At 34.9% G+C, this 72,089-nt stretch overlaps 3 protein-coding genes and 1 pseudogene across 5 annotated transcripts; all 4 read left to right on the top strand.

The window, feature by feature from the left end:
* Positions 1-23,312: 23,312 nt before the first annotated feature.
* Positions 23,313-64,617, top strand: LOC120154356. Of its 3 annotated transcripts, XM_039166133.1 has the most exons (8): positions 23,313-23,324; positions 30,716-30,725; positions 36,456-36,709; positions 37,851-37,931; positions 39,708-40,083; positions 44,482-44,492; positions 55,461-55,466; positions 64,608-64,617. In XM_039166133.1, exons 3-5 carry the CDS (start codon positions 36,551-36,553, stop codon positions 40,077-40,079), a joined length of 612 nt encoding a protein of 203 aa, XP_039022064.1. In that variant the 5' UTR covers positions 23,313-23,324; positions 30,716-30,725; positions 36,456-36,550; the 3' UTR covers positions 40,080-40,083; positions 44,482-44,492; positions 55,461-55,466; positions 64,608-64,617. The 3 variants fall into 3 exon arrangements, with proteins under 3 accessions (XP_039022064.1, XP_039022063.1, XP_039022065.1); XM_039166132.1 differs by lacking the exons at positions 23,313-23,324; positions 30,716-30,725 and having other exon boundaries at positions 36,435-36,709; XM_039166134.1 differs by lacking the exons at positions 23,313-23,324; positions 30,716-30,725; positions 44,482-44,492; positions 55,461-55,466; positions 64,608-64,617 and having other exon boundaries at positions 36,435-36,709; positions 39,708-40,354.
* Positions 35,449-57,606, top strand: LOC120154357 (light-harvesting complex-like protein OHP2, chloroplastic). The gene is made up of 4 exons (XM_039166135.1): positions 35,449-35,462; positions 42,365-42,374; positions 56,253-56,710; positions 57,408-57,606. The coding sequence occupies exons 3-4, from the start codon at positions 56,268-56,270 to the stop codon at positions 57,520-57,522; spliced, it is 558 nt and encodes a 185-aa protein (XP_039022066.1). The 5' UTR covers positions 35,449-35,462; positions 42,365-42,374; positions 56,253-56,267; the 3' UTR covers positions 57,523-57,606.
* LOC120154355 lies at positions 47,617-53,935 on the top strand. Its single transcript, XM_039166131.1, has 3 exons — positions 47,617-47,740; positions 48,375-49,020; positions 53,588-53,935. The coding sequence occupies exons 2-3, from the start codon at positions 48,467-48,469 to the stop codon at positions 53,655-53,657; spliced, it is 624 nt and encodes a 207-aa protein (XP_039022062.1). The 5' UTR covers positions 47,617-47,740; positions 48,375-48,466; the 3' UTR covers positions 53,658-53,935.
* LOC120154340 lies at positions 62,372-69,016 on the top strand (annotated as a pseudogene).
* Positions 69,017-72,089: the final 3,073 nt, after the last annotated feature.

Here is a 72,089-nt window from a genome sequence, read left to right as displayed (position 1 = left end):
AAATTTCAGAGGGTCGAAAACAAATTTTTAATAAAAAATATATATATATTTTAAAAATATATGATATTTTTAAATTTTTAGAGGACCACTACCCTCACTTACCTCTATCTAGATCTAAATTTAATAAATAAAAAACTATATTAACAATTTACATTGAATTTAAATAGATAGTATTGGCATGGATGAGCTTCATACTCTAAAATTAGATAGTATTGTTCGTTTTTTGGGGTTGATCTATAAAAAAAAGTAAATTTTATAAAATAATAATCTAAATAATTTATTCAATTTGAGCTCTATTAAATTTAAATATATTAAAAAGTTAACTTGAAATAAGATTGAACCCCTATTAAAAAAAATAAGAATCAACCAAATTAAGTTAAAACTTTTTCACTTGATTTAATCGAATAATCACATATAACTATATATTATATTTTCTATATTTTTCATTTTCCTTCATACTTTTATTTTTCTCCTTTTGCCCTTCTCTTTCTCTACTTTTTTTCTATCAAAGTTAAACAAACTGAATATCTATATCTACATTGATATTGTTTTTACTACAATATTCTTCCATTTAAATAATTTAGGTATTATATAAAAAACCTATGTGTGTATGAAATAATCATGTACATATTGTCGATCCTTTTCTAGTTTTCTTATACTTCTTAACCGATGACGACGTTAGTAACCTTGGCTATTCGCCCACCGCTGACTTTTCTTTTTCTCCCCCACTTCATATAATTTGAGTTATATTATATTTTATTTAACTAATTTCTGTCTTTTCGTATGAAACTATGGATGGTTCTGTATACTTTTGTAGTGTGTCCTTTGTTCGTTCTTATAGCGCATTTTCTTCTTCTTTTTCTTAGAATTAAACTTAACTTCACATCTGTTTTGGATCCTCGAACTAAAATTTAATGGATGTTTAAAATCATCGAAAGTAAAATATGGTTGAGTTGTGATAAATTGGTAATGTCTATTTGTCAATGAATCGTTATTGTTATATGTATTTTTATGTTAGTGTTGATGAGAGGGACATAGTCAAAATCAAATATTGAGAGGGAAAATATACTTAATTTAAAAATAATAAGGACTTATTATGTATTTAATCTAAAAATGAGGGGGCAAAAATTCGATTTTACTTGTATTTAAATCTATAAGGATCTAAAATACAACCAAAAAATTTAAGCCCCACCCACTCCCTGGTTGATGATGTTATCTTTCACCGCTAATACAATTAAACCACTATGATGGTTTTAGGAAGAATGTTTGGTTTCTATAATTAGTTTATTCTTGTTTTTTACTCTTACTGTACTGTAAATCTAAATATATATATATGGGATGATCTTCTTCATTTAACTTGTTCCATTTACATCGCTAAATTTTAAACCTTAAAAACGCATGATCCCATGGAGCAGAATCATACAATATTATTTAAGAATGATCAGATAGATATAGAGAGTAATGAATATTGAAAAAGGTGCAGTAGTAGGAATAATAGTAGTCATATATAGCTTAGGGTTGATGAAACTGTATCTGTAAAGAGCAGAATCGAGATTGAAGGCATCAATTATAGAGAGGGGAAATGTGAGGGGTTTCATGGTTATGCCTCCCCTTGTATGTCGTTATCACAAAGCGCCCATCTTCCCTGTCCCTTTCCACCCTTTTCTTCACCTTGCATCCTGCCCCTGAGCACCGGTAATAATGCCTGCACTTCATCACATACATACATATGCATGAATATGATCTTTCTAGGAAGCATAAACATATGATGATGATGATGATGATTGAAGCTATATCATCAATTCATTCACTGAAACAACACATGAATGCTGTAACTTGAAGCTTTTGAAACATTTTACATGAAGGCAGCCCAGATTACCTTGGATTAGGGTTATCCTTGATCACTTTCTTCCCATATTTTCTCCATTTGTACCCATCATCCATCACCTCAACTCCAGATTTGGTTCTGAAAGCAATTTTAACCTCCCCCTCCGTTGTCGTCGCATAACCCTCGTTTCTACAAAATTAAAAACCACAATCACTAAACAAATAACCAAGAATTACATAAACAAACCTACAAAAAAAAAACATAAATATAGAAAGGAAAAGAAGTCGGTTTACGTTTGCAAAGTATAATCAACAGACGCGCTGCCGCCAGGATTGACCGGAGAAAGAGAAGTGGAGGCAGTTTCCGGCTGGGGTAGAAGAAAGAAATGTTCAAAGTCTAGTGGATCACTGTTAAGCTCCATGATGTGAGTGCAAATAGGGTTTGGGTTTGATGATGGTGTGAGGAAGGTGGCGGTGAGGTTGGAGTCTGACATGGTGGAGTATTAGAGGGTGTGAGTTGAAAATCAAATGACTTCGGAAATTTTGCCGGTAGAGTGTCGAGGCTCTATCGATACTATATATATTGTAAAACGAAATGTGCATAATTTTTGTTTCAAGGGGTTTCATGTGAATTTCCTCGTGGAATCTAAAACTCACACAGGGAAAACAAGTGGAAAATTATCCCTTTGATTGACTTGGACGATTCCCAAGCATATTGCAATTTATAATTCTAAATTTTATTTCATTTTTATGCTTTATTCTTACAAATCAGTATTTCCGCAATCCCGTTGTGTTTTCTTTTTCACAATAAAAATAAAAATCCGACATTGCCCCATTAACAAGGTAAAGAACTACCATTCGTCACTCCTTGATAACCTCACGTGACAAAACCAATTAAAATCTATCTATAAAAATAAATGAAAGATGGTGTACGAACTGAGCGACCTCACAGTAATAAATGAATTGTTATTATTCTTGAGATTCTAAGTTCGAATACAGGAATGACATAGGTACGGGCATTCAATGTCAAATAGTTAAGGGTGCGTTTGGTTCACGGAATGTAAGATTACCAGTGGGAATAAAAGATTACCAGGGAATAAGATTACTGGGAATGTTGTATTTTGTGTTTGGTTAGTTTAGCAGGAATGTAAGATTACGGTGTTTGGTTAAAGGAATAAAAGATTATTGGAATGTATATTTGACCAAATTGTCCTTATTATATATTTGTATAATATTACAAATTGTAAAATATTTATATATTTTCTTTAAAAAAATTAAATTCATAATATTTATATAATTTTTTTACAAAATTAAAAATATAAAAAAGGTTTAACGAAAGGTAAAGATTTTTTTAACCCCTGAACTTCATATAAAATTTTAATTATAGATTTTTTTTTGTAAATCTAAAATAATTTAAGGATAAATTTGTAATTTAACCTTCATAGAATTTTTACTATTGAATGACAGAAGAATGATATTTTTGAAAAAAAATAAAAATTTAAGGGCATTTTAGTCCAAAACGCCGATAATGTTACAATACCTAAGAGAATGGAGGTAATGACATTTCCGGTAATATACCCAAAAAAATCTAATATTGGTAATAAAATATTATCGGGAATGAGATTCCCGGCCAACTAAACATGGGAATGTGGGATTCCCATCCCATGAGAATCCTACAATCCTTGAACCAAACACCCCTAAGAATCATCTTTAAATAGATATTGTATTGTACTTATCCTAAATTGATCATATATATATATATATATATATATATATATATATATATATATAACTTAGGGAAAGTATACAGGAATAGGATCCTACCCCCCCCCACACACACACATATATATATATATATATATAAATTTATAAAATTTTAGAAAATGACATACTTATAAAATTTCATAGGGTTGAAAACAAATTTTCAATAAAAATATATAGAAAAAAAATAAAAATATATGATATTTTTAAATTTTTAGAAGACCACTGCCCTCACTTACCCCTCTCTAGATCTAAATTTAATAAAAAAAATAACTATATTAACAAATTACATTGAATTTAAATAGATAGTATTGGCATGATGAGCTTCACACTCTAAAATTAGATAGTATTGTTCGTTTTTGGGGTTGACCTTTAAAAAAGTAAATTTTATAAAATAATAACTAAATCATTTATTCAATTTTAGCTTTATAATATTTAAATATATTAAAAAGTTAACTTGAAATAAGATTGAACCCCTATCGATAAAAAAAGAGAAAAAGAAATAAGAATCAACCAAATTAAGTTAAAACTTTTTCACTTGATTTAATCGAATAATCACATATAACTATTTTAATCACCATTTTTTTACCCGACCCACATTATTTGATACATGCATCACAAGTCTCACATCAAATGAAGATGGACTAACGCTTCCAATTGATCCACACGACCAAGCCTTGGAAAAGAAGACCAAAATAGCAACAGACCTGCGATGAATTTTTGAATGGGATCCTGGTGTTATTTGTCAACATGTCTACTGGATTTACGACCGGTTGTCTCCTAGGTTTCCAATGGTAATTGAATCGCATCAACCGACATCAGGAACTCAAGATACACTCATTTAAGTGAAGACAATGCATGCAGAAATTCCTATACGGGATTAATATGTGATTTTATAAATATTAAGAATTTTATAAACATTATTCCTAGTTTATTATTATTTTATTAAGAATGGCAACGGAGTTATGAACGTTGCTCGTCGTTGAATAATCAAACCTAAAAAGATCTAGACCCGATCAAAGAATTAAGGGGTAAGAGATGAATGAGGCAATGATAATTAAGATTTTTAGGGTTTGCAGGAAATTAAATAAGAAGAATAAAATAAAAAAAAAAAAAAAATTTCAGAAAAAGCAAATGAAGGAATTTCAAGGCAATGTCTGGTTATTGGGAAAAATAATTGATCTCCCACGTTCATGCTAGGGGTGAATATTATTAGCTTTAATAAACGAGCACCCTCTTCAACTTTGCATCCATAGTGATTTCTAAATTAAATAAAACTTCGAAGTTAAAATTTCCAATTTTAAATATAGGGTAATCAACTATGTACTGTTTTTGGGCATTGTGGGGGTGCTAATCTTTCCGCATGCGTAACTGACTCCTGAACCCGTTTTCTTGTTTTTATAGACCCCAAATTTGGTATTTTTGATGAAATAAAATGTTTTATTAAAATTACCCAATTTTTGGATTTCTAATCGCACCTTAAAATGATTGGTGACGACTCCCAACATTTCATAAAACCTTTTCAAAGAAAACCCCCAATTCGTACTAATTTTTCCCCACCTAGGCCAAAAACGGTGTCGATAGCTTGGCGACTCCGCTAGGGAAATTTTGTTTTCCAAAACAATATGAGAATCGAGCCACGAGTTGGTTACCCTATATTTAGGATTCTGGAAATTACGAGTTCGATTTTATTTAATTTGCAGTTCATTATGTTATTTCAAAAAAAAAAAAATATTCTCTCTGGTTAATGGTTACATTTTTGTGAATTTATTTAGGATTGTTGCATATCATAGCTCTAAACCTGAGTTTAATCCCTGTTTACCTAAGTAGGGGAAACACCACACTCATGGGGAGCATTGAGGTTTATCGTGTAGGTTTAACAAATTAATTTTTGAAAGCATCCTAAGTTACCTGTCCAGATGTCAGTTCCGAGACGCGCTTTTAATGGTGTGATCCCTTAAGCCGAATCTGATTTGTAGGTTTGTAATGGGCTAAAATTGTAATTAAACTTAGCAAGTTGTAATGATGGCTTGAGAACCTTCTTAGAACCAAACCTGATCTAGAGAATTTAGTAGACCTATCTCGCTAGAGCCATGTGGATAACCTAAGAGAATTAGAATGCATGCGTTTAGAATTTTAATTTTCTTTGTGTTTTGTGTCCGTAATTAGCATTCATTATTCTTTGAATTCTTTGAATTAATTTAACTTTATTAACTTATCTCTTTTGTCTCTTATTTGCATGTATCATTTAATTTCATAAAATCGCATATAAGACATTGATTCCCAAATCATCTGGTTATCGTAAAAAGGGCTTGAGGCATCAATGTCTTCGATAGGATCGAGAATGTGATAAATGTTCAGAATTGGTCAAAATATGGACAAACGTGGTTTGGAAATAGTATTGTACCTGGTGAAGAATCTGTGATGCCAAAGAAGATTATTATTGATGTCAACCAAACATATTGGGTAAAGTTGTAAAGAATTTGGGCCAGTTGGGATGAGACCAAGAAAATGTTGTTCTAAGAAGTCTATGGGGACGTAGTAGAGTTACTAAGAGTACCGATCGACACAGTTGTCATTCGAGCTTTGTTTGAATGTTGGAATCCTACATGTCATTGCTTCCCCTTTGGCAAAGTAGATATGATCCCTACCCTCGATGAGTATACAACATTGTTGAACATACCAAACGTCAAAAGGCATTCGCTTTACACTAAGTCAATCCAACATAAAGGATTCGTAACCAATATAGTCACTTTGACGGGGAAGACAAATAAATGGGTCACAGAGTATATTCAGAACAATGGGATCTCCTGGGCTCAATTAAAAAGTTTGATCTATGAGCAAACATCATCAAGAAAAGAAGAGATCAGTTTGCACTCACATTATATGGTTTGGTAGTTTTCCTGAGAAGTGAAGATCACTTCGATATTACCATAATATATTTTCTCTAAGTCATTGCTCGGAAAACAAATCCCACACCAACCATCTTAGCAGAAACATTCATGTCTTTAAACAAGTGTAGGTGATCAGGTGGTGGTCAATTTACTGGTTGTGTATCTCTATTGAAAGTATAGTGGTGGAGCCATTCTTGGATAGTCGAAAGGGGTTGGGCTTGAAAGCATCAGTCAGATCTCTCTCCCTTAGCAGATTTCTTTGACAAGTGCATGATTCCAAAACCTTACAGAAGAAAAGACTGGATTAAGGCTCTACAAAATATAAAGATACCGAAGTAGTCTGGAAAGCGTATTGGTTGCCCATGGAAGACATATTGTACAGATACGACAATGACAATTGTGTTATATTACATGGATTATGGGGAGCAATTGGCTATACTCCTTTAATGGTACTTCGACAGATTAGTGCCCGACAGTTCATACCATCTAATCGTGGGCTGAAAGAGACAGAGTTCTCATTTTCTACCCCGAATTATATAGATTGAATCTCGAAGATATACAATGTTTGGCAAAAGCCTTGTTTCCTGAATTTCAAGATGATATAACCAACGTTCACGTCGACCTATGAGGTTTGGAGGACAGGGAGAATCAATGATAATACCCTGAAACCAAATTTAGAAGATGACTTGACCATGGAGGAACGATTAAGAAGGCTCATGACTGAAGCTGAGCTATTAAGAGAAGAAGTCAGGCTGATGAATCTGGATAGAGAAAAAGAGCAAAGAAGTTTCTAAAATGAGAAAACGATGTGGAAAATCAAGCTAACAAAGCAAGATTGGGTGGTAAAATAGTTAACCAAAGAAAAGGAGAGAATCCAAGAGACTTTCGATGCCGTGGCCTGAGATTTCAAAGACTTGGAAAATAATATGAAAGCTAAGGGTCTACATCATACAACTAAGGACTTGAAAGTGGAGTTAGATGGAATAGAAATAAGTGCGAGAAGAAGCAAGGAAGAAAAGAAGCAAGCTATGCAACATGCTCATAGATTAAGGGAACAAAGAGATGAGGCCAATCAAGAGTTAGAACAAAGGCGAGCAAAAAACAACTCGAATCAAAACTTATTAGTTTAGATGAGGTTTTTTAGAATCCTTACAGCAACAATGACATTTTCTTTCAAATAGAGAATGAGGCCTTGAAGAAAAGAATAGCTGATTTGGAAGGAGGTGAGATGATTTACTCATCAGCCCGAGAAATGACTAGGCAAGAAAATGAAGCTTTGAAGATTAAGATTGTTAAGTTGGAGGCTATAGTGAAAATATGAAATGAACGAATTAAACAACTCGAAGGAAGCCAACCTTTAACTAATCAAGAGCTTAGGACTACACTGTTACAAGTTAATGATACCATTCAGATGCAACATAAAGCGATGGAGAAAGCAATGGAGCATGCTTGCAAGGTTGCTCAACAAGTCTTTGAGTTGTCTGAAGAAGTTGCTGCCTTGAGAGTCTTTGTGGTTCCAGAATCTGAAGAAGAGCGACGTATTATTGAGATGAAGGTGGAGCTCGAGAAGTTAAGAGATATGGATAGATATTATACGTAGTTCTCTGTTGGTGTCTTTTCTTTCCCTAAGTGCTTAGGCATTGTGTGTTGTTGAGAACTTTTAAATGAACTGGTTATTCTGGAATCGATATCTTTTGTACTAGAATTTTCATGTTTTTCCAATTTTTAAGTCTTAATGCATTGCATTTAACATTAATTCATCCATTCAATAAAACACCAAAGTAACATGGTAATATTTCCAATCGCAGTTACCCTGACCCTCAATAGTGGTAAAGAAACCACACACCCCTACGGTACTCGTAAGTCGACCAAGAAAATAGAAGATAGACTAGCCCGAATCGAGCAAGATCAATGAGACACGCAAGAAGAAATGAGAGAGAGGCTGAGTGAAATTGAAACAGATATGGTAAGTTCACAACTCGACTTACTGAAGAAGATAGATGACATATTTGAGAAACACTCGATCGCTGGTAAAGCTCCTGCTAATCAACATGCGTCATCCGCCCAAGACCCCTTACGACCTCTAGGATTCGGTCCAGAGCCATCTCATCCACTAGGATTCACGCCAGACCCTCAACACCCTCCAGGCTTTACACCCATTCATATCACTGCTCACTTGCTGGCTCCACAAGAGACTCGACAAGGAGTTTATTTTACCAACCCACAAGCTCATGGAGAACACTCAAATTACCCACGTGTCAAAGGCAATAATATTATAACAAATATTATTGGGGATATTATTTATTTTAATTTACTTTTTTAAAAATCGATGATATTATCTTTATTTTAAATTGTAACAAAATTATTATTATTATTTTTGTACATCAAGAAGTTTACTGCTACACAGCGGTTCACAATAATATTATAACAAATATTATTGGGGATATTTTTACAAAAATTTAAATAAAATAAAATAAAATAAAGCAAAGCATCACTTTCTACTTGGAATTCACAATTTGGTATTATTAATTATATTCATTTTTATTTTAAAACTACGTTTAAATTAATATTTAAACTATTCTAGTTCTATCTGTACAAATTAAAAGTTCTATCATCAACGATATATTATTAAAAACTCATTTTTATATATTATATTTTAGAGAAAATAACCTCAGTGACAAAAATGCCTTATAATATACGAATTTAACCAACTTTTTTTTTGGATTTGCCAAAATGACCAACAAATTCGCAACGCGAAATTTCGCAACCCAATTTCCAATTTCGCAACGCGAATATGTAAATCGCATTGCAATTTTCCAAAATCGCATTGCAATTTTCCAAATTCGCAACGCGATAGTCAAATTATCAACGCGAAAGTCAAATTCGCAACGCGAAAGTCAAATTCGTAACGTGAAAGTCAAATTCACAACTGAATTTCAAATTCGTAACTAAATTTCAAATTCGCAACTGAATTTCAAATTCGCAACGCGAATTTAATTTCGCAACAGGTTTTAGTTTCGCAACACAAATGCTTTGGGTATATAACAACGCAGCAGCAACAACTCATAACCTAAATCCTTAAATCGCAACTTATTCCATCTCTATCTATCACTCTCTCTGGCGACATCCATTCCTATATCCAACGACATCCTTCCCCATCTCTATTTTTTTACATAATTTTATTTCTATATAATTTTTCAATGATTTCTCTCCCAAATTATCAACTATCAACTTAATAAAGGTATGTTTTTCTCTAAGTTAATGATGATATCTAGTTTATAGTCCGTTTGTTTAGTAAATTAATTTACAATTTTTAGAATGAAATCATCTAATGTTGATCATGTTTGGATAGATTTGTGTTTTGGAGGGTCATGGGAGAATATTCATGGTGTTTTACAATATGTGCCTTTACCCATGAATCTTCAACTAAAATTGTCATTAAAAAAGTTAACTTATGAAACTCTAATGTTACGTGTTGCAAAGAAATTGAATTTAGAGCCTCTAAGTGGATTTAGGTTATCTTATCTGAGAAAAGGTAAAGTTTATTTGTTAACCGACAATGAAGATGTTGAACGATTCATTGCTTACATTAGTGTTTCGCAAGAAGATGATGTTACATTATATGTTGTTGAACCTAGAAGTAGTGAAGTTGGGTCAGTAGCGGGTAGTAATCAACTAAGTTCTTCAACCCAAAATTTAATGGTTCCACCACAATTTCATCACCAAGCAAATTTTGTTTCACCACATTTCCAATACCAAACACAATATCAAAAACAATCTCAAAACCCACAACCTTTTCCTAATCCAAATCCCAATCAACTTTCAGCACTAAATTCCGGTTTTCGTATTGACCAGTTAGACGATTATGAGCCAACAGAAAAAATTGTGAGTACTAGTCAGTATTCAAAATTTGATCTTGGTTAATACCCGGACTTTGATCTTGGTCAATACTTAGATTTTGATGATGTGATGGAAGAAGAAACAGACCCTGCATGTAATGATTTTGATATTGGTCAATACCCGAATTTTGATGATGAAACAGCCGCTGCCGAGGAAGATGTTGTTGATGATAATGAGGAGGAAGTTACGACTGTGAATGATCAAGTTGAACATCCATTCTGTAATTCATATAACCCTGAAGAAGAAAGAGAAGAAGAAGAAGTCCCCAAGAAAGGAAAAAGAAGAAAATGCCACGGGAGTATAACTAGAATATGCCAGAATTACTTCAGATACCGGAAGATGAGTTGGTAAAGATATCAGTTGATTGTTACACAAAAGTTATTCGTATCAAGAAAGATGATTATTTTGATACAAAGGAAGACTTGAAGATAGTTTTGTATACGAAATGTGTGGAAGATGGCTATCAACTAAGAGTTAACAAATCAAGCAAAGATCGTTTCGAAACAAGGTGTATGATTGACAAAAACTGTACGTGACATATGATTACAAGGAGGATAAAAGATTGCGAAATGTTTCAAGTTAGGACTTTTATTGATAAACATACATGTTCAAGAACCCAAGTTTTTCCTCACCATAGACAGGCAAACAAAAAGGTGTTGGGTGGTTTTCTGGCTGAGTTAATGTTTTTGAATGGAATGGTATATCAGGGACATGAAATTATGACTGACATGAATGCTCAGTTCAAGATTAGTATCTCATATCTCAAGCTTGGAGAGCCAAATGTTATGCCTTGGAATTGTTGAGGGGGTCGCCAGAAGCATCGTTTGCCCAACTGCCGACTTATTGTCACAATTTAAAGCTGAAAAATCCTGGGTCGGTAACTCATATCAAAACAGATAGAGATGGACGCTTTGAGTTGCTGTTTATCGCCATTGGTGCTGCGGTTAGTAAATAATTATAATTTTGTTGACTCATTTTTGTTAGTTGCATGTATTTCACATTTAAATGATTATATTTCTTGTGTATATGATTGTAGATTCGTTCGTTTATTACTTGCATGCACCCAGTTATTATAGTTGATGGAGCACATTTGAAAGATCGATACCTTGGAGTAAACTTATTAGCAGTAGCCATGGATGCTAATAATGGGATACTGCCAATAGCTTACGGGGTTGGCAAATCTAAAACCTCTGATTCATGGACATGGTTTATGAGGCATCTTAGGGATTGCATAGGTCCTATTAGCAATCTGAAAATCATATCCGATAGGGAAAACTCAATTGACAACACTGTTAGAAGGTGTTTCCCATATGCTTTTCATGGACTTTGTGGTGTTCATTTGTATAGAAATCTAAAATCAAGGTCTGCTGGTATAAAAAATCACAAATGGACATATTGGAATGATGTAAAAGCTTATCGGGAAGTGAATTTTAATAAGCATATAAATTGTTTAAGACATGTTTTACCTTAATATGCTCAAACACTAGAAGATGTCGGGTTTGAAAGATGGTCAAAAGTACATCAACTTGGAGCAAGATATGGTTTCATGACATCTAATAGTACAGAATCAATCAACGCTCTAAGTCGTCATTCCCGAAAATTACCTATTACTATGTTAATGGAGTTTTTTCGAGTCTCTATTCAATAGTGGTACTACAAGAAAACAAGCCATGCATGTATTATTTCTTTAAATTCGTAACTTATCATATATTTTACTAAGTATTATTTATTTAAATTTACAGGAACATTGGAACGTCGTGTTACACCATGGACTGAAAAAAGATAACGAAACGTGTTGTAAAGTCAACGTCCTGGAGAGTTGAACCATGTTCAAACACTTTGTTTGAAGTATTTGATAATAACTTAAATGGGCTTGTCGATCTAAATGCAAAGACGTGTAGTTGTAAGAAATGACAAACATCTGGTTATCCGTGTGGCCATGTTATAAAAGTTGCTCTTCATCTAAACCAAGATGATTCAAGCGCATACACTATGGATTGCTACACTACAGAAGTATATCGGCAGACTTATGACGAGATTGTCTACCCATGTTCACATCCTTCTGAGTGGGACATACCAGATGACTTACAAACAGTTTTACCACCAGTCATGGACAGCAGGCTACCTGGCCGACCAAAAAATCATGATCGTATACCGTCTAAGGGTGAAGAGAAGAGGATATCAACATGTAGTCGGTGCAAGGAGAATGGTCATACAAGGTTGATCTGTGGATCACCAGTACCATCACAATCATCTTTTCCTCTACCAAAAAATAGATCCTCATCAAAATCCAAAGCTCATATGGTGTCAAGCAAAAGGAAATCAAAATCGCAATCAAAATCAAAATCCCAATCACAACCGGCTTCACCTTTTGAGACTTATTAACTTAGGTGATTTTTAAATGCAAACGTTGTATTATGTGTATTTTATGTGTGAATGCATACATTTTCAGTTAGACATTCATTAGTAACTTGAGTTTGAACATTGATATGATCTGTTCAGTTGTTATCATATTGGGATTTTCTCTTGTGTTTGATTGCTTGGATAGTTGTTCTCTTGCTTATTCAAGTTTCCTTAGCTTGTATTTATAGCTTGGAATGTGTTTGATGTTGTATATACCTTGATGGTGTATGTTGCGATCAACGCGAAAGTCAAATTCGCAACGCAAAATAAGCGTTGCGAATTTAACTTTCTCGTTGCGAATTTGACTATCGCAACGCTTATTTCGCGTTGCGAATTTACCTTCAACAGGTCTTTTTTACCTTCAACATTATTCAAATTGAAAATTAAACAACAAATCAATTAAACATTGTTGTGGGTACATTATTTGAACATTGTTATGGGTACATTATTTGGAAAAATAATGTTCCGGACTTCGTTAGAAATAACCCTTTTTCATCGGATTAATTTCGTTTTTGTGGGTACATTATTTGAACATTGTTATGTATAAATTTGTTGTGTATGTATGTTTTGGTTTGATTATATTGTATGTATATTTTCATTCAGATGAGATGGGCTGTGTATAACAAAACAATATATCTCTTCCATGTGAGTACTTTATTCCAACCATGTGACAAGTGTGACAACCCCATCAACTCATAACTCAACTTTGAACTCAATCAATATTGTCTTTTAGCTTGATGGTTCATAAAGCATGTTACTTGAACAATATGAATCAATTATGCAATTTCCATGTTCAATTTAATACTGAATTTCAAATTCATTTCATATGTAATTGGAGTTTGAATTTAAATTTCAATTTGAGTTTGAATTTCAATATAAATTTCGGCTCCACTATAAATATTAGCCGAAGCCAATATGCATGTTATCATTGATTATTCCTAATTTCCATTGTTTTTTTTCAACTTTAAACGCGAGGGAAATCCCGACCATCGTATTTTTGGGTCAACTTTTAAGCGTCAGAAACGTTTCGGGTGTATGATCTGGGTGGTATACGAGAAATGCAACAAATAACAACTAAAAATCCCGATAATTTAGGGCTACAACTTGTAATAATAACAAAAATAATAAGTCCGAAATGCTTCTGAGTACCACCCAAATCATAAGTCTGAAATGCTTCCGATGCTCATCAAAATCCAAAGCTCATATGGTGCCAAGCAAAAGGAAATCAAAATCTACAACTTGAGTTTGAACATTGATATGATCTGTTCAGTTATTATCATGTTTGGATTTTCTCTTATTTGATTTTTTGGATAGTTGTTCTCTTGCTTCTTCAAGTGTCCTTAGCTTGTATTTATAGCTTGGAATGTGTTTGATGTTGTATATACCTTGATGTTGTATGTTGCGAATTTGACTTTCGCGTTGCAAATTTGTACATTCAACAGGTCTTTTTTGCCTTCAAACATAATGCAGATTGAATTTTTTAGAAACAACAAATCAACTTTTACAAATCAATTAAACAAGTAAAAAATAATTCTTATTTATAAATCAAATTAAACAAATCAACTTTTACAAATTAATTAATCAAAAAATAAATCTTATTTCCTCATCAATTGTAACAAATCAACTTTCAATGTGAAATTCAATTAAACAAAGAAAAAAAGTATACCCCAGACTGTTGTTTATGCATAAATACATTTCACGCAGCTCACTTCAGGATTAACCTGCAGAAACCAAACATTTGCTCAAACAACACTTTCTATACATCTAAAACCAACAAACATCAAATTACTGAATTCTAGGTACTTAACCAAATATTTTCAAACCAATTAAAGTGTACTGAATTCAAACTTACCAATTGTTTATATACAACTTTCAGCAAGCGGATGCAGGTAGGCAACGTCTCGTATATATCAATATGGCCATATAATGCCGAAACCACAAGCCTACTGGAACTCTATCTCTATCTGTGGGAGGTAGATATTGTATACTTCCTGTCGTCAAACGTTCCAAGCACAAGCATACGAGAGGACCACAATCCCCTCTGGCTCCCTGCGTTTGTTATGGCACAGTCTCGTCTCTGATCATTGTAATTTTGAACTTCTTTGGCTTTTTGTTTCCAGATTTTTTCCAATAATCAATCACATTCAAGTATTTAGCCAAATGATCGCTCCATCTCTTTGTAATATTATCTCTCAAATCAGACAATGGTATGTAATTCAACATGATGTCATATACCACTGTCTTCAGGGATGGGAGCTGAAGCTCGACGAGAAGCCAATGACGATGTTCCAAAACAGGGATAAACACCTGCTGTCGTAACTGGTTTTCGTCCGGGCACGAAATATTTACTTGACGGGAAAAGTGATGTGAATAAATGGTTTTGAAAATAATTTGAGAGTCGCCATCGGCCTTTTGGGTCAGGTAGGTCGAATACCTAAAAATTATTTTTTAAAAGAGTTTTAAGAAAACATCAATTAAAAAATGATCTGATCTGCGTTTATAACCAAAAATTCGTTCTTTTTAATAATAAAAAGGGATTCGTGGTCGGTTACGTTTAGGGAAGGATTAGCACCCCTACAACGCCCAAAATTGGTACTTTTTTAATTATAAATTGTCTCTATCATTAAAAATTTAAAAATTCAAAATATATTTAATTTATAATCTTATTATTTCAAAATTATATAAAAATATTTATTTATTTAAAAATATCAGAAAAGGACTTCTAGGTGCCTTAAGACAGTTCTTTTCTTTGATATTAATAAATATTAATTTAAAATTAAATAATAATTTTTTATAGCATTTATTTTTAAAATACCAGAATAGGACATCCAGTTGTATTAAGACTGCCCTTTTCTTTGATATTGAAAAATAAATATTAAAATTATTTTATTGAAAAAATAAATTATTATTATATATATATTTATGACTACATAATAATAATAAAAATATTTAAATATATAAACAAGTAAAATTAAAACAATAAAAATACAATTAGAACTATATATTTAAAAACAGTAAAATAAATGAAAATATTTAAAATTAGTGATTAAATTATAGTAAAATTAAAATTAAATACCTAATTCATAATTAATCAAAATTATAGGGATTAAACATGTTATTTCCTTATTTATTAATTTAGTGACTAAAATAAAATTATATAAAATTCGAATATCAGATTAAAATAAATTAAAACATACTATTCAGATTAAAATATTAATTATTAAAATTAAAGGACTATATATGACATTTATCCTAAATATATTATTAATACGGTTAATGGCTAAAATATAATAAAATAAAATTTAAACACTAAATTAAAATGATTAAAAGTCAATTTCAGTGACTAAATTGCAAAGTTACAGACCTATAAGGGTTGCGGAAAGGGTTTACCCTTTCTTAAATTACATAGATACCCTCCCCAAAACGACGTCGTTTGGGGAGGGTTTTAAATATCCTAAACGCCTGGCCCGAAGGGCCAAGCTTCCTCATTTGCCTATTTCCTTTCTCTCTCAAAATGAGAGAACCAGAGTTCTCTCTGGTTTCTCTCTAGTTTCCCTCGCGGAGGGAAACCGGCAGCCATAGGCCACCGTACTCCGCCGCCGGCCACCGTGAACGGTGGCCGAAATTTACAAAATACCCCCAAAGCGTAGATCTAAACGTCCTAATGCCTGATCTAAGGTTATTTTAACCTAAAATCCCATAATATATCGTAAATCTACGTTTTTCACCTTCGGTGTTTCGGTTCTCCGATGACTCGTGGAGGCTCTCACAGCGGCGATTTCCTCGGTAAGTCTCTTTTTTTCTTCTTTCGGTTTGTATTTTCTGGGATCGTTGGTGTAGCTCTTTCTCTGTATTTTTTTTTTCTGTTTGTTGTTGTCCGTTTTTTTTCTTTTGCAGATTTGGTGAGGCTTTATAGCCACCACCGGTGTCCTCTTCGACCCGAGTAAAGAGAAGAGGTTCGGTGAGTCACCATAACTATGGTGGTGACTCACCATAGAGCTCGACATGTGGAGGGCTTCGTGGCGTTCTGGAGACTTCGGCGAGGCTGGTGTCGTGGTAACAGCAGTGTCGACGTGGGGCGGCTGGAAGCTGAAGCAGCGCCGCGTGGTCTTCTGGAAGGTTGGAGAGGCGTGGCAGTTGGAATGGCTTCAGAGGCGGCTGGAAAACCCTTGAGGCGGCTGCGCACGGGGCTAGGGTTAGAAAACCCTAGCTGAATGTTATAAACCCTAAAGGGTTTGAGTTCTGTTGGGCCGATTGTAATTGTAATTGGGCCCCAATTTTGGGCCTTGTAATAATATATTTAATAATAATATAATATAATATAATAATAATATAATAATAATATTTATAATAATAATAATAATAATTTTAATAATAATAATTTAAGTAAAATGAAAAATTAGTGTTTACAGCTGCCCCTCTTTGCTCATTCTTGTGTTAACAAGAATAGAGCAAAGACGAAAACAACAATAATTTTTCATTTGACTTCTTTTGAGTAAGACTGAAATGTTGAAAGCATTATTCCAGAGGTCTTAAAAACATCATGCATTGAAGGGTTTTGAAAACATCAAAAAGCTCCCGAAGGCTTTTTTTGGAAACATCATGCACTGCAGGACTTACAGATGACCCGAAGACTTGAAAACATCAAAAAGCTCCCGAAGGCTTTTTTTTTGGAAACATCATGCACTGCAGGACTTACAGATGACCCTAAGGCTTTAAAACATCAAAAAGATCCCGAAGGCTTTTTGGAAACATCATGCACTGAAGGGCTTACAGATGACCCGAAGGCTTTGAAACATCAAAAAGCTCCCGAAGGCTTTTTGGAAACATCATGCACTGCAGGACTTACAGATGACCTAAGGCTTTAAAACATCAAAAAGATCCTGAAGGCTTTTTGGAAACATCATGCACTGAAGGGCTTACAGATGACCCTAAGGCTTTAAAACATCAAAAAGCTCCCGAAGGCTTTTTGGAAACATCATGCACTGCAGGACTTACAGATGACCCTAAGGCTTTAAAACATCAAAAAGATCCCGAAGGCTTTTTGGAAACATCATGCACTGAAGGGCTTACAGATGACCCGAAGGCTTTGAAAACATCAAAAAGCTCCCGAAGGCTTTTTGGAAACATCATGCACTAAAGGACTTACAGATGACCCTAAGGCTTTAAAACATCAAAAAGATCTCGAAGGCTTTTTGGAAACATCATGCACTGAAGGGCTTACAGATGACCTGAAGGCTTTGAAACATCAAAAAGATCCCGAAGGCTTTTTGGAAACATCATGCACTGAAGGGCTTACAGATGACCCGAAGGCTTTGAAAACATCAAAAAGCTCCCGAAGGCTTTTTGGAAACATCATGCACTGAAGGACTTACAGATGACCCTAAGGCTTTAAAACATCAAAAGATCCCGAAGGCTTTTTGGAAACATCATGCACTGAAGGGCTTACAGATGACCCGAAGGCTTTGAAAACATCAAAAAGCTCCGAAGGCTTTTTGGAAACATCATGCACTGAAGGACTTACAGATGACCCTAAGGTTTTGAGAACATCAAAAAACTCCCGAAGGATTTTTGGAAACATCATGCACTGCAGGACTTACAGATGTGGGAAATAGTTTACTAAGTAAAAAAAACTAAGGAAATCGCTTTCTTACTTTTCAACAATTTCATTTTTTAGAAAAGATTGAATGAGAAACTATGGAAATCATTTTCTCATTATTTTTCAAAATAACATGTTGATTGGGTAACATGCCCCAATCTCACAATAATGCTCATTTTTGTGGATTGCATCCATCTCTTCTTCAGATGTTTACATGATTCATGTATTTGTGGTTTTGAATACCTTCTTCGTGTAAGGTATTTTTTACCCTGAATCTTCTTATTCTTCCGAAGATCTGTAAAACTTCATGTTTGAATGCACTCAGATGTATCAATGTAATGCATTGTCTATTGTGTAAATGATATTTTTATGAATGCATGAATGTTGATGCAATCTTCATTTGACTTCAAAGTGGTGAACTTGGTCTTCCTTCATTTCATCATTTATTGCTAGGGTTACCTCTGGGTATCAGTGTAGAAACTTATGCTATCCAGCTTGCATTTTTGTAGAATCATCTGATCAACTTGTACCTTGGTGTCTTCTTTGTTTCATGAAAGTCTCAGAAGAAATGTTTCATTTGTGGAACTCTTGCCGTAGTCAGAGCTATGACCCTAATGTCCCATTTTATCTTGGATAAAACCAACTTTATTTGCTTGGACTTGTGTATAAATCCCATAAAGCTTTCATCTTTGAAAAGAGAATCTATCATCTTTAAAAAGAGAATCTTTTATCTTTGAAAAGAGAATCTATCATCTTTGAAGAATGTAGATGTAGATATGCCTGACTCAGCAGGGATTAATTAGGGGAGTAGAGTCTGTTCTGATTTGACTCTTGAAACACATCATAAGGAGAATTTATCTCAATTCATTTCATATCCCCATATTTAAATCAAATCTCGAATACGGCAACTTGGACCATATCATGTCGAGATGTTTAACAACAACCTGTCGTTTAACCTTAGTTGGTGCCATTAGTTTCTTATTGTTTAAAATTTCAGCTCTCCTTTTGTGGAAAGAAATCTTCATCATATCTCAACTTATAATCTTGAAGTTAAAGAAGACAAACTTCATCTTGGATAAAAAATGGAAACCATATGATCACAACATTGGTTCAACATCATAATAACTGGTTCGTAAAACATTTGACAACACATTCATCCTTTTTCTGTGGCTTATGCCAAGATTTCTCAATCATTGAATCTCTTTGCATGTGTTCAAAGTTTTTGTATGATGTCACAAGACCATTTGAGAACAAAACTCAATGGGGATTCAAGTGTGATGTTGGTATGACCAAAAAGTTGATCAAATTCTCAAGATATGCTAGTGATGAATTGAATAAGAGATACCAATTGATCTTGATATTATCTCAGGCAAGGGTAAGTGTGATATTGATCACGTTTCTTCTGTAATGAGCGTTGTAGGAATTAGAAACACACCCAATATAAGAACCATGTATGGAAAAATATCCGTAGAATTCTTGATGATGGGGATGAAACGCACATGATAAACCAAATAGATGAAAACTCGGTTCAGTCTAGCTGGTAATGATAACCCCAGTAACATCGGGAAAGAGCAATATACATGAGCTTCTCTCTTCAATGTCATCAAGTAAACAAAACTGATGTGAAAAATAGCTTCATAATCCAATAGTATGGTTGAAACTAACTGCCAGGAATCTCAAAGAAATATTTTCAATTGTCACCGACACACAGAATACAAAATTCAAAGCTGAGATCTGGAGAAACTAGACCCTGGATCGAGTAGTCTACTTGGGGACCATCTTTATTCATGCAACCATGATGTAGCTTAACAAAGAACATTATGTCAAATGAAACACGGTTAAGAAGATTGGGTATTTGAAAACCATATTTGCTGAGTAGATATTTGTTCAACAATAAGATTCTAATGCAACTGCTTGATGAACAAAGCAATTATGTATAGTCAACTTCACTGTCATTGTTTCACCATTTCATTCTTCATACCTTTCTGTCTCATTGGAAATATTTGTTCAAGTCAATGATCTTGACACATGATGATGTGGGCCTTCAGCATGCCCTAACAATTGCTGATACGAACGTTCAAAATACATCAACATTCTTCATTCTGATTGAAAGGGGCTTTCAGCATGCCCTAGCATTTTGTTGATATAAACATTCAGGATACATCAACATTCCTGATTCTGATTGACAAGGGTTTTCAGCATGCCCCAACATTTGTTTCTTGTTAATCTGAGCCTTCAAAATGCCCCACATGGATCTGTCTGACTTGGACTTTCAAAATGCCACCAACATTTTAATTCTGGTTTATTTTCAATGTCTGTTTGACTTGAATCTCATGATCCCTATGAGGTTCAATTTTGACAATGCATTATGTGGATTTATTCGTGCCCCAAATCTGTTTATCTTGAATGCTCTTATTATGGTGTCACTAAACAGCACTGTTGTCAAGTAACTGGAGGAATTCTCTTCACGTTGTCACAAACTTAAGAAGTACTCAATCATTCTGAAAAAACGTCTGAGATATGTGTCTTTTGAATGAGGTGACCATTTTCTATATCTGGAGGGGTCTAGTCAGACAGAGCAGTAAAATAGCTTGGTAATCCGTTCCAGGCTGACACAGTGGCTTATCATCTTTCAGTGAAAGCCATTTCTGAAATATACTTTTCTGTGGGAGAGAAACCAATTTATGCAAACAGTAATCTGATGCAATAGCAAGAATACATATACAGTGGTACAGGTTTATCAAAAATCCACACCCATGTAATATGTTGATTCTGATAACAACTTATCTGATTATGAAGTGATCATTCAAGCTGATTTCACAGATATTGATAATTCTTCTGATACCGAGGAAATCCTGAATTCTGATTCTGATGAGGAGAATAAACTGTTATACTTGACAAAAACATGATATTCAGAGGTTAAGGCTTCAATAGCCATGGAGAGATGTGGTCCGGATTTATCAATTGCAGAATTGACAGATTTTATATGTGCTGATCAAATGGCTAAGGTTACTGATGCACTTCTTATGGTAGAAGATAGGAAGCCATTATGCAATGATCCCAATTACAAGCAAAGGCGAAACTTGGGCTATGATTTGTGGAAAAGGAAGAAGCAGAGGAAGCTTGAAAAGAAGCTTCTTAATGAAGATGATCATGCAGTTCATCTTTCAATTCCAATGATCGGTTATGGGGTTCCTACCGAATCAGATAGATAACTCAAAGAACGCTTCCAGAATATGCTATTGGGTCTCCTTATTTCTACTATAAGCAAATTCATCTTTCAAATCCAATGATTGGTTCTGTGGTTTCATAACAAACCAGATCAGATAACTCAAAGAACACTTCCAGAAGATGCTATTGGGTCTTCTTATTTCTACTATGATCACATTATCTTTCAAATCCAATGATTGGTTTTTGGGGTTCATACCAAACCAGATCTGATAACTCAAAGAACACTTCCAGAAGATGTTATGAGCACACGTCACTTGTTCCACTTGAATCTGATGAGGTGGAAATGCTTCTAGGTTTCCCTAAAAACCATACACAAGGATCTTATAGAGACATGTTCCATGGTGGTATCAATGTCCTGTCTCTTTTTTCTGGGATCAATGATGCAAAAGTTGCCTTTTACTGTCTTGGCATACTTTTGAAAACAGATGTGCAAGAACTGAATGATAATCGGTTGGAGCAATTGATGAGTAGTTTTAACGGACTCGACCTTGTTGTCGGTGGCATCCAGCGTAGCAACCTTACTGGAAGAAATAAATATCATTGTGATGGGCTTGAAGATTTTTGTTGGTGCATTTTCTTGCAATGACTGCTACGACAGCTGTCTCTTCTGCTGTTCCAATATATCCCACTCTTTTCGAATCATGGAACGATTTAGTTAACTGTAAAACTGGTCATCTTCAACTTTTGGAATCCTGTAACCAATGTTACCCTATATAAAAGGCCTATAAGGGTAGATTCTGTTCCAATGTCTTATTCTATGCCATAAGTCCTCAAATTCAAATTCAGCAATCTTCTGAAGGACATAATGAATATCATCTTGACAAAGAAAATGATCGGCATAGAAGAAGTAGCAATAATGTATCAAGACTTGAGCCAGCATCACGGTATAACCAGAGTGCAGGTAGTGACTTGTTCATGACTTTATAATGTAATCTTCTAGAGAACATGAATTGATGGTTGGGGAAAATAATCTGTCTGGTGATGCTTATCGCCCTCAGCATGAGATAAACGATATCTTTCTTGATAAACTACTAATAACGTCATAGAAGAATGTCACAAGTTCAATTATCCATACTTTCTGGCTTCTTGGACCACTTGCCTTCAAAAAAGTGAAGTATTTCATCATTCTGGCCTCGTTTATTCTTTTTCTACAACAGAGGTAGAATAAGCAACAATTTCTTCAAGGACCTTCCTCATTTGAGACTGTCCTGTTTGAAAATGTTTTTCCTCCTTTCTTTATTGAAGAATGAAATAATTTTGTAAAGTATTATCCCTTTCAGGTTCACAATATAATCGAATCATAAACCTTGAGTTTAATGAATATCAAATAAATCAACTACACTTTTAAATCATTCAAAAATCATAGTCCTATGGTAAGTGTCAAAATTATTGACTGATTTTAGGTGTAAGTTAGTTCTGGTAAAGTAGGTTTTTTCAAGTTGGTTCAGTATGTCTCTTCGGGCTTCTACTAACTTGAAGAAATGGTTGTTATGCTCATCTTTAGAGATACTTCTTGATTCTATGCTCATATGGTAGAGATACTCCTTGTATCTGACTCTCAGGAACATCTTTGGGATGTGTGGTACTTCATTAAGAGGTTAAGATCATCTCTTATGTCGTTGTTGCACCATTCAATATTCGAGCCGCCTTTTCAGGTTTTCAACTCGAATCCTCCTTTGGTTTCAAAGATGTTATTTAAAAATTTATATCTTGAACCCTCCTTTTATCATTTTTCATATCATGCATTAAAGATTTTAAAAACTAATTTTTGCAAATAAAAATCAATCTTGAGAGGCGGAATGAATTCTGAAGATATTCTCTTTTACTTAGAAATCCATGTACGATTAAAATGACTTTTCAGGTACGTAACGTAGGCCATGGCTTATGGTTATGAAAAAAATGGATAAAAAGGCCCAAATAAATGTTTAAGGGTAATCAAACCAAGGATCAATTCATTCTGATGCCATCAATCTTGTTTTGTTTGACTTGGATCTGCCTTGCTGAGGAATTTTCCATCATCTGGATCCCTCTAGACTGCCAAATTTTGGATTCATTTCTATTTTCTCATATCTCCATCATTTCTTGCTCTTCTTGTTTGTACTTGATCAACCTTGTAACTTGAGGCTCAATAAGTCACCCATCTTGATTCAATTTTCCTTTTTCTTTTTTTTCTTCTTTTTTTCTTCTTTCTTTGTTGGATGAGTATAATACTTCAATTGCTTTGAGCACCTCATTTTCCTTTTGCATTTTGGAGGTTTTCCATTATTCTTGATTGGATTGATCTTCAAGCACTCTGTATTTGACATACTTTGTAGTTCAAAACTTTCATGACTTCATGGAAACTTGTCTTCGTAATAAAACTGTATTAATAACTTTATTCTTGTGAGCCAATATCCTTTACCTTGCCCCCCCAATGTAGAGGGTGATCCTTGGTTAGGGTTGAATTAGAAGAAAAATTATTCAGGCTCAAATGGGGACAACATATATATATATATATATATATGATATGAAATAATGCCGTTCATCATCTCATACACAGAAACCTTTGTAAAAAGAGGTATCTCCAGGGGGATGAATTTTCAAGATTAATTTTACTTACATGAAAAATGTAATTAATGCATGACATATTTATTTCAATCAATCACTTTCCCCTTCTTCTTGAGTATGCCTTAATCACCCGAAATCATCTTCAATGAGTTGGTCCATGATACCTCATCTCGTCTCTTCTTGCAGTAAGATTCACGGATAATTGAAAGTTTGGTTCTTTTGAGGTCTTTTGGTTTATGATGGTTTTGGAAGGACAAATGTGTGACTTTTGAAGTCGTATATATGGTGGAATGTAATATCATCAATCAACTCTACCCGAAAAGGTAAACATCTGGAGTAGGTGTCTCAAAAATAGGTGGAGACATTTCTTCGGAATCTTTGTAGTGTCAAGATTTAGTTTGAGTAATTGGCATTGGATGGGATATTGAAGATATAATTTTACCACTTGCCAATAGATCTATAACTCTTGAAAAATTAAAAGAATATTTAATCTACTTGATACTCAATAATTTCAAGATTAAAATTTGATTCCTTGCTCATAACCATAAAAGCAATACATATTTATTTATTGCACAAAAGGTGGAGGAAGGAAAAAACAAGTTCAAACAGGATGCTGAAAGTAGAAAAGTACTACAGTGGTAGATAACACTTCCACTTATTTATTTTATTATGCCTCATTACTCCTATAATGGTATGTAATAGGATCAGGGTTCTTTTCTTCATTTGCCCCCCATTTCTTGATCATTTCTTGTGTCAAAACCCTTTGTCAACAAGCATCTCAATTTCTTTTAACAGTGGCCTACAATTGCCTATAGAATGCCCCTTTACCCCCAAGTGGAAATTACAACACTATCTTGATCATAGCTATGAGCAGAAGGGTTTGATGTCACTTTAGTTGGTCTTGGTGTGATGTATTGACCTTTAACCAAATGAGGATACAAGTCTGAAATGGAAGTTTGGAATACTTCCAAAGTTTTTCTTGATCGCATGACTTTCTTTGGTCGATCCGAATAGTTACTTGCTTTTTTCTTTTGTAATTACTAGGACTCTGGATGCAACATTCATTCACATGATCAGCTTTTGCTTTTTGATCCATCGGGCTCTTGGATGTGACTTTTGAGTTTTCTTCACTGATTACATTCTCAATTAAATCTCCACTTGTCACAAGATTCTCAAATTCGTTTGTCGGATTTGCCTGCATTAACTCGAAGAAAGGCGCTGGAAGGGAATCACGAAACATACGTGATATTTCTTCTTCTAACATGGGAGGTTGAACTTGTGCTACCACTCCTCTCCATCTTAGGGCATATTCTTGAAATATTTCATTGGTTTTCTTTTTTACCCTTCGAAGATCCATACGTGTTGGAACTAAGCCTTTAACATACCGATATTGTCCCAAAAATGCATCAGCTAGATCTACCCATCTCTTGATCTGTTCTTGGGTCAACTGATTGTACCAGACTACTGTTGGGCCAACAAGACTATCATGGAAAAAGTGAATTAATAGATCATCAGAACTAAAATATCCTTCCATTTTTCTGCAAAACATTCTCAAATGGATTAAGGGACAACTGGTGCCATCATATTTCTCAAAATCAGGCATTTTGAATTCATGGGAATAATCAAATCTGGAACCAAGCTGAGCTTTCTTGCTTCTAATTCTTTGTGGTGGCACTAACATCTTTCATGTTTCTGATTGCTTTCTCTGTCCTCTTGACTCTCTCCTCATATTGTGAATAATTAATGAGGCTATTCTTTGGGTTTGAGTGGGATGCTCCAGGGTATGTTATCTTTCTCGATTCTTCAATCTGATAGCACGATTTCTTTTTAGCTGTTATCTTTTCTTTATCAGATTCCATTCCCTGTCAATTGTTCTGGCCACTGGTCTTGTAGTCCCTTATAAGATTGCTCCATTGTTTTCATGATGATAGTAAAGTAATATGAATGAATGGTCTTGGTTTTTACTGTTACAGAACCTTTCAAGAATTATTTACATGTTTTTATAATTAAAGTACATAACAGTACTTAAATAAGAATGTGAAAAATGAATAAATGGAAAAATAAGAATGCAAAATGTGCAATTCAAAGGCATACATAAAAGTATGAATGCAAAATGAAAAATGCAAAGATACAAAATGAAAATGCATATATGAAAAGGTGTTACTTAAGAGTGATCATCTTAGAACAGATTTCATTGAACACAAAAGTTTCGGTATATCAAATAAAACTTTTACATGTAGGGGACAACTTTCAGTCCTAACTTCAACAAAACTTTACATATAGGGAATAACTTTCCCATTTTCTTCTCTAAAACCAAGTTAGTTTATCAGCTTATGGGCCATATTGCTTGTCTGGACTGTAGCTTCTTCCATGACATTCTGGTGTTCTTTCATCTCCTATGTCAATTCTCAAAGTTGCTCATTTTCCCTTGTGAGAGGACATTTGTGTTCAAAAAGTTTTTTGACAAGATCTTCATGTATGTTGCAACTCTTTTTCAGTTTGGTGACCCCTGCTATCCACTCTTCTAGGGTGTTTCCTATACCAGCATTTTGAAAGGCTTGACTGACCTTCTGGAAATCTTCATGTATGGTTTCCATTTTGGTGCTCAATTTATCATTTTCAATCTTCAAATGACGTATTTGAGCTTCAAACCTCAGCAAATCTTTTTCTCTCTGGGCGCCCCTACTGGTATTCTTACCTTTGAAGACTTTTGGTATTAAACTAGCAGGACCCTCGTTTACTAAACTAGGTCGATCATTTACCATAAATTGTAAGGTTCCATGATCCAAAGACTTTGGACTCGACGTTTGAAGGCAAGACAATTCTCGATGGTATTCTTGAGCTCTGGCATGATATTCACAATGAACGTTGATGTCATACCAATTTGGATACGGAGGTTGGAATGGTTTTATGTAATATGGAGCCACTTCTCGTGCTTCAAGTAACTTTTCATACAACTCTTTATATGATATAGGTATAGCATCAACATGAGAACCACCTTTTGTCTTGGATTGAACCTGAGTTTTAGATATCGGAGCCTACTAAACTTCGATGATTTCAGGTTACATGATTTCTTCTCTTCTCTGAGAGCTTTTACAATTGTCATCATTTCTTTGGTATCTCCAGATGACTTGTGAATACGGATGATGATTGTCTGTAACTTCTCTAATTGATTGGGATCAGAAGTCCCTTGCATATTTGAGATTGCAGGATTATGTTCATTAAGCTTTCTCTCTTTCTGTGCAGGAATCTCTTCTCTTTTGGCCAAAACAGATATTCTATCCATCATCTTGGACATCTGCTCTCTTATTTCTCGTATCTCTTCTTGCTCCTTAATGGACACATGATCTCTAGGTGCGTAGCTTTCTTCTATCCTCGGAGTTCTCTCAGGATGCCATTTCACGGTTGCGTCATATTTTGTTCGATCATAAAACTTTTTGTCCATTTACGATTTCTTTCCAATATGATGAACAATCTTTCAAGTCAACACCTTTTGATTATGCCATGATCATGCAATGCAAACAAAAGAAATCAATATGAACAGATTAGAACAATGTAACATGCATGAAAAATTAAAAAAAAATAGAATAGTTAGTACCAACTAATGGAAAAAAATCTATTTATCAAGGTATAAATCTTAACCTCATGCTTTCTAGTTCATGCTTTGTTTGGAAAATTTAACCTAACCGCATGATTTCTAGTTCGCATGCATTTATTCCGGAAAAAGAAAAGGAAATAAAATAAATTAAAAGCTAGAGCTTATTTCTCCTTTGTGTATACCTACTGACAAAATTTCGGCATGGTCTCAGATTGGGAGAGTTTCTAGGGTTTATTATATGCAGGTTTTCAGTTCTAGGAGTAAAAGTACTCGAACTGTCTTTGTTGATGCCCCTTGGGCTGTCAACCCTCAATCCTAGTCCATTACAGACTTAAACGGATCGAGTTCAATTCGAGGGGACACATTTCTCTATACCTGACACGGAGAATAAATTCTCACGAAGACATAGAGCATATGAACCCCGAAAGTTACTTGCTAGGTCTGACACAGAGAATAAATTCTCACGAAGACGTCGCTTTCACTCCCACTTAAAAGGGACAAACTCAATTATAGAGCTTTATGTTATGCAATGCAAGTGTTGTGTGTGAGGAGAAATGTTCAAACCTCTAACAGATAAATAAAATAATTAATACCTGAATAAAAAATAATATTAATATAAAATAATAATAATAAAAATTTGAAAGAAAAGAATTAAAAAAATAAATGAATTATTAATTTCTAATTAATAGAGACAATTTATAATTGATTTTAAAGTTTGACAAGTCCCCAGCGGAGTCGCCAAGCTGTCGTAACCGGTTTTCGTCCGGGCACGAAATATTTACTTGACGGGAAAAGTGATGTGAATAAATGGTTTTGAAAATAATTTGAGAGTCGCCATCGGCCTTTTGGGTCAGGTAGGTCGAATACCTAAAAATTATTTTTTAAAAGAGTTTTAAGAAAACATCAATTAAAAATGATCTGATCTGCGTTATAACCAAAAATTCGTTCTTTTTAATAATAAAAGGGATTCGTGGTCGGTTAGTTTAGGGAAGGATTAGCACCCCTACAACGCCCAAAATTGGTACTTTTTTAATTATAAATTGTCTCTATCATTAAAAATTTAAAAATTCAAAATATATTTAATTTATAATCTTATTATTTAAATTATAAAAAATATTTATTTATTTAAAAATATCAGAAAAGGACTTCTAGGTGCCTTAAGACAGTTCTTTTCTTTGATATTAATAAATATTAATTTAAAATTAATAATAATTTTTTATAGCATTTATTTTTAAAATACCATAATAGGACATCCAGTTGTATTAAGACTGCCCTTTTCTTTGATATTGAAAATAAATATAAAATTATTTTATTGAAAAAATAAATTATTATTTATATATATATATATTATGACTACATAATAATAAAAATATTTAATATATAAACAAGTAAAATTAAAAAATAAAATAAATTAGAACTATATTTAAAAGCAGTAAAATAAATGAAAATATTTAAAATTAGTGATTAAATTATAGTAAAATTAAAATTAAATACCTAATTCATAATTAATCAAAATTATAGGGATTAAACATGCTATTTTCCTTATTAGTGATTAAATTATATAAAATTCGATTAAAATTAAAACATTATTATTAAATTAATTATTAAATTAAAATAAATTATAAAATATATTATAAAATTAAATATAATTAAATAAATTAAAAGTCAATTTCAGTGACTAAATTGCAAAGTTACAGACCTATAAGGGTTGTGGAAAGGGTTTACCCTTTCTTAAATTACACAGATACCCTCCCCAAAACGACGTCGTTTGGGGAGGGTTTTAAATACCCTAAACGCCTGGCCCGAAGGGCCAAGCTTCCTCATTTGCCTCTTTCCTTTCTCTCTCAAAATGAGAGAACCAGAGTTCTCTCTGGTTTCTCTCTAGTTATCCTCGCCGGAGGAAAACCGGCAGCCATAGGCCACCGTACTCCGCCGCCGGCCACCGCCGCCGGCCACCGTGAACGGTGGCCGGAATTTACAAAATACCCCCAAAGAGTAGATCTAAATGTCCTAATGCCCGATCTAAGGTTATTTTAACCTAAAATCCCATAATATATCGTAAAGCTACGATTTTCACCTTCGGTGTTTCGGTTCTCCGATGACTCGTGGAGGCTCTCACGGCGGCGATTTCCTCGGTAAGTCTCTTTTTTTCTTCTTTCGGTTTGTATTTTCTGGGATCGTTGGTGTAGCTCTTTCTCTGTATCTTTTTTTCTGTTTGTTGTTGTCCGTTTTTTTTCTTTTGCAGATTTGGTGAGGCTTTATAGCCACCACCGGTGTCCTCTTCGACCCGAGTAAAGAGAAGAGGTTCGGTGAGTCACCATAACTATGGTGGTGACTCACCATAGAGCTCGACATGTGGAGGGTTTCGTGGCGTTCTGGAGACTTCGGCGAGGCTGGTGTCGTGGCAACAGCAGTGTCGACGTGTGGGGCGGGTGGAAGCTGAAGCAGCGCCGCGTGGTCTTCTGGAAGCTTGGAGAGGCGTGGCAGCTGGAATGGCTTCAGAGGCGGCTGGAAAACCCTTGAGGTGGCTGCGCACGGGGCTAGGGTTAGAAAACCCTAGCTGAATGTTACAAACCCTAAAGGGTTTGAGTTCTGTTGGGCCGATTGTAATTGTAATTGGGCCCCAATTTTGGGCCTTGTAATAATATATTTAATAATAATATAATATAATAATAATATAATAATAATATTTATAATAATTTTAATAATTTTAATAATAATAATTTAAGTAAAATGAAAAATTAGTGTTTACACCTGCAATCATAAATAATTGTGCACATCAAATAAAATTTATGAAAACCTTTAAAATATTCAAAAAAAAAATACTAACCTTATCTACCTCCCACCACGCAGGATAAAGTTTAGCTTTTCCATTAGCCAACTTATATGAAGCATCTCTATGATCCTTCAAGTGAGCTACGTGAAAAGACATCGACATAATAGTCCATCGAATACTTCTTTTCTTCAATTTCCTTATTATTAGAAGACGTGACACCCATGCATCAATATGTTGTTTTATAAAAAAATAAATATATTAGTGAATTTATTAATAATTTAAAACAAATTAATCAAAATGCAATATAAGAAGAATATAATACTTATCCCCCTTCGAGGTAGCCATTATCTTCAACCCCTAATAAAATACCCCACCAAGACCGATCAAGAAACAAATGAATAGCATCGTCGATTTGGCATAGGTCAGAATAACACCCCTTGCTTCGCTCATATAGATAAAAATCAACTGCGGTCTTAGCCCAAAGGGTATTATCCGTAATTGTGTCCGGTAGTGTTTCCATCTCCTACTGAGGAATGGTACTGGTCGGTAACTCATACGAAAGCCAACACGCATCCTGATGATAGGGGCTCTTGAACGGTGAGAGGGGCTTCTTCAATGATGATAGGAGCCTCTTGAACGATAGGAGGCGCCTCTTGAATGATGATAGGTGCATCGGGCTTATTCTTACGGAGTCTTGGCACTAGTGGGGTGAACGGAGACGTAATGGCACGTGCACGATGTCTGATGCGTGAACCCCGTCGTGCAAGAAAAACCCGACATAAAACATCTACCTTAACGGGCCGCTGAAAATAAAAATAAATAAATAAATAAATAAATAAATAAATAAATAATGCCGAAAAAAAGTTATTTGCATTTTTAGTATAGTATTAAACAAATTTACCTCATTGCGTAGAGTATTAACCTCATTCTGCAACAATAAAACAATCTCGCGTAAAGCGACAACCTCATCATGTAAGGTAGATATCTCACCGTGTAGCGCACCATTGTCATCGCATAAAAAGGCCACCTCACCACGTAAAGATCGAACCTCATCACGCCATGCACCATTATCTTCACGTAAAGTACCGACCTCATGACGCAAAGCACCGACCTCATCACTTAATTCCCCTAACTCATCCTGTGGAGGTGGAAAACAGGGAGATAAATGTCGTGACCTCTTTGTTGGTCGCCTAACATGAGTGATGGTGGAGAAGAGGCTCGATGATGTGATGGAATAGGTGATGGTGGAGGTGGAGAAGAGGCTCGATCAGGTGATGGTTTCGGGTGTCGAGCTGTAGAATCGGCCCGAATAGGTGATGGCTCTCGAGATGGGGGTGCTCATCATCCGTCCCATCAAAAAACCGCTTACTAGCTTGCCACCAATCAGTGGCAAGCTTAGCCTCTGTAGGTGTCAGCCTATGTAATGGATAGTTGGCCACCTAACAATATAAAAGCTCAAACAAAGTTAAACTTGTACTAGTAATAACTTGTTTATATATGGTATTATTTGTGTGTTAACTTACATCATTCATCGTCGTATATGGGAGTAACTCTTCCCAATCCAACATGCGGATCCTCTTCCAGGTAATAGCCCTAGAAATATCATTTGATCTTTTTATCGTATATGTCCGCATGCTGAGGAAAGCCTCAATTATCCAAATCTACAAACAATATAATACACAAACATTAGTAATTGTTAAATAATTAATTATAATTTTGGAAACATTATAATATAGAAATTCTTACCTTAAAGGCCCAAGTAAAGTCTGTCAAAGTGTATTTAGAACCATCTCCCCGCAAACTTTTTCGGTCCTCAAAGTCAGACGACAACTTATTCCAGGTAGCTTTACATAGATATGAATCCCACGGAAACAGGTTCCATGCATTTAGGTCCTCTACCAATAATATTAGGTCCTCGGAGATTGGTTGTCTGCACTCTTTGCCTAAAAAGTCAGCATGCAAAAGTAATAAATGACATACTCAGACAATATCAAGGTCATCCATCCGAGTAAAACCATCTTTATCAAATAATCTCTTCAAGTCGTCGACGTGTATACTCGGCTTCGACTTTGTCAGCTCAGGAAAAACCCGATATAACCATGATGTGCGGGCGATATGACTAGTGTACCGACCTACATCATCGTGTCTGAAGCGTAGACTGGTGATTAAGCAAAATTCCTCCCGCCCAAAACAAGTATACGCCGGTGCCGGAGGAAAATGAAACCATATCTCTTCATCACCACGTTGTACCCCCTCGGGTAGATCGTTAGTCATGGTCTGAAGAAACAAATGTGTCAACATAGCATCTCCACCCGGATGTTGTACTTTCAGCCATGGCCCGAAGCAAGTATCCTCAAACAATTTTCTTTATAGAGGTGTAAGCGTCGATGCAATTTTAGTGGCTATGCTTAATTTATTCCTTAAGGTCAATTGAGCCGAAACAAATTTCTACAAAAACAATAAACATACCAAGTAGATATACCAAAAACTACAAATTATACACTACAAACATACATGATATTAAACAGTAAAAACAAATCCAAATATGTTTCAAACTAGCACGGTATTCACTCAAGTCATTATTCCATCATAGTTCACAAAATGCATCAGATAACATTCCAGAAGTAAGCACTTATATAAACATTTAAAAGGACAACATATAGGTTTAGTGCAGGTTCAAAGACAACATAAAGAGTAGTAGTTTATTCTTGAAACTTAAATTAGCAACAATGTGAAGTTAGTATTTGTCTTTGTTTTTTGGTTGAAGTAATACAATTCATTGAAGTTTCAATTTGGTGAATAAAAGAAGTTTCTAAAATGAAAATCGCAAAGCGATTTTAGTTTCGCGTTGTGAATTTGGTGTTGCGATTTAGGGTTTCTTCAACAAAAAGACAAAACAAAAAGACAAATACTAACTTCACAGGGTTAAAGACTAAACAGTTTAGCAGTATTGAGAGAAACCGAATGAATTTACCAATCTCAGTGAAATGGTTAATCTAATAATAATACAAAAATTTCAAAATAAAAATAAGAGATTAAAAAAACTAACCCTCAGTGGTTTATTTTCCATTTCTGACCATGAATGGTTGTGAGGGTTGATCTGAGAGATGGAGATAGACAGATTTTGTCGGAAATGAGGACGGATTTCGTCGGAGATGGAGACGGATGTCGCCGTAGAGAGTGAGAGATAGAAATGGACTGAGTTGTGCTTTAGGGTTTTAGGTTAGAGATGATTTGCGATAATACTGTTTACATTTGTGTTGTGAAATTAATATTGTGTTTCGCGTAAAAACATTTGACTTTCGCGTTGCGAATTTGACTATCGCATTGCAAATTTGACTTATGTGTTGCGATTTACAAATTCGCGTTGCGAATTTGACTTTCGCCTTGCGAATTTGGAAAATCGCAATGCGATTTATATATTCGCGTTGCGAAATTGAAAACTGGGTTGCGAATTTGTTGGTCATTTTGGCAAATCCAAAAAAAATTGGTTAAATTCGTATATTATAAGGCATTTTTTGTCACTGAAATTATTTTCTCTATATTTTAATATATATATATTCACGATATTCAAAAAGTTTTTATTTTCTCGCTTGTAATAGAAAAAATTATCATCCATCTTTTCTCTCTCTCTCAGAGGACTATTCAAAGTTGAAATAAAATAATATTTAATTATTTTATAATTTAATTTCTGATTTTTTCCATATTAATTTCAAAAGTAGTTAATTTTTTTGTTTGATCCTCAAATATAAATTCAATCTTTAGATAACAGTGTGACGCTTTAAATTTATGTCACGCCATTACATAAAAAATTAAATATAAAATTGGTAAATATATATAATTTCAAATTTTGTATAAGCAAAAAGAATGGATTAATAACAATAAAAGGTGGAAAATTTTAGAATTGCTTAAGAAGGAAGGGTGATGATATTACGTCCATATAATTAAATATTAGTATTATATATAATATTTAATATTAAAATAAGTGTTCAAATTATACCACTTTTGTCGAATAAGTGCCTAAACTATTTTTTTACTCATTTTGGTGCCTTACAAGCATTACCATTTTAAGTGCCCAGGCCGTTAACAATGTTAATTTCTCCCGTTAAGTGACATGTGTTACAATCTAGTGATTTTGAAATTTATTTTTTAAAAATATTAAAAATATTAGAGAAAATAACCTCAGTGACCGAAAATGCCTTATAATATACGATTTTAACCAACTTTTTTTGGATTTGCCAAAATGACCAACAAAATCGTAACACGATCTTAAATTCGCAAAGCGAACTCTAATTTTTCAACTCAGTTTCCAAATTCGCAACGCGAATATCCAGATTCGTAACGCGATTGTAAGATTCACAACGCGATTTTGAAAAATGTGTTACGATAGTTAAAATGTGTTGCGAGAGTTTGAAAAACGTATTGTTGCGATAGTGAAAAGTGTTGCGATAGTGAAAAATCCAAAATAAGTTTACATTTTAACTATTCCAAATTCACGTGGAGTTTGAAACAATAAAGAATGTATTGCGATAGTGTAAAAGATTCCCAAGTGTTGGCAATGTTCAATCCCACATAGTATTGGAAACACTATTGGGAATGAGTATTTAAGGCTTGGATTTCCCACTTCCTTGTTGAGTGGAAGAGAACAAGGGGGACTCTCGCGCACCGCCGCCGCCGCCGTCTCGTCTCGGGTCGTGGTCGTAGTAATACGTGTCTTCAACACTTCCGCATGGATACTATCTTTTTAGAGAAAATTCTTAAGAAACAAATGCAATACCACCAGTCATTGCGATTTTGGAAAATCACAACGCGAACTTAGACTATCGCAACGTGAACTTGGACTATCGCAACGAATTTGGAAAATCGCAACGCGAACTTGGACTATCGCAACGTGAACTTGGACTATCGCAACGAATTTGGATTAACGTAAATTTGGAAAATCGCAACGCGAACTTGGACTATCGCAAAATCGCGTTGCGAATTTGGAAACTGAGTTGAAAAATTAGAGTTCGCGTTGCGATTTTGTTGGTCATTTTGGCAAATCCAAAAAAAGTTAGTTAAAATCGTATATTATAAGGCATTTTCGGTCACTGAGGTTATTTTCTCAAAATATTATTATATTTATTAAAAAAATTAATTTCTCTTAAATTATAAAAAACCCCAAAATCTCCTAACCTTAATCTGTCGCCATCGCTCTTTCCGACCACATCCATCGTCGCCGGCGTAGTCCATACTCTCCTCCTAGTCATATGTCGTCGTAGTTGTCGTCGATTGACGGTCAGAATCACGTGGGATCGTGATTTTCTACATAGTGTTCCAAGGGTATGAAACGTCGGTTGGTCAAAATTTCATATGGGTTTTGGTCGTCGGGGGAGGTGAGGTCAGGTGGAGCTTCATCGACGGTAAAAGGCGATGACTAGCGTGTGTTTAGTGGTTGAAATGAAAGTTTTCAAAGTTTTGGGGTTATTTCAATTTTTTGTATTTTCTTTTTTAAAAATATATAATTTTTAATTTTAAATAAAATTTTTAAAATTAATATATTGTGACACGAGTCACTTAACGAGAAAATTAACATCGTTGATGGCCTGGGCACCTAAAGTGATAATGTTTGTAACGATAGACGCCATGATGAGTTAAAAAATAATTTAAACACCTATTTGAAAAAAGATGTATAGTTTAGGCACTTATTTTAGTATTAAGCCTATATATAATATTATAATTCAACCCACAAGCTATAGCTATAGCTATAGCTAGATCGAATATATGAAGCAGCCCAACGAGCTTTTTAAGCAGTGGCCCAACTGCTATGCCGGGAAGTGTCCCTCAAGCCTCCGGCTTCAACAGTCCGCATTAGAACAAGTATAAAAAAGAAGCGACCTTTCTCCAAATCTTCTCCAGAAACAAGAAAGTTAAAATATTTATAGGAAATGAAAAGGTGAGAATTCTCTTTTTTCATCTATCGCCAAACGCAACTGAAAACCCTGTCGATCGCAGGAGAGAGGGAATCGGGAAATATGGGGAAGAAAAGGAAATCAATAGCTACGAGCCTCGATGAGGTGGATCGGACTATGTACGCCTCTTTTTCCGGCGCCGCTAACTCCTTGTCTCAGCTTTATACTCTGGCTATGAATCAGCAAAAACTCTCCTTCCAAGCTGGCAAACGCCATGGCCTTGTATTCTCTCTCTTCATCTCCACACACACACACACGAACAAATCATATTCCTTTATATTTGGGTTTTTATTTGCATGAAATCTTATCTTTATGAATTTTTACATCTGTTCTTGCATCTGGGTTTCGTGTCTTATTGCGTATCTATTTTTAGTGTTTCAAAGTTAAATGATTTTGATTAATCAAGCCTTTTTTTATTCTTATAATTTATGTTTACATTTTGGTAAAAATATCATCGATGCCTCTATGCTTACGGATCTACTGGTTTGGATTAACCTTATTAGCTCATTGTTTGCTTGTGTGTGTGCATTTTACCTTTAAGATAGCGTGGTGCATTTTGGTCTTGATGAAAAACCTAAATGATAGTAATATTTATTTATTTAAAGAAGAAATGCTGTTGTCGATGTGTTGTACATTTAGCAGTGATTGGAACTGATTGCTAGAGGATGCTTAATTGCTTTTAAGTCATGGTAAGTTAATATCACCAGAAGAATCCCCCCTCTATTCCCTTTTTTTCCAGCTCAATATTCGCTAATTGCAGTGCCCCAGCTGTGAAAATGCAGGGTTGTGCCAATCAGATCATATTTTCTTTCATGTTTAAGGATAAGGTTATAGTCTCCGCTTCTTAGGCATCATAATTGTGAAGCTAATGAATTCATGATATTTCTTCCTTAAGCATATTCCTTTTAACGCTTGAAACTTGTTAGCTACACAGTCATGCAATGCAAGCAACTTATTTAGAACCCTTACTGGGGATTTTGATGTTAAACTTTAGTTTTAATGAACTTGATTGAAAATTGGAGGGTGTACTGGCAGCTTGACAGTAACTGATAAATCTTGGTAAAGTCAACTCACTCAAATTTGCTCCAACATGCTTTAGAATCATAATTCGATTTGGAAATTTATCTTCCAACGAGGACTTTTGATTTCTTATAAATTTTACTATTTCTTTTCTTAAGAGCATTGGTCTTTTCTTGGTTCACATGACATGGGGTGTAAAATCTTCAGCTGTAAAATTATTCTTTGGTTCTATATGGCTGAATTCCAACCTTCATTTGTCAACTTGCTCAACTACTTATCTGTAAAGTGCTTCTAGTTGTGAGTTAGGAGTTTTGCTAATACATTTATTTCAACTTGTTTTTAGGAAAAACTTTATCAGTGGATTTGTAGACAACAAGAGGGAGGATCGAGAGTAACAACGATGGATATTCTCAGTTACCTTCAGGTTCACTCTTCCTTGAATATTTTATCATCTCTACTCTTTGACTGTGTATAAGCTAATGCCCTTTTAAGTGTAATGTATCTCATGAAAAATTGATCCAAGTCTTCATCTCAAGGTTGAATGATATTCCTTATTCTTGGTTGTTCTTTAATGATGTTGGATGGCATAGCTCTTCCTCCTTTCTGTGTTTATTATACATTTTACAGAATTTACCATGTAAAACCTGTGATATATTAGATCTCTCTGGTTATTATTCTATTAAGACTATTATCAGAATATAAACAACATTGAATCAATTCGTGCATGCATGCATGCTTCTTTTTTTCTTGTCCATATTTTGAGTTTTGACTAATAGTAAACAACTAAGCGTATTTGAAAGTTGGAAACTAAACCTTGTGCGTTGCACAGTACTGCTGTTTAGACATTTAACTTTTTTGGAAGTGATGAGAATTGTACCAAGCAGAGGTTGTTCCTTGTCTTTTGTATTACATGAAAGAAAATTATAAGCAAGGAACAAAGTAAGTTATCTAGATTTACCTGTTTAGAATCTTGTTCTTTCCATTGCTCAGAGGTGGTGGTTTAATTTAGTTGTTTATAAGTTAGTCTGTGCCAAGTGTACGCAAGTCGTCCTTATTGCAATAGGGTACTAATATGGAACCATATGGTTTTGGAAACATTGGATCCCATTTTATATGCTTTTATGATTAATGATTCAAGCTTCAAATTTATTTCATTGATTTATGAAATGTGAATATATCTGCATATGATTAAAATAAAATGAAAGACCCTTGTATCTTCGTAATAAGATTTGGCTGACTTCCTGGGTCTTCGTAATTTGGTGAATTCATTACTTTCTCTGTTTTTGGTTCTTAACAAATCAAATTCATCAATACAAATTAATTATACCACTTTGCTTTAATAATCCAACCAACTCGACCATTGAAATCCTTGTTAGGACTTGCCTTAGGAATATGCCACAAGCAGCATGCTGATTCTCAGTTTTTTAACTTTGAACAATAATGTTGGCTGGGTAGAGGTCTTCTTTTGCACTAAGAGCACCTATGGATCAATGATTCACGAAGAGCACTGCCATTACAGCTACAAACAGAGAATATAGACATGCAAGGGCATCCTCCTCTTGGTCTTTTCCTGTTAATTCTCTCTCGTTTACGTACACACTATTGTATTACCCTATAATGTATTAGGCGGTTGTAGTTGTCGAAGTGTCTAAAATCAATTCCTATATAAATAACTTAAGACAAATAAACAAGATAAAGTTCACTGATATGAACAGTAACTTTATTATATCTACTGCACATTAAACAACAAATGTATTTTATTCATATGTTAGAACCCTACAAATTTATTCAAGTATGTCTCTTATTACAAATCTCTCTTGTTTAGTTCCCATATTTTGCATCAGAAAGAGTGAGACTTACAAGAGGGATTATGTTCTTCAGTAGTTGAGTAGTGCACACTAATCAACTGGCTTCCAACTATCCCTAAGTGACATCATTATCATAGTGGTGAAATTAATGTTTGCTATTATAATCAGGCAATTGTTAGTTTTATAGTCTTCTAGTTTTGGCCATTAAAGGTTTGTGCAGCCGCAAGTATGTTTGCTACAAAGATTGCAAGGGTAGGTCTTCCCTTCATAAGAATATGGGAATCTTCTTATGATACTTTTAGCATGACTTACACTGTGTTTTCTATGATCCATTCTTTTTGTGATAAACGATAATTATCTTTATATATTCTGAACATTGTGCAATCTCGTAGAATGAACTAGACTACAGTGAAGAGCCATTAATGTCACCTAGAGCACCAAGCCAACATCAGCATCCCCAACATACGATGCAGTTCATGAATACCAATTTCATGGTCTCTTCAGACTCATCTGGCCAAACTGCTGGGCAGGGAACACGCTCTGACAATTGCGATCAGCAGTCCAAGAATTTAGTTTTCTCAAATGCTCTATCAAGTCCTGTTCGTCGGAGCCTCCAGCATTATCACATCGCTCAAGAAGGATCCAGGAATAATGAAGCTAGCTTTCTCCAGAACCAGACTAGGGATTCTAATCCTCTCAGCTCCAATGACACCTTGATGGACATGCATGCTGATAGTCCATCCCATGAATCTACTTACCGATAATGCTGTGTCCCCAACAATTAAAAGTGTCCAGAACGGCTGTGTTGGTGCATCACCATGCTGTTGCCGAAGTAAAGAAATCACAAATAGATGGGTTACATCACACAAAAATAAAGCAGATGGCACGGGTGACCAGCCGAAAGCATTTCAAGAAGAATAGTGTAGTGTGTTGTGCTTGTGCTTGTGCTGGGTTTGTGTTTTGGTTGTATTTGCTTTGGAGGTCTTAAATTTCAGGGTAAAGCTTTTGTTCCAATAAAAATTCAGCTACTTTCAAGGAAGAAGAAAATTCGAAGGGATTGTTAAAATTCTCTAAATTTTTTACTTTCTAAAGAATATGATTACTCATTAGGATTTGTTGGTTTTGTTTTTGTGAAGTCTTTGCTCTCCATGCTGCAGCGTCTATATAGATTCTGGTCTGATTCACTCACTCAAATGGAAATATGCTTTCTTCCTTTTATTGATTGATACCATGCCTACGTATCGCATTATTAGAATCAATCTAATCAGGAACCTGATACGTGGCATCATTCCACCAACTGTAACCTTATTTAAATAAATAAGGAAAACAAAATCTGTAACACTGTTAAATTGTTCCAAAATGAATGAAAAATTTCAGTTAGAAAATAAAACCTTCAACACTAACGAAGCAATGAGTTATACAAAGTGGCAAAAGGTTAATTATGTAATTTTGCAGAGATGATTAAAAAAGAATATAATGGATAAATTGGGACTTACAGTGATTAAAGTCAATAGTATTGTTTATCTTTCATATCTTTGTGGTGCGATTTCTGATATTCGATGTTTTCTTTCTCCTTTGTTTTTCTGCTTTAGATGTGAAGGCAGAAGCGGCTATGGATTACAATCTGAGAATGACGTGGGTTTTCAATTTTGCAGTTGTTGATTCATTGACAGTAATTAATAAATTGAACTCAACAGATTCATCAAAGATAAGAGCAGAGCAGAGCAGTCTCTCGGGATACCAAGATGATTTCAAGGGAGCTCCGTGCATTCCATCCCACGACAGGGAAATCAAGTGGCACATGCAATCACAAGATAATGTCACTCACGGTTAGGTTAGCCGCTTTCATAGTAAACAAATATTTTCTCTATTGTTAATAGTACATAATTTTATGTTGAGGTTTTTTTTAAAAATTTTAAGAGTGATAACTTATAACGAATCAAAACATACTACTAATAAAAAATTATCTAAAATCTGTGAGTTTATTTTTTAAGAAAAACAATCATCCCCGTTCATTTAACTATCCATATAATGACGGTTCATTTGATATTGTTCGGTGTAATTTTGGTTTTTAACTGAATTAAATATATTTATATGTTTAACACTTACAGTAAAAAGGTCAATAAAATGAATAAATAAATATTTTAATTTCTCATTAAGACTCGAAAGAAAGGTTACAAACAAACAAACCCAACCCAACCTTTCCTCTTTATAGTTATTTATTCCTTTACCTTTCCGACACACAATTTCCCAACATGTCTTAATTTTACTTAGTTTTTCCTTCCAAAAATAGATTATAAAGTTTTATCAACTTTCTTCTCATTTTTATTTTAATCATTAAAATTTTTAATTTTTAATTTGCTCACTAATATTTTAATTTGCTTATATTATAGTCATTTTTCATTAAATATTTAACAATATGACTAAACGTTCTTTTAAAAAATTATGAAATGAATTAATTTTTTTTGAAATACTCCTAATTTTGATTTTTGTAGTTTCTGTACAAAGTCAAAAATAATAAATGGGTTGGCACCGAAAATTAGGTGCATAATTTTTTTTATTTTTTATATGGTCAAATTACAAACTCTAGTCAATAAAATTTAGGGTATTTACAAGATTAAGTCCTTAAGATTTAGCTATAAATACCCTATCTCATTTAGCTTCAAAACCATCCCAAAGCATTTTAGCTTTCTTCCAAATACTAGAGAATTTAGAGAGTTTCTTGAGAGCTGTTTTCTCCTTTTTTATCTAGAGAGAATTATCATTGTTTTCTCCTTGGTAGATCGAGAGAGGTTGTAATTCCTATTTTCTCATAGTGAAATTCTTCTACCGTTACCCGTGGTTTTTACCCTATATTATTTAGGAGTTTTCCACATAAATTTTGTGTCTCTTTTTATTTTCATTTTTATTTTCTCAAATTATCAGTTGCGATTTTGCTCTATCTGATAGCCGTCTTCCGCAACAATTGGTATCCGAGCTAGATTAGAGTGTGTAATATCTGCTTATTGTCTTTGTGGTTGCCACCAAAAGGTGGATCCTCCAACATAAGAAAGTAAGAAGTTATTACCCATTCTTTGAAGGTTCCAGAGAGACTATTCACGATAGTGAAATAGTGGGAGCTATCCGTAAACGAAGCAATGGCAACGAAATTTGATATTGAAAAATTCAATGAGAGAAATTTCTCATTGTGGAAATTGAAGATAAAGGCCATCCTAAGGAAAGACGAGTGTCTAGCGGCTATCAATGAAAGGCCGGTGGATTTTGCAGATGACATCAAATGGAACGAGATGGACGGGAATGCTATGACAAACTTTCATCTAGCATTAACAGATGAAGTATTGTCAAGCATCGAGGAGAAGAAGACAACTAAGGAGATATGGGATCATCTCACCAAATTGTACGAGGCCACATCGCTGCACAATAAAATTTTCCTTAAGAGGAAATTGTACACTCTCTGTATGCCAAAATCTACTTCAATGACGGAGCACTTAAATACACTGAACACCTTATTTTCTCAGCTTACATCCTTAAGCTATAAAATAGGAGAACAAGAACGTCCTGAACTTCTACTTCAAAGTCTACCGGATTCGTACGATCAACTCATCATCAACTTGACAAACAGTAATGTCACCAGTCTAGTCTTCGATGACGTTACAGCTGCTGTTCTACAAGAAAAAAATCGGCGCAGGAACAAGGAAGACAGACAAGTAAATCTGCAACAAGCAGAAGCGTTGACAACGATGAGAGGGAGATCAACAGAACGTGGCCAAAGCAGCAATCACAAACATGGTAGTTCAAAGTCGAGGAGCAAGAAGAATTTAAAGTGCTACAACTGTGGAAAGAAGGGTCACTTGAAGAAGGATTGTTGGAGTCTAAATAAAAACTCCAATCCACAAGGCAATACCACAAACACTTCAAATGATGGAGATGCTCTATGCTGTGAAGCGTCAACCACCGTGGAAGGCAGAAAAAGATTTGCAGATATATGGCTCATTGATTCGGGAGCGACATATCACATGACCTCAAGAAGAGAATGGTTCCATCATTATGAACCTGTCTCAGGAGGATCTGTGTATAGTTGCAATGATCATGCCTTAGAGATCATTTGCGTGGGAACCATCAAATTGAAGATGTACGATGGAACAATCAAAGTTGTTCGAGATGTGCGGCACGTGAAAGGCCTGAAGAAAAATTTATTATCCTACGGATTGTTGGATAATAATGCAAGCAAGATTGAAACACATAAAAGAATCATAAAGGTGTTCCGTGGAGCTCTTGTGGTGCTGAAAGGCGAAAAGATAACTGCAAACTTGTACATGCTGAAGGGAGAGACTTTGCTAGAAGCAGAAGCCTCTGTTGCCTCATGTAGTTCAGATTCTTCAATGCTATGGCATCAGAAACTTGGACACATGTCAGAACAAGGAATGAAAGTCCTTGTGGAGGAAAAACTACTTCCAGGCTTAACGAAGGTATCACTTACTTTGTGTGAGCATTGCATAACAAGTAAGCAACACCGGTTAAAATTCAACACATCAAATTCTAGAGGCAAAAGTGTTCTAGAACTGGTTCACTCTGACGTATGGCAAGCACCAGTTACATCCCTAGGCGGAGCAAAATATTTTGTCTCATTTATTGATGACTACTCTAGGAGATGTTGGGTGTACCCTATTAAGAAGAAGTCTGATGTGTTTTCAACTTTCAAAAACTTCAAAGCGCGGGTGGAACTTGATTCTAGAAATAAAATCAAGTGTTTCAGAACAGATAATGGAGGAGAATACACAAGTAAAGAATTTGATGACTTTTGCAAGAAAGAAGGCATCAAAAGACAGTTCACAGTGGCGAACACTCCTCAACAAAATGGAGTGACAGAGCGGATGAACAGAACCTTGTTAGAAAGAACAAGAGCAATGTTGAGAGATGCAAGCCTAGAAAAATCATTATGGGCAGAAGCAGTCAATACCGCCTGTTATTTGGTGAATCGAGCTCCATCAATTGCAATAGAGCTGAAGACACCAATGGAGATGTGGACTGGTAAACCAGCTGATTATTCAAACCTCCATGTATTTGGAAGTATTGTGTATGTGATGTACAACTCCCAAGAAATTTCAAAGCTGGATCCAAAATCCAGGAAATGTAAATTCTTGGGGGTATGCTGATGGTGTAAAGGGGTATCGCTTGTGGGATCCTACTGCCCACAAAGTGATCATTAGCAGGGATGTTATCTTTGTAGAAGATAAGTTACAAAGAAAAGAAGATGATGATAGCGCTGAAAAGTCAGAGACTACACAGATACATGTGGAAAATGAGGTTGAACAAGGAGATTCTTCTGAAGCAGAACCAGCACATGATGAACAAGAACCAGAGAGTTCTGAAGCTCCAACAACTCGTCAATCAGATCGTGTGAGAAGACGTCCCAATTGGCACTCAGATTATGTTATAGAAGGTAATATTGCATATTGCCTTTTAACAGAGGACGGTGAGCCATCAACATACCAGAAGGCAATACACAGCTCAGATGTTTCACTGTGGATGATGGCGATGCAATAAGAAATCGAAGCCCTTCATAAAAATAATACATGGGACCTTGTGCCACTACCACAAGGAAAGAAGCCAATTGGTAACAAATGGGTCTTCAAAATCAAGCGAAATGGTGATGATCAAATTGAGAGGTATCGTGCAAGACTGGTGGTCAAAGGATATGCTCAAAAAGAAGGTATTGATTTTAATGAAATATTTTCTCTTGTGGTTCGACTAACAACAGTTCGAGTAGTTTTGGCAATGTGTGCTACATTGAACTTACATCTAGAGCAACTAGATGTTAAAACAACTTTTCTTCATGGAAATCTTGAAGAAGAGATTTATATGCTCCAACCTGAAGGTTTTGTAGAAAAAGTAAAGAAGAACTTGGTTTGCAGGTTGAACAAATCTCTGTACGGTCTAAAGCAGGCGCTGAGGTGTTGGTATAAGAGATTTGATTCCTTCATTATGTGCCTTGGATATAACAGACTTAATGCAGACCCTTGTGCTTATTTCAAGAGGTCTGGTGATAACGATTTTGTTATATTACTGTTGTATGTGGATGACATGTTGGTTGCAGGACCCAACAAAGATCATATTGAAGAATTGAAGGCACAACTAGCTAGAGAATTTGAAATGAAGGACTTGGGATCAACAAACAAGATTCTAGGGATGCAAATTCACCGAGACAGAAGTAATAGGAAGATTTGGCTTTCACAAAAAAATTACTTAAAGAAGATCTTGTCACGATTCAACATGCAAGATTGTAAGCCAATTTCTACCCCTCTTCCTATTAACTTCAAATTATCCTCCAGTATGAGTCCTAACAGTGAAGAAGAGAGGATGAAGATGTCTCGAGTACCGTATGCATCGACAGTGGGAAATTTAATGTTCGCTATGATATGCACAAGACCAGACATTGCACAAGCAGTGGGAGTGGTTAGTCGGTACATGGCAAATCCAAGCAAAGAGCATTGGAATACAGTAAAGAGGATCCTGAGATACATCAAAGGGACCTCAAATGTTGCATTATGTTATGGAGGATCAAACTTATTAATCAATGGGTATGTAGATTCTGACTATGCAGGGGATTTGGATAAAAGCAACTCTACTACAGGATATGTGTTCAAAGTTGTTGGTGGAGCTGTAAGTTGGGTTTCAAAATTACAGTCAGTTGTGGCTACATCCACAACAGAGGCAGAATATGTAGCAGTTACACAAGCCAGTAAAGAAGCAATTTGGTTGAAGATGCTATTGGAGGAGCTTGGGCACAATCAAGAGTATGTCTCTCTGTTTTGTGACAGTCAAAGTGCCTTGCATTTAGCAAGGAATCCAGCATTTCATTCAAGGACAAAGCACATACGAGTTCAGTACCATTTCATTCGTGAAAAGGTGGAAGAAGGGACGATAGATATGCAGAAAATCCATACCAAAGACAACATAGTAGATTTCATGACGAAGACGATCAATACTGATAAATTTACTTGGTGTCGATCCTCCTGTGGCCTGTCAGAGACATAAGCAACATGATGGTACAAGGTAGAAAGAATGGTGTGAAGATATGATTGTTCCAATCAAATCTTCAAGTGGGAGATTGTAGAAAGTCAAAAATAATAAATGGGTTGGCACCGAAAATTAGGTGCATAATTTTTTATTATTTTTTTATATGGTCAAATTACAAACTCTAGTCAATAAAATTTAGGGTATTTACAAGATTAAGTCCTTAAGATTTAGCTATAAATACCCTATCTCATTTAGCTTCAAAACCATCCCAAAGCATTCTAGCTTTCTTCCAAATACTAGAGAATTTAGAGAGTTTCTTGAGAGTTGTTTTCTCCTTTTTTATCAAGAGAGAATTATCATTGTTTTCTCCTTGGTAGATCGAGAGAGGTTGTAATTCCTATTTTCTCATAGTGAAATTCTTCTACCGTTGCCCGTGGTTTTTACCCTATATTATTTAGGGGTTTTCCACGTAAATTTTATCTCTTTTTATCTTCATTTTTATTTTCTCAAATTATCAGTTGCGATTTTACTCTATCCGATAGCCGTCTTCCGCAACAGTTTCCTAATAATGAAATATCATTTTCAAATTTTAACAGTATTAAGATGCAGAAAGCGAGTTTAAAATCTTCCTTTTATGTGGGGGTTATGATGAATATTATAGATTAAAATGATTTAAGATTTTCACGAGTTTTGGTTATAAGTTTTTTTTATAAATTATAAAGTAATTTAAGTAAAATCTAGACTAATATAGTGGTAGAAGATAGTGCGACGAGATCATCGATATCTAATGTAATTGAAGAAGACACCAAAAAATGATAATTACATTGTGAGGATAAAATTGTAAAATTTTCATCTTTGAAGAAATAAGATAAAATAAATAAGTAAAGAAAGAAAATAACGTAGATGACACATAAAGTTTATATCAATAAAATATATCTATTAACATGTATATTTATCATATTATTTTCTCATTTATGATTTAACACGTGAATAATTAAATAAAAATAATAAAAAGTTTAAATGAGAAAATTATTTTTTAAAAATTTAATAATTAAAATAAAAGTAATAAGAAAATTAAATGATAAGATTTATAGTTTAGCTATAGTTTCTAGGAGATCCATCAGCAGTGGATGCCACTGTCCTTGTCATTACTGTTTTTTTTATTTGTTTAAATTAATTATTTAATAACTTTGGATTTTTAGTATAAAATATACTAAGATACAAATTTACCCACCTCTAATATTCCGTATTTTCTTGAGCTTTTATTTTCGTTTTCCCTTTTCACTATCCATCTTTTCCCAAATCCTCGCCGATTAATTCGTTCGTTAGCAGCGATCGAACATGCCGGCGCCGGCAATTGTCTTTAAGTTTCTTCTAGTCTTGAGATCCGTTTAATCGTCTTCAGGTAAATTCTAAAACTCCTTTTGTGATATGTGCTCTTGTTTGTTTCCCGAGAAAGTGAAAGGAAAGCAAAGCATTTTTTTGTTCTTTTAAATTCAAATGTTCGCTGTCACTTCTCTTTATTCAAATTTTAATGCTTTCACTTCAATAAAAAGGAGAGCACTAGTTTGAGCGATCCTTGTCACAATAAAAGAAAACAGATCTTAAATCACTCTTAAATTTATTTATATTCTGTTCGCCATTGATGTTCTTAATAGTTTCTGTATATTTATTGAGTATTGCTGTGAGCTGGTCAAGTGTATAAATACAAACTCTTTCTTGATTTTTTTCTTTTGTTTCTGTTTTAAAATAATAAAATATTAATCTATTACATTTTAGTTATTTCTTTAATAAATTTATGGCTGTTAATTACGTGTGGTGATAGGTAAATTTTTAATGAGGGTTGACCATGTTGATAATTATTAGTGTTTAGGGAATTCAATAGCTATTATGTCAGCAATAACTTTTGGTTACCTAGGATTGCACTTTATTAGAAACTATGAGCGGAATTTAACAGCTTTGCCTTTCATTTATTGTTAAATTTGATTGTTTGGGAAGTTTTGATAACTTCACTGACTGTGAGATATGGGTGGATGCTGGAGGTGGGTCTAGTTTGCTTCAATTTGTTGAAACTTGAAGGTTGTTGACAAGAAAAACAAAGGTGTTATCTGGGTGTCCCAGATGAGAACTGATGTTATTGACTGTAGAAGGAGGAGGGTTTTTCAGATCTTCGGTGTCTGGGTATAGCAAGGGCTTGACCCTTCTCTTGGTTCAGAAGCACGAGGACAGGCCCATGAGAGTTTCGCCGTGGAATCATTACCAGTTGGTGGACCAAGAATCTGACCCTGACCTGAATCAGCTGGCTTCCATCAAGAGCCGGCTTTCCCGTGGGTGCGCCTCTTTTGTCTGCTTTGGTCGCACTTCTGCTGAACTTTATGCCCCATCAGCTTTGAAAGTTGGCCCTGTTAAACAGCAGGATGTCTTGCCGGAGCCTCTTGTGTTGAATAAAACTAATGATCACACAACTCAACTTGATGATGGAAATAGTAATGTAAGAGAGATTGCCCTTAAAAGTAGTTTGAAGAAGCGACCAATTAAGAGTCCCGCTCCTATTGAGGATGTTAATGACCGTGAGGCATCAGGAGAAAAGGATGGTGATATCCATAGTCACGCAGAACGAAGAAAGGTACAATGGATGGATGATTGTGGTAGTGAGCTAGCTGAAATCAGGGAATTTGAACCCAGGTACAAGAAATTTCTGCTCTAAACTAAAGTTCTGAATGATGCAGTAACATATTTGTTTTAAGTTAATATGCTATTGTGATATGTTTTGTCTCTTAGATTATTTGTATAATGAACTTATGCAATATTATGTCTCCAACAAGACTGGTAAGTTTGTCACACTTTTGTCTTTTCCTAAAGCTTGTTATGCAAAGGGATTTTGAATATTGAATAGAATCGCCCATGAATCTGTGGACAATCATGCCTAATAGGTTTAGTTTTTTTATTCAAGTAACATGTTCCCTTGCTTAATAAAATAATAAAAGTTTCCTATGAGTCCTGCTGACGCCCATTGCATTGTGTTATGACGTAAATAAAAAAAGGTTGGTGCAATCTTAGTCTGATACATTGGTTTCCTCAATGAATGGTAACCGCAGGAAAAGTTGAGGTAGTTACTTCCTAGTACTGTAAAAGAACATGTAGTGAGGGCTTGAAAACTTGAAATTTGATTTGAGTGATGTGATAGCATGCCACTTAGATATGAACTGGACTTCTCTGTTGATGCTATACTTTGTCAAACTTTGGGCTGGTTTCTTGGTTATACATGCATGGGAAGCTTTGCCACTGGTAGCTTGGTTATGGTTCATGATCGAATAGATCTGATTTTAGAGCGGTGGTTCTCAAGATTTGAAACCTGATGCATGCATATGTGATCTTTTGTGGTGATGTAAGAAGCCCATATATTTTTAGGCATTGTTTTTATACTCTGGAAAAAATGTGATTAGGAAACAAATTGAAAAGGAAATGTGATTGATATGCCCAACTCTTATTTAAGTTGAATAAATTGAGGGGAATCATTATTTCCTAGTAGTGGAAGTGTGTGTTATTAGTATGAGTTATGATAATTACCCTAAGAAATCATATAGATGGAAGTAAAGTTCCTTGGGACTTTTATATTTTATGAGAAAGGCCAAAGGTGCGGGATTACTTCTTAGTTTTTACTTAAGATATCTAAGAATATTCTATGAGGAAAAGGCTCTCGAATGTATCACATGAGTAGCTAATATTTCAGCTTCATTTATATAGAAAATATCAGATTTATCGTAGATTTAGAAAAGTCATCTCAAATGTTGAAAGTTCATAACTTCTTTCAACCATTTTTTGTGTTGTTCAAATTTGTTTATATATTTTGCTTTTAGATTTAAGAAGTATTTAAGTTTCATAAATTTTACTTCGTCATCACGTGTTGATTAAGTCTTATATAATTTTCATATCAATTTATCACATGAAAAAGCAACTAACCAGGAAGATAACTGATGTATCTTATTTTTCATCCATGCAAGGGGGTATTTGGTTGGTACAGATCGAACATTAGTTACATTTTGGAGCTCATGGTTTTCCTTGTGTGTAAAGGCTTTCTTATGTGACACCTTATGTTGGTCAAGGTGTTGTGGTATATGAATGGTGTGTTGAAAATCGAGGCAAGGAAAACGTAAAGAAAATTTAAATAATCTTTATTAATTCTAGGACCTCGCGCATGTTATACTAACTATGGTTTAGTTTAAAAAACGCACCCAGGCGTTGGGCACAGGTGGGCGTCGGAAAAATCACCTCCGGTGGCACAGGCGAGGCGCAGTACGGCGGGCGCGCGCTTCTTTGGACCTGTTTGGCGCAGACGCTGCCCTTTTTGCGCCTTCACGGGGGGTGGGTTTGGGGAAGAGAGAAATAGAGGAAGAATGGCTGAAAGAAGAATTTTAGAGAGAAAATGGGAAAAAAGGGGAAATAAAGAACATAAGAAAGAATAAATAAAAACGGCGGAGAGGATAAAAGTGAAACCGACGTTAAGGAATCTAATATTTTAACCCTAATATTAGGTTTACAACCTATTACAAACAGTAGCCTAAACCTATGGCCCAACTACAATACTTAATCTTTTAACCCTAATATTAGGTTTATAACCTATTACAAATAGTAGCCTAAACCTATGGCCCAACTACAATACCTATAGCCCAACTAGAATACCTATTTATTTAGCCCAACTACGATACCTATTTATTTATAAAAAGGCCTCTTCTAATATTTATCTATATTTGATTTGAACCCTAAAGTTCATTTATAAAAAGGTCCCTTCTAGCATTTACAGTTTTTATTTATTACAAATGGTAGCCCAAACTGATGTTCATTTCTAGATTTTTATAAATAAAAGGGTTCAAATCTTAATATTTATCTAAAATTGATTTATGGATTTATGGATTTTTTAATACAAAAGTGCGTTTCACCTACGAAAGGCGTGCGCCTTCACCTTGCGCCTAGGTTCCAAGGACCCTTTGCGCCTTTTAAAACTAAAAACTACAGTAAAATAAAGTCGTGAGATTACATTAATCTTTGATTCGAAAATCCTTTTTTGTTGTCTCTAATTTTCTTTCGATTTTTAAAAGTGTTGTCTTTCTGAAATATAATTACCCTCTACAAGTATCCACATACGAACGAAGAATGATTATAGAATGTTAGTTCTAATAGATTTTTCTCAAAATCTGTTTTATTGGTTTTGGTTTCGGACGATTGTAAAGAGTGATTAATCTTACTCTTGTGCATATAATATCTATATATATGACTTGATTAGGGTTAGACTAAATCCTCCGTTTTAATTAGTTAATTTAATTATTAGTAATTTACAACTCATTTTAAATTAGATAACAATTTAAATCATATAAGAATTTAATCTAAACCAAAACTTAATAAAAATGTTATTTAGTATTATTTTTGAATCAAATAAAGAAATAATAATAAATAAAATATTCTATCAAAAGAATACGAATTTAACTTCTTAAATCCGAATAATAAATATATATTTTTAAATATAATTTAAAATATAATTTAAAATAATCTCATTATCTTAAATTATTATTGAGAGTAATTAACATAACCATTTTTATTTGTACAAAAAAAACATAACCATTTTTATTCATTCTTAATGTGCAACCTATACGTTTAATCAACATTGGCAGTAGATAAAAATGACAATTGATCCTACAAGTCACAAGTGACCTCTAGCAAGATATTATGACTACTTAAGTTAAATGAAAAGCTCATGATTCTAGATAATCTTAACACAACTCATGTCATAATCCTTTTATCTCACGATATCTTGATAGAATATAAAGCATGGAAAATGTCAACCTTATACACTCTATCTTCAGTTTTTCGATATCCAGTTGAACTGACTAAACAAATAACATTTATCTCTATTAACTCATGTGAGCATGACCATGCATTTCTTAGTCTCAGTCATCAAGGGGCTCTGAGATATATCTCTTATGATAAGAGGAATAAATTTCATCTTAATCACTCATATCTAACTCCATGATCCATGTTATGTTCAAGCATAACATTTATAATTGTCCGATTAAAGACAATGTTTGATTATGTCAAAACATAATAATTATCATGTTGAGAACTGTAGTAATTTCAAGGGTAAGGATTTAATGACATAACTGTTTGAAATTAATATATAACTTTAATTCATGTGTTAATCTCAAAATGAGTTGATCCAATATTTGTTATCAACAAATACAAATGAATTTGGTTTGAATCTCGTTCACATATTCATCTCATAAATATCTATCAAATTTCATATCACTCTTATTATTGTCCCCCAATAATAACCGATTAGAGATATTTAGAATAATTAAAATATTATTTAAGGATATTAATAATAAAATTATACGTAAATTATAATAATAAAAACTAATATTCAAAATATCATGCCCATACAATATACTTAAAGTACTAATGCTAACATGGTGGATCATTACTTGCATTGATTAGAGCGAAAACAAAAAAAATTATTTTGTGCCTCTTGGATTACACTTTTGTTTGGACTTTAAGGTGTTGCACTAGTAAAATATACATAGATATATTTTTCCTATTAGGTTTTGGTGTTGCACTGAAGATAATAGTTTCATGGTTTGTATGATGCCTTGATACCCAACACTTCTTTCTCTCTGAAGGAAACTATGAGGATCTATCATATTGAAGAAGCCTAGTTTGTAGAGAAAAATGAATGGAAAATTTTACTAGTGCTTACCCTATGGCATGTTTGTATGGTCATCTGTTTGATCAGCTTCAGTGTGACCCCAACTGGCATAGTTGAGCTGTTGAATATGTGGTTTGTTTTAGATGCACGTCAACATGTATTTTCCAGAATGATAATATCATCTTCTTATATAGCGCTAGGATAGATGACGATTTAGCGGCTTTTCTCCATCCTCTGTTTTTTCTGTATTTTGCCAAAAAAAAAACTCACAAGATGAGTACGGTATGATGTCAGCATGGCTATTTAATTAGTAACCCGTTAGTTTTCCTTTCAATTCCTTGTATCAGAACTGTTAAATATGTTATCAACAGTTTCCATTTGATTGGTTTCGCAGTAATTCCCTTGCTAGACTTCTTGTTTATTGTTATATAACTGTTCAAATAGCCTCCTTTTTTTTGGGTGCAAACTCATTAATTCAGTCTTCTTCTTCTTCTTTTTTCCCCCAAATTACCTTGAATCATGCTGATGAAACTGTACCATTTTGTCTAATGTCAGTGAAACAGGTGGATCAGATGTCGAAATTGATAACGGAAATGAAGGACCTTGTTCATGTACAATTATGTAGTTTGGGGTCATTTCTCGAGTTAAATGATGCATATCAGGTAAAGGAACTTGATCTTGTTATGTTGGAAATGTTCAATTGATTTTGGGCAAAGAAGCAGCAAATGCTGTTTTGTTTTCTTGATTCTACTTGAAAACGGACTGCAACCGATAGAGAGGAGCTTTCTTTTTGGGCCACCTATTCTACAAAAAGGAACCTAAATTTAAGGTAAAAAAAAGGTAAGCTTTCTAAAATTTTATCAAATGATACATAAAATATCATCTAACATGCATAAATTGTTACAACATTTTATAACATTTTAAGCATCATACTCGAAATAATACCTAGTTTGTAACAATTTATGTATATACACAAAAATTGGTAACATTTTGGTTATGTACATAAAATGTTATATTGTTGTAATAATTTATGTATCTTCGGTAACATTTTATGTATTTTTTTTATAACATTCCAAGTAGTTTACAATTGTTTTTTACCTTAAATTAAGATTTCTCACCCTATAACTACCCCTTAGTGTATTGATATTTTTGTGTCAATATTTAAATATTCAAACCGCTTGCTTTTGAATTTGATGGAATATTGAATACTCGAATGTTTCTCTTCTTCTGAAAACATAATTATTGCTACCCCAGACTGCTTTGATGTCATTATATCTAATTAATTGATTCCTTTGGCTTACTGATTAATACATGTATTAATTGAAGAGGATCAATCTGTTTTTCCATTTATATTTAAAATTATTATCGGGCAGAGATGGAATCTGTTTTTATTTTATATTTTAAATGTAATGGGGAAAGTGTTTTTTGAAAAATGCTTTTTAGACGTGTTTTTGAAAACTGTTTCTGATTAATATTTTTGGATTGTTAGTTTAAAATTTAAGTGGTTGTGATTGTGTCGTAATCTTAACCATTATTTGTTCTGCATGTTTATTTTACCTCAAAATTGATGTTAACATAAAAAATATTTTTAAAAATTAATGCAGAGAATGTAGGGATGGGCATAGGTCGGGTTCTTGGTCAACCCGACCCGAGAACAAAGAGTCCACCTGAGACCTGATCCAACCCGACCAAAACAAGTTTTCACCCGACCCGATATATAACTTAAAAACCCGACCCGACCTGATCCGAAATAATAATAAAATTTTTTATTTAATAAAAATAGTGGCTTAATTGAAAAAAATAATATATAGAGGGTATTATTGTAATTATTTATAAATATATAAGGTAAAATTATATATTTTCGGGTCGGGTCGGGTCGGGTATTTTTCACTCTAAACTCGAATCCGATCCAACCCGAACATTACATTAAAAAAATTGATTCGATCGAACCTGATTTTTTTTAAATTTAACCTAATCAAGTCAGTCCGGATCGAAATCTGTCGAATTTGGGTCTATGCTTATCCCCTAAGAGCATGACTTAAATCTTAAAGCGATCAAATATAGTTTTTTATTGATCTCTATTAAATGTTAAAACTACGATTTATTTGTCAACTCCCGACTTTGTTATTTCTTGAACCTAGTGCAAATGACAAAGTAAAAATAAGGTGAAAATAGGCGGGGATAATGAGGAGCGGTTGAGGCAGTCATTTTTTTTAATTTTTATATATTTTAGATATTTTGTTTATATTTTCGATTGGAAATTTATTTTTATTTTTTTTAAATTTTATAAATAATGAAGATGATGTGCAGAGAAGATATATAAAGGTTATAAAACTAGATGATGGAAGATTTTTTAAATTGATTCTAAATTTAAATATTATAAGGTTAAAATAATTATGTCGTTCTGTTATTAAATTGCACCTAGTAGTTTGACGTGAAGTGTTTTAATCATGAAAAAGTCATGTATATAGAAGTGTTACAATTGAGTCATTCATTCAATCGACTGTAATGATTAAGTTATAGGTAATATAAAACATAATAGTCTATGGTAGATGGTAATAATAAATTTTATCATAAGATTTATCTCAATTTTTTTGTTCAGTTTATGAGATTAGATTTTTAAAATTATTTCTCAAAAATAAAAAAAATCACCCTAAAACGTTCAAACTTCTTACACCCTAATCTACATTATCCACCATCGGATGACATTTCTTTATAAAAACTTCACCATGATTTGAATTGTCAAATAAAGCCTATGGTGTTTAAGAAACACAAAATCCAAATCACTCATTTAGCGATTTAATTAAACTTTCTAAAATATAATGACCTATTTGTAAACTCAGTAATAAAAAATTGACTTACAATGCGATTTATCCAAAAAATAAAAATATTTTCTAACAACACCATTTAACGTGGGTTTGAGATTTAACAATACAATAATATGATTGTTACAATCAAATAATGAAGTAACTTGATTGTGTTTTCTAAAAATATTGTGACCAATATGTAAAGTTAATAATAATAGGATAGCGGTAGTGTAATTTACCATTTTTATTCTGCTGTTGAAATCGACAGGTTTACGTTCAAACCCATCCGTCTGTTGAAACTTGGCGATGCCTTAGCCACACACCCCACTTCTAGTTTCTAACACAATCTTAAGCCTGTAAGAACATAAAACGTACACAATAACAAAGAGAGAAAAAACTCAGATAAACAAAAGAAAAATAATACTAATATGTCTATGGCAACCTCGATAACATGTCTGAAAATCCGAAACCCTTGTCAACCTCCATGTTCCTCATCGGCTTCATCTTCATCTTCAACCAGTTGCAGATTGTCTGCAACAACCAAACCTTTTGGTGTGACGATAAGGAGCTCTCGAACTGACGGTCCTTTGAGAAGGCCCGTGGCACCTTCTCCACCACCTCCTTTGAAACCGGTCCCGCCGTCTTCTCCTTCTCCTCCGCCGCAATCGACGCCCCCTCCTCCTTCTTCGTCTACTCCTCCGCCTCCGCCGCCTTCAGTGGCAGCTGTTGGGGACCAGAATGTGATCACTCTGGAGTTTCAGAGACAGAAGGCAAAGGAGCTGCAAGAATACTTTAAGAAGAAGAAGCTTGAGGAATCTAGTCAAGGGCCTTTCTTTGGGTTCCTTGGGAAGAATGAGATTGCTAATGGAAGGTAAATGGAATAATAAATATGACCTTTTTATTTAGCCATGATTTTGGTTTGTCTTGATTGAGAATTGAGTGAACAATTTTTACATTGATGGATATGATATATGCCACTTTTTGATATGGTGTGTATGAATATGAATAATTGAGTTCAAATCCTTATAAATCTGTTAGTAACTTTACCAGAATAGCTTATGAGATATGAGCGCATTGCTTGATTTGATAGAATGTTTCATAGAATAGAAGTATCCATGGACTCCATGCCTGGAAAATCTTCATATCTAAATGTTAAGATTCACTCTATTAGTTTGTATGCACACTGTAATGGATTCGGACGTATCCATTCATCGTATTTTTGTCCTAAAATCTATACCTATGGAATGTGCCATGTAATAAGCTCAATTTGTGCTACTCCTGCATTCGTTTCATAGATGAATTCATCAAATCCTGCCATGATTAACAGGGAAACTTTTGTATCTTTTTAGCTTCCTGCACATTGATATTGTAACATGATGCTGATTGAAGATACATACACAGACACATGCTGTCTCTAAAACTTGAAGCCCCCATTCTTTTCACATGGTTATGCCTGATTCTATCAGTTTCATATTGCATTTAACTTGTGAAATCCTTGTTCTGGCTACTTGTAATGACATACAAATGCTTGCTAGATGTAATTGATTTGAGGGTACTGGTGTTTGTAGATGGGCAATGTTCGGTTTTGCTGTAGGGATGTTGACAGAGTATGCAACGGGCTCGGATTTCGTGGATCAAGTAAAGATCATGCTCTCCAATTTCGGGATAATAGATTTGGAATGACTCTTTTGATCTTCTTTTCTCTTGTATACCTTGTATTCATACATTATGATTTCTGTAAGTTTATCCAATGTTCTTGTTTGCATCGCTTTGAGCAAGTTGTTTACTAATGTTGTTACTTTCATGAATCAATTATAATAACAAGCCGTACCTCAACAATCTGCTTGGCTTTACAGTCTTCATTCTGATCTTTATAGCTTTTTCTGCATATATCAAGTTTCTTCGGTTCCTCTTCTGTTTACCAAGTTTTTATCACATTTTGTTCATGAAAAACTGAGAAACCTTTTATGACATTTTCTGCCCCAATGAGTGGGAAAGTAAGAGAAGAACAGGAAGAAATAATGTTCACTCACACAGCGAAATTCAAGCATTATGGCTATGTATTAGAAAGGGAATAAGCAAATCATTTAGTGCTGGAAATCATGCATTCTTCATTCATCATAGCTTGTTTATATACACTGCTGTAACAAGCCCTTAACTGCCTCTTAACAGCCTAACAACCTGCACAACCGTTCTACCAGCTCTAACAGCATGGCTTAATAGCCTAACAGCTTAACTAACTACATCACCTTAGCTGGCCAAATACTAACACGTGTAAACCAGCTATATTAGTCTAACACTATGGAAGGACATTTTGTCTCATTTTTCTTTATTTCTCTCTTTTGATCTTTAAACTACTTGTAACTCCTCACCAAATGGTACCTCTCCCTTATTATTTCTTTTGTTTATAGAAGATCATAGATTATCTTAAAATCTTCAGAATTTTACATCCTTCAATCAGTTAAAGACCTTTAATATAAATAGACATCATTATTTTGGAACTGATGTCAATACTAAAAATTTGTATGTAAATCATTATGTAAAACCAGAGAAATGACTTATTCTTCTGCTGACTCGAACTCTCTTCTTCCCCTATTGTTCCATTATTTATCATCATTTTCCGTCTATTAAATGACTTATCGCAGTTGTATTATGTGTATTTTATGTGTGAATGCATACATTTTCAGTTAGACATTCATTAGTAACTTGAGTTTGAACATTTATATGATCTGTTCAGTTGTTATCATATTGGGATTTTCTCTTGTGTTTGATTGCTTGGATAGTTGTTCTCTTGCTTATTCAAGTTTCCTTAGCTTGTATTTATAGCTTGGAATGTATTTGATGTTGTATATACCTTGATGGTGTATGTTGCGATCAACGCGAAAGTCAAATTCGCAACGCAAAATAAGCGTTGCGAATTTGACTTTCTTGTTGCGAATTTGACTATCGTAACGCTTATTTCGCGTTGCGAATTTACCTTCAACAGGTCTTTTTTACCTTCAACATTATTCAAATTGAAAATTAAACAACAAATCAATTAAACATTGTTGTGGGTACATTATTTGAACATTGTTATGGGTACATTATTTGGAAAAATAATGTTCCGGACTTCGTTAGAAATAACCCTTTTTCATCGGATTAATTTCGTTTTTGTGGGTACATTATTTGAACATTGTTATGTATAAATTTGTTGTGTATGTATGTTTTGGTTTGATTATATTGTATGTATATTTTCATTCAGATGAGATGGGCTGTGTATAACAAAACAATCTATCTCTTCCATGTGAGTACTTTATTCCAACCATGTGACAAGTGTGACAACCCCATCAACTCATAACTCAACTTTGAACTCAATCAATATTGTCTTTTTGCTTGATGGTTCATAAAGCATGTTACTTGAACAGTATGAATCAATTATGCAATTTCCATGTTCAATTTAATACTGAATTTCAAATTCATTTCATATGTAATTGGAGTTTGAATTTAAATTTCAATTTGAGTTTGAATTTCAATATAAATTTCGGCTCCACTATAAATATTAGCCCAAGCCAATATGCATGTTATCATTGATTATTCCTAATTTCCATTGTTTTTTTTTTCAACTTTAAATGCGAGGGAAATCCCGACCATCGTATTTTTGGGTCAACTTTTAAGCGTCAGAAACGTTTCGGGTGTATGATCTGGGTGGTATACGAGAAATGCAACAAATAACAACTAAAAATCTCGATAATTTAGGGCTACAACTTGTAATAATAACAAAAATAATAAGTCCGAAATGATTCTGAGTACCACCCAAATCATAAGTCTGAAATGCTTCCGATGCTCATCAAAATCCAAAGCTCATATGGTGCCAAGCAAAAGGAAATCAAAATTTGTATGTAAATCATTATGTAAAACCAGAGAAATGACTTATTCTTCTGCTGACTCGAACTCTCTTCTTCCCCTATTGTTCCATTATTTATCATCATTTTCCGTCTATTAAATTACTTATCGCAGTTCTCCGTCTGAATTATAAAAGTAAACACCATAAATCTCTGTAATCCCATTTATCCCAACAACAAAACCCTTCCAAGTGTGCCCCTTTCGTTTCGTCGTGGAATTTTCTCTACTTTGTTACTCATTGTTATACCAGAAAGAAACAAAAGAAGTAAAAAACAAAAGGGCTGTCGGTTAGTCACAGTGATTGTCGGTTTGACTCGGTCCCTCGATTTAATGACTTTAAACCTGAAAAGTCAAGTTATTTTAGGTAAACCAAAAAAAAGGTTCATTTCTTGAAATTTTTTTCTGAATTAAAAAATATAGTCGAAAATGTTTGGTATTTATGCAAAAAAATTATTTAAACATCTATTATTAATTTTACGTATAGTTTGGGGGCGTTTTTCCAATATATCACCTTTTTCATTTATTTTTCTTTGTCACACACTCTTCAGACTATTTTTCTTGATCTAATACCCTTTACAGTAAGGTGCGCCCCTGCAGCGTGCTTTACACTGATCTGACGCCACGTGGGGTAAGGCGTGCGGCTTATGCTGACTGGGATACACGTGTGTAAGGCGCGGGGCAGGGGTCGCGCCTTACCTGCAAATCTGACACGCTTCAGAAAGGCGCGCCGCAGGGTTTAATTACATACCGACCACCGTTCACACACCCTCTCTCCCTATAAATACCCCCATCCTCAATCACTTTCATCACACCAAATCCTCTCAACTTCTCTTAACCTCTCTCAAATACTATATTCTCTGTTTAAGGTATATTTTATTATATTTAATATTTTGTATTTAATTTATTTAAGTATTTAAATTATTTAATATTGTATTTAATTAATTTTTTTGTAGATATAAAATGGAAGGTGGTCTGCTTCACTTGGATGGAAATCATATATCTCGACATTTTGTTGATACGGTAACATTTTAACGTTTTAATTTAATTTAAATTATTAGTAATAATTTATTTATTTATTTAATACATGATTATTAGTTTAAAAATTAATTTTTGGAATTATTTCTATTTTAGGAGAGATATTTTATATTAGATCCTTTTATTAGGAACCTTAAGTTAGTGATACTTGGTCGTGTCATGCCGTATTTAGTAGAGGCTGGATTCGGTCACATAGGTAGATATGAGGGTCACTGTAAGATAGAACCAGACCTTATTGCTGTCTTAGTGGAGCGGTGGAGGTCGGAGACCCACACATTCCATCTTCCGTGTGGAGAGTGCACGATTACACTTGAGGATGTTTCTATGCACCTGGGGCTTTCGGTGGATGGAGATGTGATATCGGGGATGGCGCACGATTCATGGACTGCTTTGTGCCGGGACTATCTAGGACGTGTCCCGGAAAGTTTTAACGGTGGTCAGATACCGTTAAATTGGTTAGATGCCAATTTTCGGGAGTTGAGCGAGGACGCCTCTGATGATGAAGTTAAAATGTATGCACGGGCATGCATACTGCAGCTGATAGGAGTGTTGTTGATGCCAGATAAATCGTGCAACCAAGTTCACTGTATGTGGTTACGCGACATCTTGGCGACTTTTATCTGGCTGAATCACTCAGTTGGGGATCGGCAGTTTTGGCTTTCCTATATAGGAGATGTGTCGCACGATTGACTACAGAAAAATGCTATCAGCTGATGTCTCCTCCTGCTGCAATCTTGAGCATGGTATCAATTGCCCTTTTTATGTCCCGTTGTCAAGAACCCATTCGTATTTCCATTACTATTGAGGTAATTATAAAACTGATTTCGTATATTAATCATTTTATACAGTGTATAATAATTTCCCCCCCTTGAATAGGTGGTCTACTGATAGGAAAAATCATTAGGAGCTACATGATGATTTAGAAAAAATGAGATTGCTAATCGATCAGAAAGCTGGCACACATGTATGTATTTTAATGTTTAAAAATCGATTTTAGATTATAGTTGTATAATTAGATTATTATTTTGATAAAAATTATATATATTTGTTTTAGTTTGAATGTGTGACATATTCTAATAATGATGTGAGGATGGTGATCCCACCTGAGTTGAGGGGCCTATTAGATGTTTGGATGGCGATGATCCCTTTGATCTGTTACGCGATCGTCGAGTGGCACTCCACTGATCGCGTGCTCCTGCAATTTGGTTGTTTTCAACCAATTACGGAAGCACCTCGCAATATGGATGAGTTGCATAGCATAGATAGACGCGGCAAGACCGATACAGATTGGCTGGTGAGGCATCACAAGTGGATCGTGCTGTGGGAGGATCGACATCGGCGCCTTCCCCGTAGAGAGCCCATTTTTACTGACCTCTTGATGGTTGCTGATGGTTATTACGAGTGGTTCAACAGTAACGAGAAACCGTTTCTGCTTTTCAAGGATGCACGAGGGCGGACCTTTCAGCGACGTCGACAGAGATGTTCACCGATACAGCACCATCTTCCCCCGACTCATGGATGGAGAGCAGGTGCTTCCGGTTCATCCTCAGCTGCACCAGCAGGACCTTCACAACAACCACCGTCTAAAGCGACTTACCTTCTGCAACTATATGTGATGCCGCCATCGCCGTTCCTTTACCCAATTCCGCCATCGCCACCGTCACCTGGTTTTATGACTCCACCGCCGCCACCGCCGCCGTCACAGAGTTTTATGACCCCTCCTGGAGGATATTATGGATCTATGTTTACAGATCTTACTTGGGGTTCATATATTGGATATTTGGCGGGTGCAGCCTTATCACCTATGGTCGCAGCATAGACACATCTTGTACAATTTTCACACTCGACGATGTCTGGGTTTTATAAGTTTTCCCAGTTTTCGCAGGTCGGTGGGATAACCAATCATACACCTCCAGGGTCCTTATTCTATGGAAGTGCTTCATCGTCATCAACTCCCCCTCAACAAAATGTAGCTGCTCAAGACAACGATGACGACGACGACGATGATGGTGATGACAGTGAGGAGTCACAACCAGTGATACAAAGAAATACTCCTCGAGACCGACAACCACCGTCTTGCGGAACACATTCACGTCGCAGGCATCGATAGATTTTTTTTTATATTTGTATTTAGTTGTTTATTGGATTTTTTTATTGTAGTTTTTTTATTATTTATCATTTAATACTTACTTTTTTTCGTTAATGTGGTTGGATTTATTTTAATTTATTTTGTTAAATTTTTTATACAGTTTTGTTAATGTATTTTGGTTAATTTTGTTTATTACCTTTTAATATCAGTTATTGTTATTTGGTTATCAATTACCATTAAATGCTTTTTGTAAGTTTGTTGTATTTAAAATTATGTTCAAATACCAAATTGTTATTAGTTTGATAAAATTTAATAATTGTGTTCTCAAACTTTCTTCAGTTTGTCACTTATTATCTCTTTTATTATAATCACATATAACGCCAACGTTCAATCTCATTTTCTTGTATCATTTTTTATTGTTCATCAGCGGTTATCGAATGACATTAACTTTAAGTAAATGCAAATTAAAGTACAATAATTATTGTTTGATAAACAACTACATCATGTCATCATCAATTGTTACTTGATGACAATAGAAGTGGACATGTTTTTCTAGTGTGTCTTGGGTTTCTACAATGCCCACATCTTCTGTCTTGTCTAGATCTTTCTCAAATATCCATATCGCAATGAATTCGATTGGATTTTGGACGACCACACTCAATAAACTTGGATTTGGTACAATCAGAAGCTAATTCTAAACCTCATTAGGGTCTTTATCATTACCTATGGGGGGAACTCAAATTCGTATACCTTATAAACTTCAGATAGTAAGTATACGGGATCCACAAAACGATTATAGGCTCGACGCGTATGCGAGCAAGCTGCTATCACATGAGAGCATGAATACTTCAGAGCTTGAAAAAACCCGCAGCCACACGTTCTGTCTCGTAGATTTACTCTTAACGACACAACTTCAATCTCTTGAAGAGGTCACGGCAACTCTGTGACACGAAACATTTCATGCCTTCTAGAGAAGTCAGATACAAACATTCCATTTGATGCAACAATTTGTTTTCTGTAGATCTGTAACTAATTTAGGGTGATAGACATGACCGCCTTGCATCCAGGTTTGAGCTTGTCCCCCGAGCTTCACAAAAAGTGCCCCCAAACGAAAATATATAGTTTTTACCAAAGCCGCTACAGGTAAGTAACGTGCACCCTGTAAGGTTGAATTGATTGTCTCAACCAAGTTAGTCATCATGTGTCCATATCGATATCCACCATCATATGCGTTCATCCATATTTCTTTATCGATGAGGGTGATGTAATTGTATCTTTCCTCGTTCTTCGCCCGTAAATCTTGAAGCATTGATTCAAACGTTCGAGGAAGTAGTTCGTAACCTGATCAAAATATGTAGAACTTACTAACTTACTTTCTTTGCAAAATTAAAATGATTGAAAGAAAACAAACTACATCAATTTCACTTACCCATGCGCACAATTAATTGACGCTCATCATTCTTCTTGTACCTTCCATGGTAGTTCGCAGCAATGTGTCAGAGATAATACATATGTTGGATAAAGGGTGGTTGCCACACTGGACCCAAAGACTCCATTGTTGTTTTGATCCCAACTCCGCGATCTGAAATGACACAGATTTTTTCCCTCGTGATAACATGTGCACGTAAGTTTCGGAGGAAAAAAGCCCAAGAATCTGTATCTTCTACTTCGACAAGAGCGAAAGCAACTGGAAGAATGTTGCGATTGTCATCTTGGATAACTTTCAATAATAAAATTTGCTTGTATTTTCCATACAAGAAAGCCCCGACGATATTGACCACTGGCTTGTAGTATTTGACAGTAGTAATGCACTATGGGTAAATCCAAAAAAACTGGTAGAATTGCCATCGATCGCGTAGAACTCGATCATTATGGTATGCATAGAAGGTTTCGAATTCTACAATTATCCCATGATTGAACGTCCGCACCAGCCTAAACCAACCTGGATATTCGTTGTAAGATGCATCCCATTCACCATGAAGTTTGACAATGACATTTTGTTTTGCCAATCAAGCTTTTTTATAGGAGACAGTGTACCCATTCTACTATTGTATAGCTGAAATCAACACTGCAACAGTTATATGAGAGCTTGCTTTTACCATGGGCATGATGTATTGGCATATCACTTCAAAGTCCAAGTTGGGATGATCTTGGTTGACCCCTCTAGCACAACATGTGTGAGGACCGTTGTATACTGTTAGTTCCCATCTGTTGTTTTTTCTTCCTCTTCGATACGTGAACCATCCAATTGCATCTGTTTTCGCGTCGGACACAGTATCATACATATTTTTCGGTCGTGGAGCAGTCGACTTTGAACTGAACAGAATTACGGATATTGTAATTTTTTATAGCCATCATAACTTCTTCTTTTCTTGAAAACTCCATGCCTAAAGATAACTCACCATTATTTATTGATGAGTAATATCCATAGTCACCGAGATGAGGCATATCCGTAAATTTTGGCCCGTACATTGCACCATAATCAGCTTCATACATGTGTGTAGGAGGGTCAGTTTGTGCCACATTTCCTAGAACTTCATCTACATCATCATCATTGGAGTTGAATTGCGGTGATTCTGGGTGAATGAACAGTCCAGTCTCAGCAACATCCGCACCAGGCTCACGAAGCGGTTCTTCTGATGGAGATGATGGTTCCTCCATGCTCTCCACATTTAGGTTAAAGAACCTACTACTTGCACGCCTTCCCCTTGAACTGGAAGACATATCGACATTGAGATCAAAAACGCTCATAGTCGAATGCCTCCCCCTGGAGCTTGAAGCCATCATGTCAAATGGATAGTGCACAGATTATTGAGTCGATGTCATCTCCATATTAAGGTCAAAGAGATTTGTAGATGAATGTCTTCCCCTTGAACTGCACGCGATGTTGCCATACAAATTATTTGTCGACCCACCTCGGTACATATCGTAAGGAGTTGCGGATGAATGTCTCACCATTATGACATTAAAATAATTACACATTACTGTCATTGGGCTGTCAAGTTGATCAACTTGTTCAGCCAACCCATAGTGAGAGCTTAATGACTGACACCAAGCAGCACACACTTGAACAAATTTTGCATACATCTCAATATCGGCGTCTAAATAATTACTTTGAGATTCAACCATCACTTCAACATCATCATTGTTCGAAAGTTCGAACGCTATATAAGTTAATGGCAACAATGATATTAGAAATATGTACTGCAACGACGACATTCTTCTACTACTTCCAACATGAACCTTCCTCGAAATCTTTGTTATCAGCTCCTCAAGAGTTTCATCTTCTCGAATTTCACCATCATAATAAACAATAGCTGAAAGTCGCATCATTCTTTGAGTTTAAAAGTGCGAAAATATTATATCTACAAAAAAACAACTAAAACAAACCTGATTAAATAAATAATATATGAACAAAAATATAACATAATAATTTTTTACACATAAATGTATAATATTTTTTCAAATAATCATAAAATAAGTATAATAAAAAAATTACCTTATAACGAAAAATCGCACGAACTTCTAAATCAAATATGAGAAGATTGCCGGAATTATTGACTCGTTGATGGAATTGTTGTATTAATTTATAAGTTGAGAGGGGAGATGTGAGGAGTTTACCGGGGGAGAAGGGTATTTATAGCCGAGAAAAGTAGCTATAAATATACAAGGAGCGATATATAATTGTATCAGTTAAAGCTAAGGCGCGACCCCTGCCCCGCACTATATATAATTGAATTAAAGGTAAAATGCAGCCCCTGACCCGTGCTATTTCCCTACGTGGCGTAAAGCGCGCCCCAGGGTCCACGCTTTACACACGTGTAACCCACATCAACATAAGGCGTGCTCTAGGGGGCGCACCTTACCCCACGTGGCGACAGATCAACGTAAAGCGCTGCAGGGGGCGCGCCTAACTAAAAGGGTGTTATATAGGGAAAAATAGTCTGAAGGGTGCCTGACAGGGAAAAATAAATGAAAAATGTGATATATCGGGAAAAACGTCTAGTTTGGGTACGTATTTTTCATTTAAAAATTAAACAAAAAAATGCTATTAATAAAATTGAAAGATTTTTAGTTTAATGACCAGATAGCAGTAACCTAAACGTTATGTGACTAAAAATGTAATTTACCCAAAATGTAGTAGTTTACCTTGTAATTTTGGCGTGTTTGCTTACACTTGGCTATCGATCTATTGAACCAAAGTAAAACCACAAGAGAAGTAAAGGGGGGAAAATGGAGTATTGAGTTTTGAATTATTTGCAAATCCGATTGCTTTCTTCACCTCAGTCCTCAATGACAAAGCTTACTGTTGCCACCACAATTTGCAGGGGCGTCTCTCCATTACCCAGTAAAACATCCTGAGGATAACGACCCTCCCAGCCGTCGCCGCTGTCCGATCAACTTTTCGACTCGGCTCCCCAATCCGATTCTTTCAGATTAGGAGATTCCACTTTCTATTCCCTCGTCAATCATTATGCCCATACTGCTGATTTCGTTTCTTTAGACGACGTTTTATGTCAGATTCCAAAATCGAGTATTTATCGAGAAGTGTATTCTAGCCATCTGTAAGGCTTATGGGAGAGGTCATTTGCCCGACAAAGATGTGGATTTGTTCGACAAAGCTGTGGATTTGTTCCATAAGGATCCTCCTGATTTTTGTTGCATCCACATTTTTTAAGTCCTTTAATTCTGTTATCAATGTCATTATAAAAGAGGGTTTCTATCATCGAGCCTTGGACTTCTATAATAGTTTTGTTAATGCCAAGAACATCAATATTTCTCCAAATAAGTTGGGATAGGTCGATCGTGCAGTTGAGGTGTTCAGAGAAATGCCTGTGAGAAAATGTCCGCCCGATGTCTATACTTACTGTACATTGATGGATGGATTGTGCAAGGAGGACAGGATTGATGAGGTTGTTTCCTTGTTGGACGAAATGCAAACCGATGGTTGCTTCCCTTCCCCTGTTACTTTCAATGTATTGATTAACGGGTTATGCAAAAAGGGTGACTTGGCTCGCGTAGCAAAGCTAGTGGACAATATGTTTCTCGAAGGTTGTTGTCATAACCAAGTTACTTGTAATACACTCATCCATGGTTTGTGTATAAAGGGGAAGTTGGACAAGGCAATTAGTCTTTTGGATCGCATGGTGTCAAGTAATTGTATTCCTAATGACATCACATATGGAACCATAGTTAATGGGCTTGTTAAGTAAGGGAGGGCGGATGATGCAGTTAAAGTCATGATTTCTGTGTAGGAAAGAGGGTATGGAGTGAATGAGTATGTTTACTCAGCCCTTATTAGTGGGATGTTCAAGGGTGGTAAGTTTGAGGATATAAGGAAACTGTGGACTCAAATGATGGAAAAAGGGTGTAAACCTAACACTGTTGTTTATAGTGCTCTTATAGATGGTTTGTGCTGCGAAGGAAAGTCAAATGAAGCTATGGAAGTTCTATCTGAAATGATAGACAAGGGTTGCACCCCTAATATTTATACATATAGCTCCCTAATGAAGGGTTTTTTCAAGGCAGGCAATTGCCCTAAGGCAGTTAAACTATGGAAAGACATGGCAGAATATGAATGTAATTACAACAAGGTTTGTTACAGTGTACTAATCCATGGCCTTTGGGAGGTTGGGAATCTCAGTGAAGCTATGATGATGTGGAGTGATATGTTGAATAAAGGTTGTAAACCTGATGCAGTGGCTTATAGTTCAATGATTCAGGGCCTCTGCAATACTGGCTCGATAGATGAGGCTTTGAAACTTTCTCATGAGATGCTTTGTCAGGAGACCGAATCTCAACCTGATGTGATCATCTATAATATACTTTTTAATGTTTTATCCAACCAAACCAACATTTCCCGTGCCATTGATCTCTTAAATAACATGTTGGATAGGGCATGTGATCCTGACATAGCCACATGCAATATATTTTTAAGAACACTGAGAGAGAAGCTAGAACTTCCTCAAGATGGAAGAGAGTTTTTAGATGAGCTCGCCATCTGGTTATTAAACATGCAAAGAGTTTGGGTGCTTCCAGAATTGTACAAGTAATGATTCAGAAATTTTTACCACAGAGAGCATTTACTTGGGAAAAAGTTGTCCAAGATCTTTGCAAACCTAAAAAGTTCAAGATGCCATTTACAAATGTTGGAGAAATCTAGACTTTTAATTCTTTTGAATGAGACCTCGTAGATCTTCTAGTGGTTACTTCTGAAAGATTTGTTCATCATTGAGTATAGTATTTCTCTTCCCATATAGTTAGAAATATCATTGAGGATGGACCTGCAGAATATTATTGGAGACACAAGTCAATCTTCTTTGCATAATGTATGGTTGACAATCAGGAGGTTTATTCCTGGTTTGGCTTCCTTTACATAGTATCTTCTCACAAGAAGTGCTACAACCATCATCATCTATATGAAACAAATGCTCACATATATCAGGCTTGTTAAGGTATCCAAGCTCGAAAAGAAAGCAAGAAGACCACTTGAAATAGCTATAAATCAAAAAAGCATGGTATTTATTGGTGTTCCAGTCTTTGGATGGAGAAGTGACTTTGGATCACTTTTGCCCATGCAATACAAGTATTGTATCACACATGCCCTAGCTCACCTACGGGGACGGTGGTTATCCCCTTTAAGGGCACCAAGCGCTCCTAGGCACTTAGCCCATTTCATTCTTGCATCAACAAACAGACAACAAATGGATCTATCTGTTTATTTCTGCATCATACATCTGAAAAGTGTCAACTAGCAATATATATCTGTGATGATCGACATCTACAAAGTAATCTTAATGTTTTGCATCTTTACAAGTTTTTTTATTCTTCAGTCATAAAGGCAATGTTGTCAAATCCATCGTGGACAAAGTAAAGAATAGCACTTGTATGGAAGATGCCACACCCCAAATTAGGGACTAAAATTTTCTTAAAATTTATTCTAAGGACTAAATTAAAATTTTAATTAATTTCGAAGACCAAAAATGAAATTTTGATTAAATTAAAAACCAAATTTAGAAAATATAAAAAACTAGAAGATCTATGGCATAATTTTACCATTTTTATTTTAAGGAATATATAACTCCAAATCTAGAAAGTTTCATCATTTAAAAACCTCATTCTTTCTTTCTCTTCGACCTTTCCTCTTTTATAAGGAAATCTTTAATCGACGTTTTGTCTTCGACCGTTGTTACATTTTCGAGGCCTCTCATATCATCATGTTCCTCGTATCGTCCTGAGTCCACTGATGTTCATCTTGTCTCCGTTGCTGCCGGTGTGTGAGGTGGTGAGGAAGATCAAGTTTCCGACATTGGAAAATTGAGTTCTCCACCGTTCACCACTATGAACCGAGCTTGGTTGTCTCAAAACCCCTTAAAATGCATATAGGAATTTTTTTGTAAATTTTTTGACCACTGAAGACCCCACACGTGCCCCCACGCATCGTCGCTGTGCATGGGGAAGGTCTACCGCCTGGTGGGCTTCTAGAAGCGACCCTACCTAAGCCACCATCTCGACCTGACCTATCCGACCCAATATGACCCAACTCGATCCAACCTGAACCAAACCGATTGACCTGCTGTTAACTTCTTAAAAGGGCTACTTTTAAGGCCTTTTTCACTTAAGTTATTGTTTGTTTAAAAGCCCATTCTAGTCATTTTAGGATCATGTAGTTGCATATTGTTGCATTTGTGGTAGTAGTGTTGTTTTATTTCTTAATGGTGTTGTATGAGAGGAAGGTGCAGTTATTTGTAGTGTGCAGGGAATAGCAGAAAAAAGGACTCTTTGGGAAGTAATGTTGCGACATCACACGTTGCTAAAGCAGATTGAAATGCCTTGGCATTTCCAGCTCAGAAAATGACAAAAAGATATAGCTGTACGAGGACAGCTGGCGATGCATGTGAAATGATTGTTATAACAGCCTTCCAGAGGACCACTGCCACCTGGAGGATAAGGTTCATGCTTATGGTGTGATTCTGGGGGTATGAGGGGTATTTTGCACTCAACAACCTAATCATTACCCCTAGATATTTTTTTTTATATATGACACCTCAAGGGAGAAAATGAGATATGAGGCAAGAGACACACGCATAGAGCAGAAAAATCATATTTTTATTCATCTTTTTCCCTTCTTCTTCCTTGGGTTTTCCTCCATTGATAAAGCTTCAAGGAGTGGCGAGCTAAGCGATGAGAGGAGCTAGTGAGCTAAGGTAGTTCGTGGTGGCCGAGGGGATCTTTGGTGGTGCACGTCGAAGTCTTCTTCTCACTTCCCTTTTGCTGTTATTTTTATATTTATTTTTGGGTTGTCGGGACGAATATTTTCATGATTTATTTTGTGGATATTTCGAACCCCACCATGAACTAACTTATTTGGTGGTGGTTGGTTTAATGGTTGTTTAAATTTTATTTTAATGGTAGATTTTTGTTTATCTTGGTTATTTGCTTGCTTTGCTTATGAATGCTTCACCGTCTAAGCTTGTAAGAGGCATGAGAGTGTCCATTTCTTAGATGAAGGTTAGGTGTTCGAGAGAAACCTAAGCTAAAAATACTTGTAGTATTCGAGAGAAACACAAGACAATATCCTCATAAGCAATGGGCTATAGTGTTTCAAGGGGCTTTGAACCGACCTAGGAATACTATATCCTAATTCCTTAGTACTCGAGAGAGACTAGGAGGATTTCAACTACTAAAAAGGGTGTTTTTATTAATAGTCTAGGCTGCCAGCTTCGTTGAGTGAGAGAAGATGTCTTGGCATCATATTCTATTATATTCCTTTCACTAGAGATAGCGAGAACACTTTAGGAAAACCCTGTCGAGTAAGCAAAGATTAGATAGCATAAATCTGCCTGAGAAATAAGTTTTGTATCCTTAAATCAATCCCTACTATTCATTCCATTGGAAGCTTATCGTGTGAGGATTATCTTCTTATCATTTTATTTGTTATTTATTTATTGTTTTTATCATTTCTTATTGCCTCGACTACACAATTTTCAACACTAAACATATGTTCTTGCCACTGCATTTCTATTCACTACACCATCAGACCATTCATCCACATCCACTTTCATACACCTTTCATTTTCCGTGACATTTGTATATATTAAGACTAACTATACATAGATAGATTAGTGCTTTGCTTTGGTTAGACTTTTGTAATTTCACACAATCCCTGTAGAGACGATACTCACTCATCACTGTATTACTTGAACGATTGTGTATACTTGCACATTATTTACGTATAATTTTA

Source organism: Hibiscus syriacus, unplaced genomic scaffold, assembly GCF_006381635.1.
Source record: "Hibiscus syriacus cultivar Baekdansim isolate YM2019G1 unplaced genomic scaffold, ASM638163v2 tig00111128_pilon, whole genome shotgun sequence".
Lineage (NCBI taxonomy): Eukaryota > Viridiplantae > Streptophyta > Magnoliopsida > Malvales > Malvaceae > Hibiscus > Hibiscus syriacus.
This window is presented reverse-complemented; position numbering and strand designations above follow the sequence as displayed.

Excerpts from the sequence above, each read along its gene's own strand:
- LOC120154357 (XM_039166135.1), top strand. The coding sequence starts at position 56,268 with ATGTCTATGGCAACCTCGATAACATGTCTGAAAATCCGAAACCCTTGT. Across the intron at positions 56,711-57,407 it reads AATGAGATTGCTAATGGAAG|ATGGGCAATGTTCGGTTTTG; the intron begins GTAAATGGAATA and ends TGGTGTTTGTAG.
- LOC120154356 (XM_039166133.1), top strand. The coding sequence starts at position 36,551 with ATGGGGAAGAAAAGGAAATCAATAGCTACGAGCCTCGATGAGGTGGAT. Across the intron at positions 36,710-37,850 it reads CTGGCAAACGCCATGGCCTT|GAAAAACTTTATCAGTGGAT; the intron begins GTATTCTCTCTC and ends ACTTGTTTTTAG. Across the intron at positions 37,932-39,707 it reads ATATTCTCAGTTACCTTCAG|AATGAACTAGACTACAGTGA; the intron begins GTTCACTCTTCC and ends GCAATCTCGTAG.
- LOC120154355 (XM_039166131.1), top strand. The coding sequence starts at position 48,467 with ATGTTATTGACTGTAGAAGGAGGAGGGTTTTTCAGATCTTCGGTGTCT. Across the intron at positions 49,021-53,587 it reads ATCAGGGAATTTGAACCCAG|TGAAACAGGTGGATCAGATG; the intron begins GTACAAGAAATT and ends GTCTAATGTCAG.